General features: G+C 59.4%; 1 protein-coding gene across 5 annotated transcripts; it reads left to right on the top strand.

The window, feature by feature from the left end:
• Positions 1-58,158: 58,158 nt before the first annotated feature.
• On the top strand, positions 58,159-68,400 carry LOC131489517 (uncharacterized). Of its 5 annotated transcripts, none has more exons than XR_009250617.1 (6): positions 58,159-58,535; positions 58,756-59,064; positions 60,012-60,214; positions 61,272-64,827; positions 66,517-66,708; positions 67,851-68,097. XR_009250617.1 is itself a non-coding variant. In XM_058691528.1 (5 exons), the coding sequence occupies exons 2-5, from the start codon at positions 64,753-64,755 to the stop codon at positions 68,136-68,138; spliced, it is 648 nt and encodes a 215-aa protein (XP_058547511.1). In that variant the 5' UTR covers positions 59,508-60,214; positions 61,272-64,752; the 3' UTR covers positions 68,139-68,400. The 5 variants fall into 5 exon arrangements, 1 of the variants encoding a protein (XP_058547511.1); XR_009250618.1 differs by having other exon boundaries at positions 58,159-59,064; positions 61,272-61,311; positions 62,018-64,827; XR_009250615.1 differs by having other exon boundaries at positions 58,159-59,064; positions 61,272-64,365; positions 64,646-64,827.
• Positions 68,401-69,903: the final 1,503 nt, after the last annotated feature.

Raw genomic sequence — 69,903 nt, 5'->3', positions numbered from 1 at the left:
AGGAACAGCGCAGCCTGGCCCCAGAGGACCGTGTCAGGGACACATTCGGACTCGTGTCCTCCTTCCCAAACCCTTCTTCATCCCCGTGATCCTTCGGGATGATCCCCTGTTTACCTGAGATGGGCTCGAGTCTCCGGCACCGGTGAACGATGACTCCAGGCACATCGTGGGGCCTTCCAGGGACTATCGCAATGTCGAGCAAAGAGGGTGCCAAACATCAGCCTTCGTCTTGGGAGGAAGAGAGGGAGGCTGACCGTAAGTTCTGCTGCCATGACGAGTGTCTTAGTCCCCTCGGGATGCCGTCAGGACCCCAGAGCCTGCGGACGTACAAACAACACACACTGGTTCCTCACGGTTCTGGAAGCTGGGCGCCCCGGGTCGAGGGGCTGGCAGATTCAGTGCCCGGGGAGACCCCCTCCTGGCTCACAGATGCAGTCTTCGTACTGTGCCCTCACGTGGTGGGTGAGGGCAGGGGTCCCAGGGGTCTCTTTTACAAGAACACGAATCCCATTCACGGGGGCTTCACCCTCATGACCTAGTCGCCCCCCAAAGGCCCCACCTCCTAACACCATCACCCTGGGGGTTAAGATTTAAACATGAATTTGGGGAGGACCCAAACTTTCAGACCATGGCGACCCGGGTTTTGTTTTTTCTTGGCTGCAGTCATTTTTTTTTTCCCCCCACAGGGCAAATGTCCCTGTGGCATAAGTTGTTAGGGCCTTCCATATACTGTGATATATTCACTTTTTTCTTCCCAAATTCAGCGTGCCGGTCACAGGAACAGGAGAAAAGTAATTATTGCATTTGTCTGACAAGGATCGCTGGAACAGACGAACGAACAAATACAGAAGGTCTGTAATTGAGAATACCGCGGTCCTCATGCAGAGCTCCCTCTGAATTCATCATCTCGGGCAGGTCCGTCCTAACTTCCAAGACTGTGTGTTCCATTTGGCCTCTAGGCGCTTATCATACTCGTTCTGTTTTCATTAGGTCGCTTGCTTGTCTTTCCACAGGACAAACCAATGAGAAATTAAAAACAGCTTAGAAGCATGTGCTGGTGCCATTCAAACGTTTCGGGAAGCGCTGGGAACAAACAGCAGAAAATCCATGCACGTTGTCACCCCAAAATGAGGTAGGAGGCTGAGTGTTAGCAGCAGGCCGCAGCGGACGTGGGAGGGCAGGGGACTGGCCGTGGGCCGGGTCCTGCAGGAGGGTGGTCCCCAGCAAACCACCCCCCCCCCCCCCCCACAGCACAGCGTCTGCAGCAAGGGTCGCCTGGGGGAACGAGCTGGTGCCTGGGACCCCAGCGGACTCAGACTATGGGTCCCCCGGGAAGCTTTGGGGGCACAGCAGAAAAACGCAATCGTGTTGTGCTGGCCTGAAGGAAAGCACAAAGGGAAAGAATCTCTTTCGAGCTGAGGTGTCCTGCCTGCTGGGGGATCAGGAGGCCTTGCCGTCAGGGCCTCCCTGGGGGCTGACATTTCTGAAGGCAGGTTCAGCCTCTCTGGGCTGCAGTGGGGAGGTGGCCGCATCGGGGGTGAGGGGCGGGGAGGAGAGCTCTCTGTCCCTGGCTTGGGCAAACCACTCTCCCGGGTGGCCTCGTCCTCTGTCCTTGCCGTCTCCCCGCTTCCCTGTGAGGGGACGGAAGTTCCCCACGGGGAGCTGAGGAGTCCTGCTGATCACCAAGAGCAGAGCTGAGACCCACTCATCAGCGATCCCTGGAACACCCAGCTGCACGTAAGTCCCTGGAACTTTCTTTATTCAAGGCCCCACGTTCTCTGCTTCACTCTTGCCCATTTGCATGAGAGTCTGTCACTTAGGGAGAGAGCCCTGACTGATACCAACAGGCTTTCTCCTGCAGGCGACCTGGAAAGAGTCCCGCTGGTTGGCACCTGCTGGGAATCTGCCTCCACTGCCGGCCGGCCGGCCGTGCTTCCTGGGATGGCCTCATTGACCCCCCAGGGCCCTGTGATAGGTTCTGTCGTCCCATATCCAGACTGGGAGACTGAGGCCGGAAGGAATTAAAATTCTTGCCTGACAGCCTCTAGCCACCAGAGGGGGAGGCACTCAGGAACGTGCACGCGCTGCCCCCAGCCCAGCCCTGAGCCGCTGTCCTGGCACCTGGCGTGGGGCCACCGCCCGGGGAGTCCTGGCAATTTTCCCCCGTGATTAGCAACTATGCACATTTAATTACATCTGGTTTCTATGCTTCATTTAGCAGGTGTAGGCCATTCACCTGTGACGTTAAGAACTACAACTTCAGGGGCGCCCGGGGGGTCTCAGTTGGTTGAGTGTCTGACTCTGGCTCAGGTCATGATCTCACAGTTCGTGGGTTCGAGCCCCACGTTGGGCTCTGTGCTGACAACTCGGAGCCTGGATCCCACTTTGGATTCTGTGCCTCCCTCTCTCTCTGCACCTCCCTTGCTCACGCTCTGTCTTGTTGTCTCTCTCTCTCAAAAATAAAAAAGAATAAAAAAAAAAGAACTACAAATTTAACTCTCTGTGTGTATCTCCTGTACATCATACACATTGAATTCTACATCTTCCATGTTTAAACCTCCATACACCCCCAGACTTTATCAAATTCCTTGTTTATTTATTACTTATTTATTTAATTTGAATCCAAGATAGTTAGCATGTAGTGCAATGATGGTTTCAGGAGTAGAATTTAGTGATTCGTCACCTACTTACAACACCCAGTGCTGATCCCAACAAGTACCCTCCTCAATGCAACAGGCGGGGGCCTGACCAGGACTGCCTGGCAGGAGGCAGCAAGCTCCACTCCAGTCCCAGTGAGGACTGGAGCCCTGACCGCAGCCCCATAAGCCAGGGAGGGTCCCACAGCTTCTTAATGTTTACAAACCAATGAGACACCATTTTCCTCCACCAGCAAGAACTAGGTTTCACTCACTCACTGTTCAACCAACAGTCCTAACTTATAAAAATATCTTCTCCACACTTGTTAGCACGTCGTCCCTACCACCTGTTACCATGACAACGCACACACCCCCTAATGAGTTAGGTTCATGAATCCCCGACGCTGATGGGGAGAGTTCCCCCACGTTTCATCCATCACCATTTCACGTTTAGGTTCTCAGCTCTTACGGACTTCTCAATGTTTCCACAATCCTAAATGACCAGGTATTTCCCTCAGAGGCTAGGCCCTATCCATGGGTAACTTAAACCCCATACACATGGGGAGCTTGCGGGAGGAAAGAAGTGGAAAAATCAGCTTTCGTCTCAGAAAATGAGCTCTGTTCCAGGAAGGCTCTGCTTTGCAGCAGACATCACAGGGAACAGATGAATTACATATCCCCTCCTCCTCCACTCAATGCACTTCTCACTAATTATTTAATACTTTGTTCCATTTTTAGGAAAAAAAAGTAGACACACACCAGGGCCTGGAGATTAAGCTAATTAGCATCAGGGTGGGAACTCGGCTGCTTTGTGACTTTTGTGTAACAAAGAACAGAACAAAAAAGCTTCTTTAAACTATTTAACGTGAGACCTCCACCTTAGCCACCGATTTCTCCAACTCAGATAAACTAAAAGAAATTTGCATCAGCTCTTATTCTACAATTATCTGCAAAAAATCGCTAGATTTCAGATCCAACAGGACAAGGAGAGGGAGAAGAGAGAGAGACAGGATTTCCACCCTCAGCCCCATCATGCTTCCTGGAAAATGAGGGAAGCCATTGATACAAAGGTTCTCTGATAACTGGCCTTTCCCAGGAAGCACGTCCCTGGCAGGCAAGTGAGTGGAGCCAGAGAGCAGCTGCCTCTCCCGGGAGCTGGGGGCCTGGAGGTGAACGGCACACCACCGGCACCGGCACCGGCACCGGCCCGGGCACCAGCACCGGCACCAGCGCCAGCGCCCGCCCCAGAGCCGGCCCTCCGGAGAAAGCCCGCTCGTGGGCAAGTGGCGGCCCAGCCCCTGGCGGCCTCTCCGGGGCCTGAGCGGCAGGCGGGCGGCGCCCTTCCCCGAAACAGGCTCCGCCCACGCTTCTCCTCCCCCGCGGATCGCGACACGTGTGGTCCAAATCTGCACCATGTGGGCTCTGCCCCCGGGGACCGCCAGCCCCCCGGTGGCGGGACGCGGAAGGGGCTATCTCCCCGCGTTACTCCGTGGCGCGTGACCGGAATCCTGAGCGATCCCACCCCGAGGACACACGGCCCCATCCAAGGCCCCGGCGGCCGCTGAACCCGCCTCGGGACCCGTGACGGCAAACCGGGCTCGAAACAAACTCGAGACTCCCTCCCCGACCCGCGTCCTCCGAGGCTTCCCCACCCGGGAGGATGCGCCCACATGCGTTCTGCTGTGACAGGCAGAGTGTAGGAGTCCCTGAGACCCCAGTGCTCCCGACCACCGGGAACACGGCTGCTCCAGGACACGGTCCTGCCCCGCGCACTGCCGTCCTCCCCGCCTGGCACAGTGCCGGCACACAGTGGGTCTCAGCGAGCACATCCTGATGACGGAATGGGTCCCCTGGGTTACAGGCACAGGGTGGGTCTCAGAGAGTGAGCCCTGATGATGGAATGGGTCCCCTGAGTTATAAGCACACAGTAAGTCTAGCGAGCACGTCCTGATGACGGAATGGGACCCCTGAGGTACAGGCACACAGTGGGTCTCAGCGAGCACATCCTGATGACGGAATGGGACCCCTGAGTTACAGGCACACAGTGGGTCTCAGCGAGCACATCCTGATGACGGAATGGGACCCCTGAGTTACAGGCACACAGTGGGTCTCAGCGTGTCCTGATGACGGAATGGATCCCCTGGGTTACAGGCACACAGTGGGTCTCAACAAGTGTGTCCTGATGATGGAATGGGTCCCCTGGGTTACAAGCACACAGTAGGTCTAACGAGCACGTCCTGATGATGGAATGGGTCCCCTGGGTTACAAGTACACAGTGGGTCTCACTGAGTGTGTCCTGATGACATAATAGGTCCGCTGGGTTAAAGCACACAGTGGGTCTCGACAAGCGTGTCCTGATGATGGAACGGGTCCCCTGGGTTACAAACACACAGTGGGTCTCAGTGAGTGTGTCCTGACGACATAATGGGTCCCCTTGGCTACAAGCACACAGTAGGTCTCAGTGAGCGAGTCCTGATGACAGAATGGATCCCCTGAGTTACAAGCACACAGTGGGTCTCAACAAGTGTGTCCTGATGATGGAATGGGTCCCCTGGGTTACACGCACACAGTGGTTCTCAGAGAGTGAGCCCTGATGACGGAATGGGTCCCCTGGGTTATGAGCACACAGTAGGTCTAGCGAGCACGTCCTGATGACAGAACGGGTCCCCTGGGTTACAGGCACACAGTAGGTCTCAGCGAGCGTGTCCTGATGACGGAATGGGTCCCCTGGGTTACAGGCACACAGTGGGTCTCAGCAAGCATGTCCTGATGACGGAATGGGTCCCCTGGGTAACAACCACACAGTAGGTCTAGTGAGCACGTCCTGATGACAGAATGGGTCCCCTGGACTAAAAGCACACAGTAGGTCTCAGAGAGCATATCCTGATGATGGAATGTGTCTCCTGGTTACAAGCACACAGTGGGTCTCAGCGAGGGTGTCCTGAAGACAAAATGGGTCCCCTGGGTTACACGCACACAGTGGGTCTCAGTGAGTGAGCCCTGATGACAGATGGGTCCCCTGGGTTACAAGCACACAGTAGGTCTAGCGAGCACATCCTGATGATGGAATCTGTCCCTTGGTTACAAGCATACAGTGGGTCTCAGCAAGTGAGTCCTGATGACAGAATGGGTCCCCTGGTTACAGGCACACAGTGAGTCTCAGTGAGCATGTCCTGATGATGGAATGGGTCCCCTGGTTACAAGCACACAGTGCGTCTCACAAGTCAGCCCTGATGACAGAATGGGTCCCCTGGTTACAGGCACACAGTGGGTCTCAGCGAGCGTGGCCTAATGACGGAATGGGTCCGCTGAGTTACAGGCACACAGTGGGTCTCAGCGAGCGTGTCCTGATGACGGAATGGGTCCCCTGGTTACAGGCACACAGTGAGTCTCAGTGAGCATGTCCTGATGATGGAATGGGTCCCCTGGTTACAAGCACACAGTAGGTCTAGGGAGCACATCCTGATTACGGAATGTCTCCCCTGGTTACAAGCACACAGTGGGTCTCAGCGAGCCTGTCCTGATGACGGAATGGGTCCCCTGGGTTAAAGCACACAGTGGGTCTCAGTGACCACGTCCTGATGACAGAATGGGTCCCTGGGTTATAAGCACACAGTGGGTCTCAGCGAGCGTGGCCTGATGACGGAATGGGTCCGCTGAGTTACAGGCACACAGTGGGTCTCAGCGAGCCTGTCCTGATGATGGAATGGGTCCCCTGGGTTACAAATACATGGGTCTCCTCTTTTGGAATCCTTCGGGGAGGGCCTGGAGCTCAGATCGTCGGAGTCCCAGGGACGGGGTGAGGGTGGGCTCGTCCGGCAGGTGCTTGTCCCGTGCGCCCCTCAGGGCGGGTCCTTTCCCCCTATTGCCTCCGATTTGCTGGGTCCTTTGTGCCGCCGTGTACATGTGATGGGCCCAACCGTGCAGGAGAAATTCTAATTCTAGAAGCATCCAGAATTAATGACGATGCAGCAGCATTTGGCGTTCAGAACGGCCTCCTGCCCATGCGGCAGCCTCTCAGGACGGAAAGGCCTTCAAAGGGTTCCTTCCGCATCTGGCCTTCACGGACCAGCGGCCTGAAAAGCAATTTAGCTGTGCTCCCGGTGAGGCCTCGGGAACTTCCGGTGGCCACCAGATTCCCGCACGTGGTCCCGCACGGACCTCCTGAGCTTTGCCGTTTGGCATATCGCCCCTGGTCGCGGCCCTCGGCCTTCAGTCACCCCCCGCCGCCCGCCACACACACACACAGGGAACCCTTCTGTCCGTCTGCTTCCTGCACGGCCCCCGTCACAATGTGAGCGCCACGATCACGGGGCCCGGGTCTGCTCGCCCACCGCTCTGTCCCCAGTGAGTCCTGGACGAAGGATCTGATGAGTGAGTGAGTGAGTGAGTGAGTGAACGAATGAATGAGCACTTCAACGGCACGCACATGGCCAGCTCGTGCCCGTGCACGGGTCCCCACGCTCCGGGCCCATGAGCGACCTGGGAGCCGGTTCCACGCAAGCATCTGGCTCTCCCCCACTCTGTTCTCTGCGCTGGGAGTCGGGGCTGGGACCCGGGGATCCGCATTATTCACCAGGCCTTCTGGAGGCTTCCAACCTGACGCCAGGTGAGGGCCCCGCCAAGTCAGCCTCGGGAGGGAGACCGCTCTCCCAACAGAAGGGGGTGTGCGACGCTGGGAGGCGGGATCCCTCTCTGCCGCCCGCAGGGCCTCGCTCCCCATCAAGTGCTCACCAGGCTCCAAAGGCAGCAGCGGTCCCCCCTCCCTCCCTGTGTGCAGCCCGTCCCCGATCAGGATCCAGTGAGGACAGTGAGGACCGGCTCTGTGTCCTTCCCGCTCGACCCGAGGAACCGTGTCTACACTGACGGTTTTGAGGAGAACATACAAACACCTCCCAGGAAGAGGCTCTCAGTGCCTGCGAGCAGGGGCTGAACTTGCGTTCACCAGGCTGTGTCCTCATCATAGCGGAGGTGGGGGGGGGGGGGGCAGCGCATCAGGACTGGGCCCCCGAAAGCGCAGATGGGCTGCGGACCCTCCACCTCCACTCTGCTCAGGGTCCGCTCAGAGCAGGCCTGCTGTGCCGCTCCAGCATGAGGCCCGGGGAGGAGACGGGGAGGGTTCCGGGCCCAGGAGGGATGGGTGTGAAAGCCCCAAGGTCAGTGCCAGGGGCCAGCTCAGCTTGGGGGCCAGAGTCCCCGGGAAAGACAACACAGCCAGCTCTCTGCCTGCTGTCTCCCGGCTCAGGGGGTGCACAGAGCAGACGCACAACACACACGTGCACACGTGCACACACAGGACACAGGCACACAGACACGTACACACACGAGCACAGGCGTCCTGGGATGTACCTGCACGTGCATTCACAAGCATGTGCACACACGTGCACACAGAGATACTCACTTGCACACACATACAAATGAGCACATGGACAGACACACACACATGTGCACACGCACAGAGACACACGGATATATGAACACATGCGTGTGCACACACGAGCACACACGTGAGCACACGCACACACACATACACGAACACACCCCTGCTGCAGAAACACCGTCACCCCTGTGCCGTCTGCATAATCCTGTTTGAAAGGACTGTTTCCTCTCACTGAGTTGTTCCACACCTGCCACCTGCCACAAGCCTCGGAGAAGCCAGGCCCCTCTGGGTGGGGACGGTCTCTGGTTCCTCTGCAGGAACCCGCCATCGAACATCTGGACAGCTGCAGAGCTCGCCGTCCTGGGCACCACTGATCCCCTGCCTCTGGGAAGGGGCTCCCCATGGATGCCCGGAGCTCATCAAGTCACATCTCGACGACAGTCAGGAGCCTGCTTTTCCCCAAACTGGAGGGTTTGCAGCCATAGGACACGGCCCGTTCATTTCAGAGAGCGGAGGGCTCGGCGGAATGTTCCAGAACCTTCTTGGACGAGGATCTGGGAGCTGCTGATGCTGGCAGTAAGGCTGGACAGGCCGTGAGAGGAACATAGCGACCTCAGGCAGCTCTGGGGACACACGGGCACATGTACAGTGTGGCCCCCATTAGCTCATCCTTGGCGAAGCCCCAGGCTGTGCTCAGAGCCACCAAAACGTGGGCCAGCCTGTCACTGGTCACTCACTCACTCAGTCAGTCCGTCCACCGGAACGGGGGCAATGCCCGGATGCGTTTGAATCGGGGTGTGTCGGGCGAGGGCGGGCCGGATGGTGTGGAGTGTGGCCCCAGAGTGACGCTGTGTCCGTGGAGCTCTGCCCTCTGATGCGCGGGGTGAGCCGGCAGTGGGTTCGGGGCACAGGGGGACCTGAGACCCCATCCCAGCCGGGCCTGGGTCTGCTGCCTCACGGGGCTCCTTGGGGGGCACTAGAGGGGGCCCTCCTGGGAGGGGGCGGCTCGCCTCGGGCCCCAAGCGGTCAACCTGCTGTGCACAGTGCTCCCTGAACAGAACCCACCCCCCCCCCCCCGCCTCCATCCCAGGGAGGTCAGGGCGGAGGGGCACGTGCAGACACGGACACACGGTGTCCCCAGCACTTGATCCCACGGGCACGGCCACGGCCAGCAGCAGCGGGAGCCCCCGGCCACGTTCCCCCGACTCACGCTTCTCCAGCACAGCAGGCCCCTGACTGTGCAGTGGGAAAGCCCCGGGTCACCGCCACAGGTCTGCGTCTGGGAGGAGGGGCCGGGCCGCTGTGGGGTCCCTGCGGGGCTGGCTCATTCCCAGGGCCCCCTCCGGCCACCGCGGTCTGCTCCCCTCCCGGCGGGGCCGAGTCAGGGACCAGGGGGCGCTCGAGGGGAGGGGCTGCAGCTGGGCCTCCTATGAAAGGCCCTCAGACAGCCACACAAGGCGGCCTTGTTGGGGAGCAGCCTCCCCCAGCCCGGGATCTCCTCCCACGGGGGCAGGAAGGGTGACCCGCGAACGCGGTCGATGGCCCACGCTGTGTGGGGTCACTGCCGGTCTATTTCTAGCTCCAGCCTCTGGCCGCCAGCCTTGGGCCTGAATGACGCTCTTTGCAGCACGGCCCATCCGCCCTGTGGCCCTCGTGGCAGCTGTCCCCTCACTCAGGGCAAAGGTGACAGATGTGGGCATGGGGGGTTGGAGGGCACAGCTGTGACGTGGACATGGCAGAGGCCTCAGCACCAACGAGGAGGCTCCCTGGGGACCCCGGGGCACAATGCCCTTCCTCTACAACCTTCCGTGGCTCCCCGCTGCCGTGTGGGGAGTCCAAGCCCCTCCTTCCCTGAGGTCGCCCCGTCATAACCGCCCTCGGTGCCCCCACCTCCTCTGTCCCCTGGGGGAGGCCACGAGCCTCCCAAGGGCAGGGCCGGGTCCCCTGCTCCCCGAACCAGGGCGCCCACGACAAGACTCAGCAGAATCCAGGCGCGTCAGAGACAGGCCCAGCTGTGCGCGGGGTGCCGATGACAGTGACACGCGCCCCCGGGCAGGAGGTGGCAGCCACATTCCTTCCCAGCTGGAAAGTGCTGGTCCAGGCGCCCGGCCCCTCGGGAGGTGGCGGAGGCAGTGGGGCCACTTGGCTTCGCTGGGCCTCAGTCTCCTCGCCTGTGAGATGGGACGAGAATCCCAGCAGGAGCCTCCGGCGCTGCTCTGGGGACGAGGGAGCGAGCACGCGGGGCCCAGTTAGACCGCGCCTGGCACGGGGCCCCCCAGAGCGCCCGCGGCTTCCCCCGGGGTCGGTGATGACGGGGGCACACGTTCTCTCTGCAGACTGAGCCCTCCCGCCGCTCTGAGCCCACGGGGCTCACAGGACCAGCCGGCTGCCGCCTCCCTCGGGGTCCGCGCGGGCTCCAAACCGCCCGGGTTTCAGGTGCGTCGCGCTCAGGGCAGGACTCGGTGCTCACACCGCTGGGGGAGCCCCCATCGCGACGCGGGGCCCCTGCAGACCTGACGCCCAGGGCCGCCTCCTCTGAAGACTGGAGTTGGACGCGGACCCCCTGAGGCCACGGGGTGGGCACCAGCCTTCTCCCCCAGCCCCACCCGCGCCCGTTCTGAGTGTTGTCTGCGTCCTGTCCCCCAGGTGTGAGGAGCCCTGAGACGGAGCCTGGTCCACGACCCCTCTGCCCTCCTTCCGCACGGTTGTCGACCCGTCCTCACCACAGGCTGAACGGGCCTCCTCTCCTCCTGACCCCTGCAGGCCCTGAGCTCTGGGGCGCCCCGAGGACCGGCTGGGGGGGCCCTCCCTGGGGCGTGGCCAGTGGTGAGGGGGCCGTGGCTGGGAGCGGCAGGATGTTTGTGGCCTCGGGCCCCGGCGTGGTGTCTGTGACGGAGCCGGCTCAGAGCAGCAGGACTTAGTGAGTCACGAGGAACACTCTAAAGGCTCCTAGAGATTTGGGGGACCAGGTGTCCGATGGGGAGCACTCCTGATGTCACACAGGGGGGCTAGGAACCCAGCAGAACGAAACCAGACAGGCCCGGGCACAAAGGGGAAAGTCATGGCAACCTCGGGATGGGGCAGCTTCAGGCACAGCTTGATCCAGTAGCTCAAGCCCTGGCAGCAGGGCCTGACCTCTCAGGATTCCTGTGCCCACGTCTCCCCCACCCCCCCAGGCCAGCATCTCCTCCGTGTGACCTCCACTGAAACGCGCTCTGTCCTCTCAGCAGATCCGGCCGCCTGCCACCCCCGAATTCATCCCCCTGGCCATGGGATGGAATGTTCTGGGGGGAAAGGGCCAGAGTGACATGCCCTCACCTGGGGCTGAGGGCAGAGTCGGCCCCGCCAGACCACAGGGCCAGAGTAGGGGCGAGGGCCCCCAGGTAAACCAGCTGCTGTTCCCTGAAGAGGAAGGACCCGCCTGGCTTGGCTGCCCTCCAGGACCCCCGTGGAGCCGTCCCTCCGGGTGTCCACATTCCTCTTGGGGACACGGGGGCTGCCACCCCCCAGCCCCAGGACGCCCGCAAGCTTTCCCTCCTCGGGAGCCCGCAGGTTCCAAACGGACCTGATTCCAGGAGAAGGGCGCAAGGACCCCTGCCCCGGGAGGAGGGCTGAGCTCACCTTCACGCACCCGCAAGGTCGCCATCCCGCCACGTCCCGGGCTGCCCGTCCCTTCTGTCCAGGTCACCCTGGGCTGGCCTCTGAGTGACTGCTGAGCTCACCAGGAGCAGCAGGACAGGCACAGCCCAAGGACGCTTGCTAATGAGCGAGACTGGTGGTGATTAGGGGCTGACAGGCAAATGCTGAGGCTCTCCAAGGGGGGGGAGGAAGCAGGTGACCAGAGAGGCTTCTGATGCTGCGCTTCGTCCTGGTAATTAATTGCATGGAAGCTGTTAAAGTTTAGGAGGAAAGCGGAGATGATGCAGGTTCGCGGAGTCTCTGGAAGATTCAGTTAATTTATCTGGTTCGGGAAGTGCCAGGGGCTGCTGTTGGACAGCGCGGATCAGAGGGGGTCTGGGCGGCCCTTGCTCATTTTCTGCTGCCTGCCGCGCGTGGGGGAGGGGCCTCCGGGCTCAGCAGGTGTAGCCCAGGGCAGGTCCAGGCCTCGGTTTCCCCACCGGGAAAGCGGATGGGCGGGGAGCGAGGACAGCGCCTGCCCTGTGGGTGTCTGTGGGGTTCCTGGAGGAGGTGTCCGGGGAGCATCTGGCAGGGGGCCTGGCCCATCCCCCGCCCCTCGTGTGTCAGCAGAAAGGACCTGGAGATGGGCTGCCCCCAGCCCCCACTGCGGGTGCTGCCTGTCAGGGGCGGGGCCTGAACCTGGGGGAGCCCCTCCCCCCAGGGCCCTCGTGCTGTGTCTCCAACTACTGACCTGCCCATCCACCTCGTCTCCTCCCCATCGCCGTGGAGTAGTTTAGTTAAAATACAAACACGGCTGTGGGATCTGATGCCCCGGGTAGCGCACACATCGACATTGTAAAATAAAACCGGGACATCACCGTCCTCAGTGCCCCTAGTGAGATTCGAGGTCTCGCGATGGGCCATCCGAGTGGGCCATCTAAAGAGACAGCAGGGATGGGGCGCCTGGGTGGCGCAGTCGGTTAAGCGTCCGACTTCAGCCAGGTCACGATCTCACGGTCCGTGAGTTCGAGCCCCGCGTCAGGCTCTGGGCTGATGGCTCAGAGCCTGGAGCCTGTTTCCGTTCTGTGTCTCCCTCTCTCTCTGTCCCTCCCCCGTTCATGCTCTGTCTCTCTCTGTCCCAAAAATAAATAAAAGTTGAAAAAAAAAAATTTTTAAAAAATAAAGAGACAGCAGGGAAATTTCTGGGCTTCCCCCCAGATGTCTAACTCCTATTTCTGCCCTCGCTGCGCCCACGCAGGGCTCTGATGCTGGAAAGCACCTTGCCCACTGCTCGGTTATACTTTATACTTTCAGGAACTGTGTACGTACATGTGAAGTTGAAGCAAAATAAAGTTCGTGTCTAAAGAGCTCCAAGTGGTAGAATATTCTTCTGATTGAGTTAAAGACACGTTTCTAGTTAGCAGACTATCCTACGCAACAACATAGACCAAATATTTACATAACATGTATATTTATGTCATTAAAAATGTAAAATATATTATATAACATAGATCCACTTTTATATAGTGCATGAGATACTATACATAACGTAGGCACGTTACGTATTTGTGTATTTAATATATCAACATTTTTAGAACCATTAATCTTCTAAGAAGGGACAATGCCCATTTATAGAAGTGGGTTGGAGGAATATCCTGGTGCCTAGGGCGCTGCCTGGGTTTTACTCCTGCCCAGGAGGGTGTCCCTGAGGGGATCAGGATGGGGACTTTGTCCCCTCCTGAACTGCACCGTGACTGGCCATCCCCTGATGCCTGCCACGTGTCAGCACCTTGGGGCCTGGGACCACGCGAGGACACTGCCCTGCTCTTAGCCACACACCTTCTGCTCAGGGACCTGCAAACCCGACTTCTCAGGATCTGACCCCAGATGCACAGCCACAAATTGACATCTGATGAAATATGTCCGGAAATCCTGGTCCAAACACCAACTGAGAGGACCTTCCAGATGGAGGGTGTTTCTCCAGCCCTGCAGGCTCACACTCCCCAGTGCCCAAGCCCCTCCTCCCCGCCCCTCTCCTCCCTGCCCCTCCCTCTGTAAGTGGCCCTCCCAGCCCCATCCCTCCCTGACCCTCCCTACAGGCTGGCCCTCACTTGTTTGCATGAAAGGCAGAGTCTGAGAGCATCATGTCCATTTGGGGATGCAGCAACCCATTGCCATTTAGGGGATGTAGGAAATATGGCCTCGGTTTCTCTGACCCTAAAGTCGGCGAGGGGCCACTTCCCTCCCAGGGCAGGAAGGAGGGACTAGGCTTGTGCGTCTATCGGTCTACGAGGGCCAGCGGCCGGGGCTCCTAGAGAGATGGCTAATTCTGGGGCTGGGGCGGGAAACACAGAGGGTGAGTACGGAGTATTGGGTGGGGCCTGAGAGTAAGGAAGTGTGAACACACACACGCACGTGCGCACACTGAGGTACACACGTGCCTGTACATACAGGTGCACACATGTGCACACACATGTGGGCACACATGCACACACAGAGATGCGTACACACAGGCACACATGTGCTTGCACACCAATGCACACACACACACACTGATGCACACATGCACACACACACCGATGCACACACACACTTGTACATACAGGTGCACATGTATGCATACACAGGCACACACATGTGGGAACATACACAGACGTGTACACACAGGCATGCATGTGTGTGTATACCAACGCACATGCACACACTGATGCATGCATGCACACATACAGACGCACACACATGCACACATGCACTTGTACATACCTGTGCACACGTATGCACACACAGGCACACACGTGTGGGCACATGCATGCACACACAGATGTGTACACACAGGCACACATGTGCATGCACACAGATGCACACTCACACACTGATGCACACACGCGCTTGTACATACCAGTGCACACGTACGCATGCAGGCACACACATGTAAGCACACACAGATGTGTACACACAGGCACACATGTGTGTGCACACCGATGCACACACACACACCAAAGCACGCACTCACACATACACACAGATGCACACAGGCACCCACACAGAGATGTGTACATACAGGCACACATGTGCGTGCACACAGATGCACACGCACACAGTGATGCACACACATGCACTGATGTGCGCACACAGGCACACGCACACACACATACATGCACACCAGGACACACAGACCACCTGAAAGAGCTCAAGGCCAGACTAGAACGATCTATCTCTTTGGCCTCTGCTGCCCCTAGAGACTCCCTGAAGCTCCGGGTGAAGCTAGTCAGCTCTGTCTTCAGTAAACGTCAAGCACGTGTGCAAGAAAACGTTTCTTAGAAAATGTGTAAGTGCATATGGGTGGGGCTTGGGATCGCAGTCAGAGGTGAGGAGCTGAGATCCCCCAAAGCTGTGTTTTCCACGGGGAGGCGAGAGTGGCGTGCCGGCAGAGTGGAGCGTCTCCCGCGAGGCCAAGTCCCTGTACCCCAGGGGAATGTGTGTCCGTGCACCAGAGTGTGGACCTTTATCTTTTTTTTTTTTTTTTTTTTTTTTTTTTTATTTTTTTTTTATTTTTGGGACAGAGAGAGACAGAGCATGAACGGGGGAGGGACAGAGAGAGAGGGAGACACAGAACGGAAACAGGCTCCAGGCTCTGAGCCATCAGCCCAGAGCCTGACGCGGGGCTCGAACTCACGGACCGCGAGATCGTGACCTGGCTGAAGTCGGCCGCTTAACCGACTGCGCCACCCAGGCGCCCCTGGACCTTTATCTTTTATCTCCCCAAAAGAAGACACGTCCACGGTTAAAAGTTAGAAGTACAGAATATGAAAGCAGATCTGGTAGGAGAAAAAAGTGTTTCTTTTCTGTTACTTTGACCACAGAATCTCCCTGTTGTCCTCACCATAGGTCGCTTGTCACCCTGTTCTAAAGGGTCTTTTCAGGGGGCGTCTGAGTGGCTCAGTCTGTTAAACGTCCGACTCCTGATTTAGGCTCAGGTCATGATCTCATGGTTCATGAGTTCAAGCCCTACGTCAGGCTCCGCGCTGACAGCTTGGAGACCGCTCGGGATTCTCTGTCTCCCTCTCTCTCTGTCCCTCCCCTACTCTCTCTCTCTCCCTCAAAATAAATAAACTTAAAAAAAGTAAATGGTCTTTTCAGAGATAGTTGACCATAAATAAGCACAAACAAGAACATACACGAACGCGGTACACATACATATGCACAGTATACACGCACGTGCACACACATGTGCTTACATCCCCAGATGGTAGCACACATACGTGTTTTCTATCATACGACTTTCCTTTCTTAGATGAACAAATATCTCAGGGATTCTTCCGCGTCGTTACGGCCGCCGCACCCTCGCCGGGGAGAGACTGCAGGGTCCCCATCGCGCAGATGGCCCACAATGCAGGTGGTTCCTTATCAACAAACGTTTATTTCAGCCTTTTGTTACAACAAATAAGCCTACAATGAATAGCCTTGCACAGACGTCCTTGTGCACATTACAGCAGTATTTTTAATGCATGCTTCGGATGCTCTGAGAATATTGCCCAATAATTTACTTAATGGATCCCTATTTTTAAACATTTAGATTGTCTCCAATTTTTCCACCATTATAAACAACACTGCTATGATCATAAATCTTGGCACATACCTCTGATTACTTCCCTGGGATGAATTTCTAGAAGAAAGTGCTTTCAGCTTTAAAGCTGCTTCAAACCCATTTTGCAAGGGCTGAGTCAGGGCCGCCCTGCCTGGTAGTGCAGGTTGCACACTGCTCAAGATGCCCAGGAGGGGGCTGGAGGGGGCTGAGGAGGAGCCCATGGTCCACTGGCCAGGTATCTAGGTGTCCCCTGGCGCAGGTGGCTTTTTCTAGTCCTCACGAAAGTGCTGTAGGTGCCAGCAGGGCCCGGGCTGGTTGTCAGAGGCAGAGTCTGAGGTCACAAGAGCCCCGGTGAGCCTTCAGGTACATGTCTGACCTACTCCCCCCTCTGCAATGCCAACGGTCAATTAACCCGGAGTCTTCTCTTTTCTGAACCCCTGACCAAGCAGCCTTCTCCAGACACCAATTCTTTAAGGACCTAGACTTTTCTTTCCTCTGAACCTTAGTGCTTTTCACACCATGATGCGTGAGGGGACCAAGGGGGTGGGGGCCACGGGAGCTTAAGAGATCCTGCCCACAGAAAGGAAGTTGTTGGCCATGGCCCAGAGGGATGCCTGCCCCGTGAGGCCACCTTCTGAGTTTAAACTGAAGCTAAAAAGCTGAAAGCCTGCATTTGAACTTTAAATGCCCCAGTTTTGCAGACAAATTAAAGCACACCTATGTCCCCAGGCCACCAGTCTGCTGTGTGTACCTTCAGTGTTCTAAATGTAGTTGAACCAGCAGAATCATTTTGAAGTGATGAGGCCTGGCAGGGAAACACCTTGGAGTCCAGGGGAAGCCCGAGCGTGTGCCCCTTCCCTGGGCGGCCCCTGCAGGGAGAAGGGCGTCTTTACAGGAATGCACCTCCGAGCGGAACGCCGGGCTCTTAGAGGAAGACCCTCCTCCCTCCCCAACTTCCAGCATTGGCAGAGCTGAGCCTCTACACCGTTAGGCTGACCTGTGAGGACACTCTCCTGTCCCTTTCTCCGCTGGAAGGACCTGCCAGGAGGAGCCATGGTCACAGCCCCCAGACACTCACAGTGTGGAGACCTAGCCCCCTTGGGAAGCCGGACTCCGAACCCCAGTTCTGACTCTCCGGAACCTCGGGGTTTCTGGAGGTCCCTTGGGATGGAGAGGTCTCTTGGGGAACCATCATCCTGTAGGGCTGGCAGGGGTCACCTGTACGGGGGCAGAGCTGGACGTCTGAGACCCTTGGGAGGGCACTGGGTCAGTGGACATTGACTGCAGGGAAGGCTTGGAGGAAATGCAGTTCTGTCCCCTTCGAGGTGCTGGACTTGGGGCCACGGGTCGGCAGCTGCAGCCCTGGGGGCTCTCTTTTGGCCGCTGGTCAGGGAGTTAATCAGCACACACATGATGGCCTGCAAAGGTGTGCCCTGAGCCCAGTGGGGCCTGAGAATTAGGCGTGTGCTCTGGAGTATGCGGACAATGTGAAGTGCTCCCCCAGCCTTCCAGGCTCGGAGCCAACCTCCAGATTCACACCCGCCAGGAACCCCCGAGTGCAAATAAACAAGTTTCAAGGGGCCCAGAAGCCCTGAAAAGGTTTGCAGACTGGACAGGGATGGGGCCGGGATTAAGAATTTCCATGAGAGACCTTCCCCATTCATCTTTGACAATATCCACCTGGGGAGACATCACATTTGGACTCTTTATATAAAGAGATTTATTATGAGCATTTGGCTTGTGTGGTTATGGAGGCTGAGACGTCCCAAGACCTGCAGTTGGCAAGTGGGAGACCCAGGAGAGCTGAGTCCAAGCCTGGAGGAGGCAGATCGATGTCCCAGCTTGGAGACAGGCTGACAGAACGTATTCTCCCTACTCAACCTTTTTGTGCTATTCGGGCCTTCAACTGATTAGATAAGGCCCACCCACTTTGGGAAAAACAATCTGCTTTACTCAGTTCACCGACTCAGATGCTGATCTCATCCAGAAACACCCTCACAGAAACACCCAGAATCACGTTTAACCAAATATCACAGTGCTCCCTGGCCCAAACTGACACAAAATAACCATAACAGGTAGTACCTTTTTACCAACTGCTAGGGGCTCTTTGGGCGTTTCACACTGTTACCACTGTGACAGCTCAAAGCCACAGGAGTCGGGGGGGGGGGGTCAGTGGACCGTGGCCTTGGGTCCCCCCAAAGTTCTTGCTCCAGCCTCTCGTTGGGTCCAATGTTGTCACATGGATGCATCCACTGAACTCAGGGCTCCATGTCATAGAGCAGACACCCGCCCCTTCCCCTCCCTCCCTCCCCCCTTCTCTCCGCCTTGGTTCCCTGTCTGTGCGGAGGAAGGAAATACTAACGTGCAAGACCCCACCTCCCGGGACCAGAGGGCAGGGGTCCTGCCAGGTGCCCTGAGCCTCCGAAGACAGTCCTCGTGCTGCCCCCTCTTTCTTGTCTGTCTCTGTCTCTCCACCTCTGTCTCTTTTCCACCCCATCTCTCTCTTCTGCGTCTGTCTCTGTCTGTCTCCGTGTCTCTGTCCCTTTCTCTGTCTCTCCCTGTCTCTCTCTGTGTCTGTCTGTCTCTCCGTCTCCCAGTCTCTCTCTCTCTCTGTCTCATACATTTAGTCACTGAGCTGACAGGGTCAAAGGTGATCATTAAAAGCCCATCATCTCACAAGAGACGCCTCTACCCAAACGGGGCTTTGAAACTGCCCCAGGTCACTGCATTCACTCCCCAGACAAAGGGGCTGAACGCTCTCTGCTGCCCCCGCTGCAGTCTCCACGGTGAAGCGGCTGGGACGCCCCATCTGCCCGGCTCGCGGCTCCCCCGGGGCCTCTCCATCTGGGCCTTTCCACCGGGTTGGGCTGACCCTCCGTCCGGAGCCCCGTCCTGGAACTGCCCAAAGCCCGTCTCCATCCAGCAGGGTCTGCTCTGTTGATCAGCGGCCACCTCGACCTTCACGACTGGGAGCCACTGCTGTGGCCCTGTCGTGGCCTCATGGTAAAGCGTAAGAGTGAGGACTTGGGAGGATGTGGCAGCCGCCGGGCCAGGCGGGAGGGGGCCTCTCCACGCAAGCCCAGACCTGGCCCCTGGGGGACAGGACTGCTCCCTGGCCCGGGGGACCAGAGGGTTGGAGGGACAGCGTCCACTGAGACTGCGTCCCGCCCCGTGCTGGGTGTCACCAGGGTGGCGGCCCCAGGACCCGGCTCGCGGGAACACCTTCCCGGTCCCCTCAGCCCGCTTCGTAGGGGGCAGGGACTTTCTCCTCTGTCCCCACCACCCTGCTGGCTGTCCAGGGTCCCACCCTCCTGCCCGGGGTCCATAGGCTCCCGGGCCATGGAACAGGGATGGGCCACGGAACAGGGATGGGCCACGGCGGCTAATTTAGGGGCAAACCCTCAGGACTGGATGGACATGGGTCAGCTGGTGACCAGTGGGGGCCCCGTTCCTGCTGGTGGCAGACAGTCCCAGGGGTGGTGACAGAGGAGAGATCATGCTGCCTGTCACCCTGGGTGACGCAGAGTCACCTGAAGGAGACTGGACATCCTTGGAGCTGACCCCGTCCCCTGGCTCTTTGCAGAGGGAGGTGGGTGACTCCCTCAGGCGAAAGCAGAGCCCCCTGCTGCTGGCCGGCCCGTGTGCCCACGTCCTCCTGGAGGTGGAAATGGGATCATTTATTTTTCCCATCTTTCTATTGTATAACCACAGCCTCTGAGACCTCAGCGGAGGATAAAGGCCTTTGTCCTGTTTCTATGGCAACGCCCCCCTCCCCCGGCCCCCGGGGCCGGGGGGAGGGGGACAGATGGGTGATGGCACAGGTCGGGCAGACTGCCTGGGTGGACCTCTGCGCCCGCTCAGCCTCCTCATGTGTAAATGGGGAGCGGACCCTGCGCCCTGGGTCGGAGTTGGGGTGCGGGGACTGAGCTGGTGGAGCCCCTGCATAGAGTGAAGCGGTGAGTCCACGAGCGTTCACTGCTTGCACGGGGCTGGGGTGAGGCACGGGGAGCCGGGGGCCTGGTGGAGGGTGCCATCGGTGACATGGCTGTTTAGCAAACAGGTGTGAGGAACAGCAGGAAACAGGGGGATGCAGCTTGGCCAGGACGGGCTCCGTCCGGGCTGGAGTGTGGACCCGCGGCCTGGGAGCTGACCGGCCGCTGATGGTGCTGGTGGGGCCTCGGGGTGGCCCAAGCACCCCGGGTCCATCAGATCTGCTGCCTGCAAGGATCGCTGGGTGATTCTGGGAGACAGCCGGTTCCCGGGGGGGTGGGGGGGGTGGGAGGCGCTTCCGGCTCCTGCGGGGACGTGCTCTCTGCATTTGCCGGTGCATGAGGCCGGCACACTGAGCCCACGGCCCCGCCAGCATTGGGAACGTCCTGCAGACACATCGGGCCTGGCGGACAGGGAGAGAGGCTGCCGGGCAGGGGTGCCCACCTCCGGGTCCCGGGGTAGCGGCTCCCTGGAGCTGGCTGCAAATGCACATTCCAGGCCCACGGAGACTGAGTCAGATCCTCCGGAGGGTGTGCAGGAGACCCCATTGCTCCTGTGCCCTCTCGCTCTCCCCAGCCCCGTCCCGCATGGTTTCCCGAACCTTGGGTCTGCAGTGCAGCAGAGGAAGCTGTCCCGCCCATGGCCCGGGCATCTTCCGGCACCCAGCTCCCGGCTGGGCTCAGCCCCGTAGAAAGCCTCCAGAGCTCACCTCCTCCCTGTCCTCAGGCCGAGCGCACTCCTCCCCGTCCTCAGGAAGGACAGAGTCGGCCTCTGTTTCCTCTGTCGTCCTGCCTGTGCAGAAACGGCACGTGCTTGCGGTCTGACTTCGCTCTCAGGTGCGGTGCGTGTGTGTTTCAAGCAAAATCACAGCCATCCGTTCCCATGCTGCAAATAAACAGGCCGGCTTGGGGAGAGTGGCGGAGGCCGCATTCTCTCTGAGAACGGCCAGCTCTCCCGGCAGCAGCCGCGTCCCCCAAACAGCAGCCCTGAGCTGTCCTGGCCGTGAGAGGGCAATGTGCCTTGCCTTCCCGGACAGACCCCGGGGCACGGGCTTGGAGGCCGCCAGGGCCTGAATGTTTGTGTCCCCAAGATTTGTGCTGAAACTCCAGCTCCGGTGAGATGATTTGAGGAGGCAGGGCTTCGGGGGGTGCTTAGGGTTAGACGAGGTGCTAAGGGCGGGGCCCTGCGGGGGTCAGGGCCCTTATGAGAAGGGTCAGAACAGGCCGTGTTCCTCCCTCTGCTCTGCTCCACGTGACGTCACAAGGAGAGGTCACCGTCTGCCTCTCAACACAACCCACCTGTGCCGGCCCCCCCATCGCACAACCGGCCTCCAGAACCTGGAGACACGAATTTCTGTTGTTTGTAGCTCCCAGGCTGTGGGATTCTGTTTGCAGCCCAACGCCGACAGACGGCTGGTCTGTTTGGGCGCTGGGATGAGAAACAGACGGAAAACACACAGAGGCGGGAATTAGGGCAGACACTGCGTCGAGGTTTGTAGCACAGAAAATCTCAGACAGCCGAAATATCCATTTTTTTGATTTTATTAATTTATTTTGAGAGACAGACGGTGGGGGTGGGGGGTGGGAGGAATCCCAAACAGGCTCCACTGTGTCAGCACAGAGCCCAACACGGGGCTCAAACTCATGACTGTGAGATCATGACCTGAGCCAAAATCAGGATTTGGACGCTTAACTGACTGAGCCCCCCAGGTGCAGCCGTAATATTGATTCGTTAGGAAACAGGCAAAATCAATCTCTCATTATTAATCCCAAACATCTGACCGAGCTCAAGTTTCTGAGTCTGTCTTGGGCCCCCCAGCCAAGGGCAGTGACACCCAGCACCTAAGCATTGGAACGTGGGGCAGCCACAGGCAGGGAGGAGCACAGGGCACAGGGAGCACGTACTGGGAAGCAGCTTTGACCTGGTTTCAGCTCCTGTTGAGAAGGACTTAACGCACTCTGACATAAACGGTGTTTGTCCGCCTCCCGTCCTCAACTTTGGCACTGACTTTCCTCAGTCTGCGAGCCGGCAGGCTGGGTTCTGGAAGCAGAGGTACGGAGAGGGAGGCGGCCGACGGCCTGATTCAGCCGCGCAGGGAGAAGCACCCACCGAGGCCGGGGACCACACAGCCCACCCTTCCCGCCCCACTCCTCTCCCCGCCTTCCGGAATCCAGACGGGACAGGACTTCCCCCCGGGCTGGCGAGTCACAGACGCCCTTGTCCTTCCGGGTCTGATGAGCCACTGGCAGCACGGCATTCATTTGGGGACCGCCGCTGTGCCGCCCCCTCCCCTCCCTGCCCCCCAGCAGACCCCACAGCCCTGCGCCCGCGTCTGCCCAGAGGGCCTGGCCGCACGGGCCTGGGATCCGTGGCCCCGCGGGGCCTGTCACAGGTCAGAGCCACCGGCACAGGCGGGCCTCACTCTCGTGCCCTCCGTCCCTGTGTGGATGGAGTCCGGCTGTGTGCGGGGCGCACGTGGGAGTGAGCGTGAGCGTGTGCTTACGTGCGGGGTCGGGCGCTTCCGTCGATCCTGCAGGGAGCAGTAATGAAGCCGCACACTCACGTGGCTCTTGCTCACCGGGCGCCGTGCCAGCAGAGGGACAGAAGATGGACACGCGGATGGACAGACGGACAAGCGTGTGCAGTGGAGAAGTGAGTGTGACGCGCGTGATTCGTGTGCTCAGGCGCAGGTGACGCCCAGGACACGGAGAGCACGTCCCAGGAGGGCCTGGGCGGTGGGGACCTCACGCAGCCGCAAACACCGACCACGACAGACCGTGTGTCCAGGACGCAGGCCGGGTGCTCGGGCACGAATAAGCGGGGGTGGGGGACAGGGGCACAGACTGGGGAGACTGTTCCGTGGGGGAGGGGCCCCTGCCGACCCGCCAGGCTGAGGTCCGGGCTGTGTGAGTGTCCCGTGCACCTGCCCACGGCCACGGAGGCCGCAGAGGCCGCAGTGACCACATGGGGGGAGGCCGGAGCTCAGGGCCCAGGCTCCTTCCCGGTCCCACCGTGACCCGTCCGGGAGCCTCAGGTCCCAGCGTTGGAGGTGGCCTTAGACCCTGACTCTCCAGGCGGTTCTGCTACTGAATCAGCCTGAACTCACTAATGCCACCTGTTCCACGGGGACACGTGTGGGGGTTGCTATGGCACCGTCACCATGGCTCCAGCGCCCAGCGGCCGAGCCCGAGGTGACTCTGGAGGGGAGTCACCGGCCCCACGTCAGCCACCAGCCACGTGGGATGCGGGAGCTGCTGCATCCCCGATCCCTGTCCAGGGACAGCCAGGCTCCTACCTCTCCCCAGCCGGCCCCCAGGGCAGGGCCCACTCGCTCCCTCCCCCAGGATGGGCCCCGACACTGCTCAAGGTCCTTCCTGGACAGGAGGCCCCATGTGACTCTCCCCAGGCGGACGATGGGGAAGGGCAGGAGAGGCTGGGTCTGGAAGGTGCTGGAAGCTCGGCTCCCGCCCCAGCTCCCATCTGGTTGGGGAGAATGAGCCGTGCCCCACAGTCACCCCCTCAGAGCCTTGCTCCCAGAGGACAGGGTGGGGCCGGCTCTCCCTGCACCAGCCCAGGCTGAGTCCCCAGGGCCCCGTGGAAATCCGGGGGTCGGGACCTGCTCCCACCGCTGGGACCCGCGCTCCTGTGGCTGATGAGAAACGGTCTCTGGCCTCAGACCGGCCACGCCTGCTCGGAAAGTCACTGCTCGGGGCAAACACTGAATTTTGCAGAGGCCTGTTTCCTGAGCTCGAATCTTCACTCCTCGGAGCCCGTGCGGTTGTTCGAACACTGGGTGATGAGACCATCGGGCTCGTTTTCCCGGGGCTGCGCTCGAGTGGGACCGAGCCCCCGGCAGCTCAGCCCGCACGCGGCTTCCCACGCACGGAGCCGCCAAAACGAAGCCGCCAAGCGTCTCCCCCGGACCAAGCGCGAGCGCCCTGGGTCTGGTCGGGGCAGCCCACAAACCGGGGACACCGCCCCGGGCTCTGCTGGCGACCGGGACCGGGCAGAGGGGAAGGTGGAAGCAGAAATCATCCCTTCAATCATTCATTCCTTTGTTCAACTCATATTTGGTGAATCCCTAGCTTGAGCCACACCCCGTTTCACACACTGAAGCACAACCTTGAGTAAAACACATCAAACTCCCGTCTCTCCTGGAGGTTATATTCAAGGGATGGGAACTTTATTTAAGAAAACACAGTGTCAGCTGGTGACTGGAGCTCCGGGTCGGAGGAGGAGGGGGAGGCAGGGCTGCCAGGTGCGGTTGGCCAGGTTGTGCACTGCCCAAGTCTGGCAGTACAGTCCCCATCAGTCATCCTAGAGTCCCACCCTCACAGGGATGGTTTCCCAGCAGATGGCAGTAACATGTCTGAGGAAGGGCCTACCTGTAATTTGCCCAAGGCCACCTCCTGGGCTCACAGCAGTGGGAAGAGGGGGGGGTCCCGCCAGGATGACCCAGAGCTGCGACTGTCACTTCCAGGCAGCTCTGTCCCCCTCAGACAGCTCCTAACCAGGGCACCGCACGTCTCGGCCCCCACGCAGACTCAGGATGGGCCATGAACTCGGCTGTTCTTAGCGCAGACAGGAACGTGGGGACAGCAGGTGCTGGAGGTGAGTCACGGGGAAGGTCGGGGACAGTGGAGACCTGGACAGGGCCCGTCCCCCTGAGGGCAGTGACCTTCAGGTTACACCAACACACCTGTGCCAGCCAGGCACACCTGTCAGGGGCTCCTGCAGCCCTGTACCCCGAGTGCTGCCCCTGGTGATGGTCGCATCTCTTCCGTTTCTCCTGAGGCCTCTCCCCGCAGGGACGAGCTCCTCTGTGAATGCGGGGTCCCGGGGAGGCTCCCGGATGCCACGCGTCCCGGTGCCGGCCCCAGGGGCCCCACTCAGACGCACAGGGTGAAGGTCCCTGTGTCTCTGGGTCTGAGGACGGCTGTGACTCCGTGTCCGGCTGTGCGGGCACAGAGCGTCTCTGAGGCTTGCAGTGTTTTCACAAAAACTCCTCCCCAAAATTTATGAGCCTGAGAGCAACACATTCATTTCTGTGACACAGGATGAAATAAGGGGACATTTTTCACGTTTCTGTTTTAATTCGTCGGGCGCCACGTGCGTGACTCCAGCCTGTCTGAAGGTTTTAATTCATGAATTTGTTTTCAAATAGCGTGTGATTGGTAGGAGAGTGGGGGAGGGTGCCCTCCCGAGAAAACCGTGGGGACTATTCCCACTTGTGCCTGAGCGGCCCCCAAGACAGAGGGGAGGCAGGGGGTGCCGTCCTGGGCAGAGAGGCTCCCAGCTTCTCTGCTCACCTGTCACCACAGACCTGAGCTCAGCGCTGCCTTGACTCAAAGGGCTGTCGGGAAGGGGGATGCCCTCGGCCAGGGGAGGGGCAGCCTGGTCAGGGGACTCCTAGGGCCTCCCCCCTCCGACGTCCTGCGGGAACCGTGTCCACAGCCGGCAGGCCTGGGGCCCCTTGGAGGCCTCAGCACAGGAGTAGGTGCTGGAAGTGTCCCGGGATGTCCCCGCCCCATGTTCCAAGAGCCTCCAGTCACCCCCATCTTCAGGCCCCTTCGCCTCCCCGGGGCTCCAATCAGCCCCAAACGGCAGAGCTTTCCCCCAACGACCTACAGGGGCCCCCGCAGAGCCCGCAGAGCAGGCCCTCCGGGAGTGGGCTGACCAGGGATAGGAGCCCAGCTCCCTGGGGCTCTGTCAGGGCTGATGGACGAGTGGGGCGCAAATGCCCCTCACTGCCCGGGACACATGCTCTGCCTTCAGTCATACCGGCTCTGGAGGAATGTGCCGTCCTGGGACCAGGACAGGGGTCCAGGCTGTGGGGAGGGAAGATCCCCCAGTGCAGGGCTGCCCTGCCCAGACCTTGATGGGGGCCCCCTGTAGGGGCTCGGGGGGGGGGCAGGTGAGCAGAGGCCCCGCCCACCTTCCTCTGTGCTGCCCCCACTAAGTGCCACATCTCGGACCTGCAGAGTGCCCGCTGTGCCCTGTGGGTTCTTCGGAGCCCCACCCCCACCCCTTGTGCACACTGGAAGGTGCCCCTGCCCCCCCAGCAGTGATGCCCACCCCCCCTCCAGGCAAAAATCAATAGGCTGGTTACAGATCTCTCCAGCTTGACTCCATCCTGGGCAATGTGTTAAAATGGAGATTCTGCCAGGAACATTAATTTATTTACACTTTCTTTCTCCTGCTGAGTCTCTGGTTTTACAAAGCTTTGTCCCGAGCTCAATTTAGTAGAGAAATCTCCACTGGTTGCTGGAGGGAGCAGAGCAGACACGCGGGAGAGAAAGCGAGTTTCAGAGCCTGTGGATTAACCTGTAGGCCTTGGTGGGGGGATAGGCTTCAAGCCCTACCTGAGAGACAGGCACCCCATGAGGCCCCCGGCTGGATGCTACCTACAAGCTCTGAGTCTCGGGAACAGGACGCCCTGATTTAGGGACCAGAGTCCCTGGTGGGGCTGGAGGGGCCCTGGGCTCTGCACATTCCCAGCAGGTCCCCTCCCCACCACCACACCAAGGTCAGCTTTGGGTCCTTCAGGAGGCTGATGCCAGTCTGGATAGAAAGGTCCCACCCACACCTGCTTTAAATGTCGACACCCCCCCTCCTGATCCCACCTCTGACCCCACAGCTGTCGGTTTAGTGTCTAACTCCCTCACCAGGCTGTGAACCCCAAGAGGGCAAGGGCTCATCTATGGAGGTCAATCCTGGGGCCTGCGTCGGGCTGGTCATGTAGCAGGAGCTCAGAAAACCAACAACGACTTTCATACAAGATGCTGCTCAGAGGCTGTGGAAGCCGGACCCCTCTACCCCACCGGCTCTCGTGCACAGGCATTCGATGTGTTATAATCCCTGCAATTATCTTGTGGCTAATGAGGTGACATTGTGTCAACCTTACCACGAAAAGCGTTAGCTTGTAAAATGGAAATATTTGGAATGTGCCACAATTAACTCGCCTGATTTGTCTTTCTTTGTACTTACTATCACACAGGGAGTCAGCAAACATGCACTTGGGGGGCCCTGGGGACAGTCCCCTGCTCCCTTCTCTGTGGAAAGGGAAGCCCTGGTTCTGAGGCCTGTTTCCATCTGGTGCCCCACTAATTAGGGGACACACAGGATTAATTAACTAGGTAATCCAGCAACCCCCAGGAAGCCTGTTTTCCCCTGGTCCTTGCTAGGGAGGCAAACCTGGATTCCCCTGGGACTTGGGGACCTGGCCTGACCCTCTACTCACCTGGCTCATTGGGGCCCCTCTCAGAACCCTCTCTCGGGCTGAGCTGGTGTAGACAGACCCTCAGGGAGGAGCCAGGAGCCCTGCTGGTCCAGCTGTCCATGCGGTTCACTGACCCCTCACCTCCCCGTCCTGCCTGGGACACCCCCTGCCCCGTGGGCCTGCAGACTCTTTGCACAGCCACCTCTGCCCCCTGCCCGTCACCTGCGAGAAGCTCCAGGACCACAGAGGTTCGGTTCACTCCAGCTGGCCAGGCTCTCAGAGCGGGCTAATGTTGATTCATTAATTTGTCATTCGTTCATGAAACAAGTGAGTATTAAGGGCCAGCTCTGTGTCAAGCATGAGGGATATAGTGGCGACCAAGGCCGACAGCAAGGCGCCTGGGGAGTCAACATCCTGGCAGGGGGCGTGTAGAGACACAGGCCCTTCAACAGCCAGCAAGCTGACTTGTCCCGCGCCCCCTCCCCCGCCCCCGCACCAGCCACAGCGCCCCTGGGGTCTGGCTTTCCCCGGAGCACTTCCTCCATGCAGGTGTTAACACTTTCACTGTGCAGATCCCTGTGCGGTTTGTCTCCTGGGTGGGCTTCTGGCCCGCACTGACCTCTGAGTGAAGGGGAAAGGTCACAGGGAGCTGGGGGTAAGGCTTCCCAGGGAGGGTACGCAGGGCCAAGGTGGGGGGATCTGCAGGGTCTCAGGTGGCCAGGGCAGAGGAGGGACAGGGAGAGGCGGACAGCAAGGTGGGCTCCTGGGGTCGGCAGGCAGTCAGGAGAAGGAGAGGGAGAGTGCCCAAGACACTCAGGGAAGGGGGCTGGGACCAGGCAGAAGGAAGGGACAGAGGTGGATGGATTCGGGGGTCCTCCTGGGAATGGAGATGATGCAGGGCTGGAAGAGGGTGGGGGGAGGGACAGAGAAGAACCAAGGATGACCCTGATATGTGGGGTCACTGAGGAGGGGACCAGGGAGGTGAGTGCCCAGGAGGCTGGGCCCAGAGGAGGGGCTCATACTAAAGAGTGAGGTGGTGAATGAGTGAATGAACGAGTGAGTGAATGAACAAATGAATGAGTGAATGAATGAATGAACAAATGAATGAGTGAGTGAATGAATGAACCAGTGAGCCGGTGAATGAATGAATGAATGAGTGCGAGGCAGGTGAGCGCTCCAGCTAGGGCCCAGCCCGGCCCCTCCAGAGCCCTCCCCCGAGGGCAGCAGGCTCCTGTGTCCCCTGTCTGAAGCCCCCACCCTCAGGCCCCGCCCCCGCATGCCGGCGCCGGGTAACCCTGGGGACCTGTGTGAGGGTCACTCTGCTCCCCGAGGCCCCTGGGTGGGTGAGTTGGGTTCCAGCAAATAGCCCAGAAGTGAAGGAAGCTCAGGGCCGCCGGCCTCTCCCTGAACAAAGCTGCAAAGACGCCGTGGGTCCCCATCCCCGTCGTGCAGAGGGACAGCGCGCCTGGACCACCTGCCGGGGCCTCTGAGCTGTTGCTGCGGAACAAGGGCCATCAGGCCTCGTGGAGCCGCCCTCCTGTCCATGCAGAACCACAGCGCAGCGTCTGGGTCAGGGCGCCGCGGCCTGGGGCTTCGGGAGAACTGTCGGGGTCCTGACCCCAGAACGGGGAACATCGGATGACTTCTCGCCTCAGACGGGGACCCCTCCCCTGCAGGGACCCCCTCCCCCTGTGCCTCAGGGTCTGCTGCCGTCCATCTACCTGCCCCTCACGAGGCCGCTGCACCTGTCGCAGACACGCCTGATGGGCGAGGAGTTCTGACCCTTAGGCCACGCGTCCTTGGAGAAGTCTCAGGGTGTGCCGGATACTGCCTGGTGGGAGGGGTGCCCCTGCTCTGTGCCGTGCCGCATCAGGATAAGTCCTGCGCCTCTCTGGGCCTCGTTCCCTTGGTCTGTAAAGTGGGCCTGAGGAGGGCTCCAGCCCGAAAGTCCCGTTGGGGCGGGGCGTCTGACCAGATGCGGCCCCCAGGGCACGGGCTCCGGCGATGCCGTCTGTCCCCGGCTGTTGCTGCCTTTGTCCAACAGTAGAACGCATCGGCCACAAACTGGTGACCCAACACGGTGGCTCTGTCCCGCCACAGCTGTGCTTACAGAATGACATCATACACATAGGTGCCGCTTCCCAGGGCTACTTTGGGACTTTTATCTGAGGGCGGTAAGAGTCGCACGAGACACGCAGCGTCCGAGTTCCTTCTGTTGCCTTCCTGCCCCTGTGCCCTCCCGCTCTGACCATTTGCACGGATGAGCCCAAACCGTCGGGCTGGTGCCCCGGTCAGAGCCCACGCAGGGGTGACGGAGAGCCTCGCCTGGCCTGGAGACGGGAGGAAATGAGGCCGCAAGGTGGATAATTGGAAACCGAAAGGACTCCTCCAAGCACCTGCAGGACTCAGGCCCCGTGAACGCTGGCTGCAGGTGTCTCTCTGGTGGCCCCAACCTGTGCCACGCTGCCCGCAGGTGCGCCCCTCACCTGCAGGGGGCAGTCACGAGCGGCCCGCGAGGCGCGCAGTCCTCGTCCTCGTCCTCCCTGCGGGGCCGCACCGCCCCCTGTCCTCCACCACAGCTCTGCCCGTCCCTGGACGTGATGCACACCAGGCACTCTCTCTTGATTTCAGTTTGCCTTGTGAATAAACTAAGTCCCCTAGGAAAGACAGCAGAAGTTCATTAGTGCTGTGAACTGTCATTCTCATCAATGCCTCGCATGCCAAGCCTAATTACAGCTTTCCGGGGAGCGACGCCACGACTCACACCCGGCAAGTGAGCATCAACGCAAAAGTGAGCCGGGACGCAGCCCCTCAGCTGAGCCGGCCAGGCCGGGGCGGGCGCGTCCGGAGCCCTGCCTGGGAAGGGGGGGCCGGAAGCTTGACCACAGCCAGGTCAGCACGGGTGCGGCCAGAGGGATGCCCGCCGCATTCCAGAAACGCGTCCTAAACCCAGACAGAACCCCACGGCGGTGCAAGGGCTGCTAGAGGGTGGACCGGTCCCCATTCACTCCCTCCCTCGTTCATCCGGCCCATGCGTCCAGACTGGAGAGAAGTCCAGAACTATCTCTTAAATGTTTAAATGCTTTACCGGCAGAGACAACTTAAAAAAAGGACAGTCTTGGGGCGCCTGGGTGGCGCAGTCGGTTAAGCGTCCGACTTCAGCCAGGTCACGATCTCGCGGTCCGTGAGTTCGAGCCCCGCGTCAGGCTCTGGGCTGGTGGCTCGGAGCCTGGAGCCTGTTTCCGACTCTGTGTCTCCCTCTCTCTGCCCCTCCCCCGTTCATGCTCTGTCTCTCTCTGTCCCAAAAATAAATAGAAAACATTGAAAAAAAAAAAAAATTAAAAAAAAGGACAGTCTTTTCTAGAGCATTTCAGTAAGCGGACATCCACATGCACAACAGTGACCTCAGCCTCTGCCTCAAACCTGTTACAAAAACTACCTCAGAATGTCCCACAGATCTACATATATAAAATGTAAAACTACAATTTTTAAGTTTATTTATTTATTTTGAGGGAGGAAAAGAGAGAGAGAATGTGCACAAGCAGGGGAGGGGCAGAGAGAGAGGGAGCGACAGAGGAACCCAAGCAGGCTCCACACCGTCGGCACAGAGCCCGACGTGGGGCCCGAACTCGCGAATCGCGAGATCGTGACCTGAGCTGAAATCAAGACTTGGACGCTTAACTCAGCCGCCCCTAAAAATACAATGTGTTTAAAAAGAAAACGTGGGAGAAACATTTGTGACCTTGGTTAGGCCAGGCCACAAGCACAGCCCATGAAAGAAATGTTGGTAAATTCACTTTGTCGACATTAAAATCCTTCTCTCTGCGAAGAGCCGCCACGGCCCAGCCGGGGTCTCTGCCGCTCAGATGTCTGGTGAGGGGCTCGTATCCAGAACACATAAATAACTCCTTAAACCTCACAGCAGCCACACAAAGCACTCAGTCTTTAGAACCGGGGGAAGGTTTACACAGACGCTGTACCAGAAAGCGTGGAAGCGACCCATGAGCACACGGTGAGGCTCAACGTGATGCACCACTAGGAAAACGCCAACGAAAACCACGCCTGCTAGAATGGCTGAGTTCTCCAAATCTGGTCACACGGGAAGGGACAGGAAGGGACAGAGAGGGTACCGAGTGCAGCTGGGGCCGCAGGAACTAGGGAGGCCGACCGGTGCGGCCAGCCCTGCAAACACGTGGCTTCAGACACAGCTGAACACACGCAGCGAACGCCCTGGCAGGGCTGCTCCCGGATGCCTCGCGAGAGCAACGAAAGCCTATGTGCACACGCGCGCGCACACGCGCACACGCGCGCGCACACACGCACACCCCATGTGTAAATGTCTGCCGCGGCCCTATTTGTCACGCACGAGCTGCAAACAACCCCGGGCGCCCCTCAGCCGGCGAGTGGAGCGCCAACCGCGGCGTCTCCATGGCGACCGTCGGCACACCGGCTGCGTGGGCTGGTGCTCGATGGAGACTCTCAGAGAAGCGCCCGCACCGTGTGCCCCCCCCCCCCACCGCGACACGAGGTTCCGGAATGCCAGAGAGCAGTCAGCCGGCCCAGGTACCGGGACGCAGAGAAGCACGAAGCTGAGGGACCATCGGCACTCGGTGGTGTGCACCCGACGCCATGCATTTGTGCAAACCCACAACAATACACTGTGGAGTGCGTAGATGAAAAGATAATTCCAAAGTGCAATTCCTCTCCAAGCAAGCGGTTGCGTAGGGAGGGGCCCCACAGTGGTGCCCCACGCGCACACACACACGTGCACGCACACTCATCGCTGGAGAACACTGGAAACCCGTGACGTGTCTACCGGTACGCATGGTTACATAAGTTCTGCAACATCCAGACCGCGGAATAGACTATTCAGCCGCTAAAGAAGGAGGCTGATCTCTATTCACTGAGGGGAAGTGCTGTCCAATGGTGTGACGACAGGATGCCAGCAAGTGTAACTCATACACTTCCATTTGTATGGAAATGAGAGACAGATCTATGTAGTTCCTTGCCCAGACACAGAACTCTCTGGAAGGATAAGAAGGTGACAGATAACACCGATTGCCTGGGGTGGGGGGGGGACCCGGGGCACGGAGGGACGATGGAGAAAGGACATCGCAGTGAGTGCCCTGGGAACCCGTGGGGTCCGCATCATCTGTTCACGAAGGAACGGACCTTAGAACTGCCGAGGGGCACGTGAGGGTCGAGGTCCTCTGGATGTCCACGTGCGATGGCATAGAAGCAGGACCATCGGGAAAGCGGGCTGGGTCCAGGCTGGGGCAGAGATCGGGGCTGGTCAGCAGATGGCTCTGGAGACTCAGGAGAGGGGCTGACCCGGGAGCTGGATCCAGGGGTTAGATCCACACGCAGGATACCCGTCGAACTTGAACTTCAGGTGACCGGCAGATGACGTTGAGATTAACTATATGCCCCAATGCTGCATGGGCGTACATATGCAAAAACTGTTTGTGTTTCTCTCAGACTCAAATTTAACCGGCCATCCCACCTCTTATCTGAGAGGCACTAGGGAGAAGCAGTGAGGTGAGAGGGGTCCCCAGGACGGGGCGATGGAGGAATTCCAGGCAAGTGGCACCAGGGACGGCAATTGAGCCCTCCGGTTAGGGGCTGGAGGCTCCCCCCCGCCAAATGCCTGAACCCCCGGACAGGATGGGGGGTAGGGTGCTTCATGGGGTATTTCTCAGCATGCAGGACCTCATCTGGGCACACAGGGCAGGAATACACAGCACAGGGGTCCCCAAGGTTATGTTGATATATTACTAAGCACACAATTATGTAAATACCTGTTATGTATCATGCGTCTATGCATGTATATATGCATGTATCTCATGCATTACATAAAATTAGATCTGCTATGTACTTATTACATAATTTACACTTAAATTTCCCTGCTGTCTCTTTATTCGGATGGCCCATCGCGAGACTTCGAATCTCACTAGGGGCACTGAGGACGGTGATGTCCCGGTTTTATTTTACAATGTCGATGTGTGCGCTACCCGGGGCATCAGATCCCACAGCCGTGTTTGTATTTTAACTAAACTACTCCACGGCGATGGGGAGGAGACGAGGTGGATGGGCAGGTCAGTAGTTGGAGACACAGCACGAGGGCCCTGGGGGGAGGGGCTCCCCCAGGTTCAGGCCCCGCCCCTGACAGGCAGCACCCGCAGTGGGGGCTGGGGGCAGCCCATCTCCAGGTCCTTTCTGCTGACACACGAGGGGCGGGGGATGGGCCAGGCCCCCTGCCAGATGCTCCCCGGACACCTCCTCCAGGAACCCCACAGACACCCACAGGGCAGGCGCTGTCCTCGCTCCCCGCCCATCCGCTTTCCCGGTGGGGAAACCGAGGCCTGGACCTGCCCTGGGCTACACCTGCTGAGCCCGGAGGCCCCTCCCCCACGCGCGGCAGGCAGCAGAAAATGAGCAAGGGCCGCCCAGACCCCCTCTGATCCGCGCTGTCCAACAGCAGCCCCTGGCACTTCCCGAACCAGATAAATTAACTGAATCTTCCAGAGACTCCGCGAACCTGCATCATCTCCGCTTTCCTCCTAAACTTTAACAGCTTCCATGCAATTAATTACCAGGACGAAGCGCAGCATCAGAAGCCTCTCTGGTCACCTGCTTCCTCCCCCCCCTTGGAGAGCCTCAGCATTTGCCTGTCAGCCCCTAATCACCACCAGTCTCGCTCATTAGCAAGCGTCCTTGGGCTGTGCCTGTCCTGCTGCTCCTGGTGAGCTCAGCAGTCACTCAGAGGCCAGCCCAGGGTGACCTGGACAGAAGGGACGGGCAGCCCGGGACGTGGCGGGATGGCGACCTTGCGGGTGCGTGAAGGTGAGCTCAGCCCTCCTCCCGGGGCAGGGGTCCTTGCGCCCTTCTCCTGGAATCAGGTCCGTTTGGAACCTGCGGGCTCCCGAGGAGGGAAAGCTTGCGGGCGTCCTGGGGCTGGGGGGTGGCAGCCCCCGTGTCCCCAAGAGGAATGTGGACACCCGGAGGGACGGCTCCACGGGGGTCCTGGAGGGCAGCCAAGCCAGGCGGGTCCTTCCTCTTCAGGGAACAGCAGCTGGTTTACCTGGGGGCCCTCGCCCCTACTCTGGCCCTGTGGTCTGGCGGGGCCGACTCTGCCCTCAGCCCCAGGTGAGGGCATGTCACTCTGGCCCTTTCCCCCCAGAACATTCCATCCCATGGCCAGGGGGATGAATTCGGGGGTGGCAGGCGGCCGGATCTGCTGAGAGGACAGAGCGCGTTTCAGTGGAGGTCACACGGAGGAGATGCTGGCCTGGGGGGGTGGGGGAGACGTGGGCACAGGAATCCTGAGAGGTCAGGCCCTGCTGCCAGGGCTTGAGCTACTGGATCAAGCTGTGCCTGAAGCTGCCCCATCCCGAGGTTGCCATGACTTTCCCCTTTGTGCCCGGGCCTGTCTGGTTTCGTTCTGCTGGGTTCCTAGCCCCCCTGTGTGACATCAGGAGTGCTCCCCATCGGACACCTGGTCCCCCAAATCTCTAGGAGCCTTTAGAGTGTTCCTCGTGACTCACTAAGTCCTGCTGCTCTGAGCCGGCTCCGTCACAGACACCACGCCGGGGCCCGAGGCCACAAACATCCTGCCGCTCCCAGCCACGGCCCCCTCACCACTGGCCACGCCCCAGGGAGGGCCCCCCCAGCCGGTCCTCGGGGCGCCCCAGAGCTCAGGGCCTGCAGGGGTCAGGAGGAGAGGAGGCCCGTTCAGCCTGTGGTGAGGACGGGTCGACAACCGTGCGGAAGGAGGGCAGAGGGGTCGTGGACCAGGCTCCGTCTCAGGGCTCCTCACACCTGGGGGACAGGACGCAGACAACACTCAGAACGGGCGCGGGTGGGGCTGGGGGAGAAGGCTGGTGCCCACCCCGTGGCCTCAGGGGGTCCGCGTCCAACTCCAGTCTTCAGAGGAGGCGGCCCTGGGCGTCAGGTCTGCAGGGGCCCCGCGTCGCGATGGGGGCTCCCCCAGCGGTGTGAGCACCGAGTCCTGCCCTGAGCGCGACGCACCTGAAACCCGGGCGGTTTGGAGCCCGCGCGGACCCCGAGGGAGGCGGCAGCCGGCTGGTCCTGTGAGCCCCGTGGGCTCAGAGCGGCGGGAGGGCTCAGTCTGCAGAGAGAACGTGTGCCCCCGTCATCACCGACCCCGGGGGAAGCCGCGGGCGCTCTGGGGGGCCCCGTGCCAGGCGCGGTCTAACTGGGCCCCGCGTGCTCGCTCCCTCGTCCCCAGAGCAGCGCCGGAGGCTCCTGCTGGGATTCTCGTCCCATCTCACAGGCGAGGAGACTGAGGCCCAGCGAAGCCAAGTGGCCCCACTGCCTCCGCCACCTCCCGAGGGGCCGGGCGCCTGGACCAGCACTTTCCAGCTGGGAAGGAATGTGGCTGCCACCTCCTGCCCGGGGGCGCGTGTCACTGTCATCGGCACCCCGCGCACAGCTGGGCCTGTCTCTGACGCGCCTGGATTCTGCTGAGTCTTGTCGTGGGCGCCCTGGTTCGGGGAGCAGGGGACCCGGCCCTGCCCTTGGGAGGCTCGTGGCCTCCCCCAGGGGACAGAGGAGGTGGGGGCACCGAGGGCGGTTATGACGGGGCGACCTCAGGGAAGGAGGGGCTTGGACTCCCCACACGGCAGCGGGGAGCCACGGAAGGTTGTAGAGGAAGGGCATTGTGCCCCGGGGTCCCCAGGGAGCCTCCTCGTTGGTGCTGAGGCCTCTGCCATGTCCACGTCACAGCTGTGCCCTCCAACCCCCCATGCCCACATCTGTCACCTTTGCCCTGAGTGAGGGGACAGCTGCCACGAGGGCCACAGGGCGGATGGGCCGTGCTGCAAAGAGCGTCATTCAGGCCCAAGGCTGGCGGCCAGAGGCTGGAGCTAGAAATAGACCGGCAGTGACCCCACACAGCGCGGGCCATCGACCGCGTTCGCGGGTCACCCTTCCTGCCCCCGTGGGAGGAGATCCCGGGCTGGGGGAGGCTGCTCCCCAACAAGGCCGCCTTGTGTGGCTGTCTGAGGGCCTTTCATAGGAGGCCCAGCTGCAGCCCCTCCCCTCGAGCGCCCCCTGGTCCCTGACTCGGCCCCGCCGGGAGGGGAGCAGACCGCGGTGGCCGGAGGGGGCCCTGGGAATGAGCCAGCCCCGCAGGGACCCCACAGCGGCCCGGCCCCTCCTCCCAGACGCAGACCTGTGGCGGTGACCCGGGGCTTTCCCACTGCACAGTCAGGGGCCTGCTGTGCTGGAGAAGCGTGAGTCGGGGGAACGTGGCCGGGGGCTCCCGCTGCTGCTGGCCGTGGCCGTGCCCGTGGGATCAAGTGCTGGGGACACCGTGTGTCCGTGTCTGCACGTGCCCCTCCGCCCTGACCTCCCTGGGATGGAGGCGGGGGGGGGGGGGGTGGGTTCTGTTCAGGGAGCACTGTGCACAGCAGGTTGACCGCTTGGGGCCCGAGGCGAGCCGCCCCCTCCCAGGAGGGCCCCCTCTAGTGCCCCCCAAGGAGCCCCGTGAGGCAGCAGACCCAGGCCCGGCTGGGATGGGGTCTCAGGTCCCCCTGTGCCCCGAACCCACTGCCGGCTCACCCCGCGCATCAGAGGGCAGAGCTCCACGGACACAGCGTCACTCTGGGGCCACACTCCACACCATCCGGCCCGCCCTCGCCCGACACACCCCGATTCAAACGCATCCGGGCATTGCCCCCGTTCCGGTGGACGGACTGACTGAGTGAGTGAGTGACCAGTGACAGGCTGGCCCACGTTTTGGTGGCTCTGAGCACAGCCTGGGGCTTCGCCAAGGATGAGCTAATGGGGGCCACACTGTACATGTGCCCGTGTGTCCCCAGAGCTGCCTGAGGTCGCTATGTTCCTCTCACGGCCTGTCCAGCCTTACTGCCAGCATCAGCAGCTCCCAGATCCTCGTCCAAGAAGGTTCTGGAACATTCCGCCGAGCCCTCCGCTCTCTGAAATGAACGGGCCGTGTCCTATGGCTGCAAACCCTCCAGTTTGGGGAAAAGCAGGCTCCTGACTGTCGTCGAGATGTGACTTGATGAGCTCCGGGCATCCATGGGGAGCCCCTTCCCAGAGGCAGGGGATCAGTGGTGCCCAGGACGGCGAGCTCTGCAGCTGTCCAGATGTTCGATGGCGGGTTCCTGCAGAGGAACCAGAGACCGTCCCCACCCAGAGGGGCCTGGCTTCTCCGAGGCTTGTGGCAGGTGGCAGGTGTGGAACAACTCAGTGAGAGGAAACAGTCCTTTCAAACAGGATTATGCAGACGGCACAGGGGTGACGGTGTTTCTGCAGCAGGGGTGTGTTCGTGTATGTGTGTGTGCGTGTGCTCACGTGTGTGCTCGTGTGTGCACACGCATGTGTTCATATATCCGTGTGTCTCTGTGCGTGTGCACATGTGTGTGTGTCTGTCCATGTGCTCATTTGTATGTGTGTGCAAGTGAGTATCTCTGTGTGCACGTGTGTGCACATGCTTGTGAATGCACGTGCAGGTACATCCCAGGACGCCTGTGCTCGTGTGTGTACGTGTCTGTGTGCCTGTGTCCTGTGTGTGCACGTGTGCACGTGTGTGTTGTGCGTCTGCTCTGTGCACCCCCTGAGCCGGGAGACAGCAGGCAGAGAGCTGGCTGTGTTGTCTTTCCCGGGGACTCTGGCCCCCAAGCTGAGCTGGCCCCTGGCACTGACCTTGGGGCTTTCACACCCATCCCTCCTGGGCCCGGAACCCTCCCCGTCTCCTCCCCGGGCCTCATGCTGGAGCGGCACAGCAGGCCTGCTCTGAGCGGACCCTGAGCAGAGTGGAGGTGGAGGGTCCGCAGCCCATCTGCGCTTTCGGGGGCCCAGTCCTGATGCGCTGCCCCCCCCCCCCCCACCTCCGCTATGATGAGGACACAGCCTGGTGAACGCAAGTTCAGCCCCTGCTCGCAGGCACTGAGAGCCTCTTCCTGGGAGGTGTTTGTATGTTCTCCTCAAAACCGTCAGTGTAGACACGGTTCCTCGGGTCGAGCGGGAAGGACACAGAGCCGGTCCTCACTGTCCTCACTGGATCCTGATCGGGGACGGGCTGCACACAGGGAGGGAGGGGGGACCGCTGCTGCCTTTGGAGCCTGGTGAGCACTTGATGGGGAGCGAGGCCCTGCGGGCGGCAGAGAGGGATCCCGCCTCCCAGCGTCGCACACCCCCTTCTGTTGGGAGAGCGGTCTCCCTCCCGAGGCTGACTTGGCGGGGCCCTCACCTGGCGTCAGGTTGGAAGCCTCCAGAAGGCCTGGTGAATAATGCGGATCCCCGGGTCCCAGCCCCGACTCCCAGCGCAGAGAACAGAGTGGGGGAGAGCCAGATGCTTGCGTGGAACCGGCTCCCAGGTCGCTCATGGGCCCGGAGCGTGGGGACCCGTGCACGGGCACGAGCTGGCCATGTGCGTGCCGTTGAAGTGCTCATTCATTCGTTCACTCACTCACTCACTCACTCACTCATCAGATCCTTCGTCCAGGACTCACTGGGGACAGAGCGGTGGGCGAGCAGACCCGGGCCCCGTGATCGTGGCGCTCACATTGTGACGGGGGCCGTGCAGGAAGCAGACGGACAGAAGGGTTCCCTGTGTGTGTGTGTGGCGGGCGGCGGGGGGTGACTGAAGGCCGAGGGCCGCGACCAGGGGCGATATGCCAAACGGCAAAGCTCAGGAGGTCCGTGCGGGACCACGTGCGGGAATCTGGTGGCCACCGGAAGTTCCCGAGGCCTCACCGGGAGCACAGCTAAATTGCTTTTCAGGCCGCTGGTCCGTGAAGGCCAGATGCGGAAGGAACCCTTTGAAGGCCTTTCCGTCCTGAGAGGCTGCCGCATGGGCAGGAGGCCGTTCTGAACGCCAAATGCTGCTGCATCGTCATTAATTCTGGATGCTTCTAGAATTAGAATTTCTCCTGCACGGTTGGGCCCATCACATGTACACGGCGGCACAAAGGACCCAGCAAATCGGAGGCAATAGGGGGAAAGGACCCGCCCTGAGGGGCGCACGGGACAAGCACCTGCCGGACGAGCCCACCCTCACCCCGTCCCTGGGACTCCGACGATCTGAGCTCCAGGCCCTCCCCGAAGGATTCCAAAAGAGGAGACCCATGTATTTGTAACCCAGGGGACCCATTCCATCATCAGGACAGGCTCGCTGAGACCCACTGTGTGCCTGTAACTCAGCGGACCCATTCCGTCATCAGGCCACGCTCGCTGAGACCCACTGTGTGCTTATAACCCAGGGACCCATTCTGTCATCAGGACGTGGTCACTGAGACCCACTGTGTGCTTTAACCCAGGGGACCCATTCCGTCATCAGGACAGGCTCGCTGAGACCCACTGTGTGCTTGTAACCAGGGGAGACATTCCGTAATCAGGATGTGCTCCCTAGACCTACTGTGTGCTTGTAACCAGGGGACCCATTCCATCATCAGGACATGCTCACTGAGACTCACTGTGTGCCTGTAACCAGGGGACCCATTCCGTCATCAGGACACGCTCGCTGAGACCCACTGTGTGCCTGTAACTCAGCGGACCCATTCCGTCATTAGGCCACGCTCGCTGAGACCCACTGTGTGCCTGTAACCAGGGGACCCATTCTGTCATCAGGGCTGACTTGTGAGACGCACTGTGTGCTTGTAACCAGGGGACCCATTCCATCATCAGGACATGCTCACTGAGACTCACTGTGTGCCTGTAACCAGGGGACCCATTCTGTCATCAGGACTCACTTGCTGAGACCCACTGTATGCTTGTAACCAAGGGACAGATTCCATCATCAGGATGTGCTCGCTAGACCTACTGTGTGCTTGTAACCCAGGGGACCCATCTGTCATCAGGGCTCACTCACTGAGACCCACTGTGTGCGTGTAACCCAGGGGACCCATTTTGTCTTCAGGACACCCTCGCTGAGACCCACTGTGTGCTTGTAACCAGGAGACACATTCCATCATCAGGATATGCTCTCTGAGACCTACTGTGTGCTTTTAGTCCAGGGGACCCATTCTGTCATCAGGACGTGCTCACTAGACCTACTGTGTGGTTGTTACCCAGGGGACCCATTCCGTCATCAGGACATGCTTGCTGAGACCCACTGTGTGCCTGTAACCCAGGGGACCCATTCCGTCATCAGGACACGCTCGCTGAGACCTACTGTGTGCCTGTAACCCAGGGGACCCGTTCTGTCATCAGGACGTGCTCGCTAGACCTACTGTGTGCTCATAACCCAGGGGACCCATTCCGTCATCAGGGCTCACTCTCTGAGAACCACTGTGTGCGTGTAACCCAGGGGACCCATTCCATCATCAGGACACACTTGTTGAGACCCACTGTGTGCTTGTAACTCAGGGGATCCATTCTGTCATCAGGACTCGCTCACTGAGACCTACTGTGTGCTTGTAGCCAAGGGGACCCATTATGTCGTCAGGACACACTCACTGAGACCCACTGTGTGTTTGTAACCCAGGGGACCCGTTCCATCATCAGGACACGCTTGTCGAGACCCACTGTGTGCTTTAACCCAGCGGACCTATTATGTCATCAGGACACACTCAGTGAGACCCACTGTGTACTTGTAACCCAGGGGACCCATTCCATCATCAGGACGTGCTCGTTAGACCTACTGTGTGCTTGTAACCCAGGGGACCCATTCCATCATCAGGACACACTTGTTGAGACCCACTGTGTGCCTGTAACCCAGGGGATCCATTCCGTCATCAGGACACGCTGAGACCCACTGTGTGCCTGTAACTCAGGGGTCCCATTCCGTCATCAGGATGTGCTCGCTGAGACCCACTGTGTGCCTGTAACTCAGGGGTCCCATTCCGTCATCAGGATGTGCTCGCTGAGACCCACTGTGTGCCTGTACCTCAGGGGTCCCATTCCGTCATCAGGACGTGCTCGCTAGACTTACTGTGTGCTTATAACTCAGGGGACCCATTCCATCATCAGGGCTCACTCTCTGAGACCCACCCTGTGCCTGTAACCCAGGGGACCCATTCCGTCATCAGGATGTGCTCGCTGAGACCCACTGTGTGCCGGCACTGTGCCAGGCGGGGAGGACGGCAGTGCGCGGGGCAGGACCGTGTCCTGGAGCAGCCGTGTTCCCGGTGGTCGGGAGCACTGGGGTCTCAGGGACTCCTACACTCTGCCTGTCACAGCAGAACGCATGTGGGCGCATCCTCCCGGGTGGGGAAGCCTCGGAGGACGCGGGTCGGGGAGGGAGTCTCGAGTTTGTTTCGAGCCCGGTTTGCCGTCACGGGTCCCGAGGCGGGTTCAGCGGCCGCCGGGGCCTTGGATGGGGCCGTGTGTCCTCGGGGTGGGATCGCTCAGGATTCCGGTCACGCGCCACGGAGTAACGCGGGGAGATAGCCCCTTCCGCGTCCCGCCACCGGGGGGCTGGCGGTCCCCGGGGACAGAGCCCACATGGTGCAGATTTGGACCACACGTGTCGCGATCCGCGGGGGAGGAGAAGCGTGGGCGGAGCCTGTTTCGGGGAAGGGCGCCGCCCGCCTGCCGCTCAGGCCCCGGAGAGGCCGCCAGGGGCTGGGCCGCCACTTGCCCACGAGCGGGCTTTCTCCGGAGGGCCGGCTCTGGGGCGGGCGCTGGCGCTGGTGCCGGTGCTGGTGCCCGGGCCGGTGCCGGTGCCGGTGCCGGTGGTGTGCCGTTCACCTCCAGGCCCCCAGCTCCCGGGAGAGGCAGCTGCTCTCTGGCTCCACTCACTTGCCTGCCAGGGACGTGCTTCCTGGGAAAGGCCAGCTTCCGCGAACACCCAGACTGTGAGTGGGTCTGCCCACCTGCTGACGGGGACACACTGAACGTGCGAGAACACAGTCAGTGGTGGCCTCAGGCGCGGAAGGAGGAAACAGAAACACGTCTCTCTCCCTCTTTCTGCAATTGCTGGATTTGAAGGCCAGTGCATCTCTTCTCTGAGGACAGCTCGGAGAACAAGTGCTGGAGGAAATTTCGTTTAATTTTGCTTGAATCTTGGGGAATTCTGGTGGCTAGCTTGGAGCTCCACACTAAATTACACGAAGGGGCTTCTTCTGGACCTACTGTCTACACAGAAATCACAAAGCACTTGCATCCCCACCCCTGGTGTGAATTAGCTCAGCCCGCAGCTCGGACAGCAGCACCGGCCACGGGATTTCCCTGTGGCTTCTCCCTGGAGACCTGGCGGCCAGCAGCGGGGACACCACAGTCCGCAGAGCACAGGCCCAGGCCCACGGTGTGCCAGGCAAGCGGAGCAGGCCAGCCGCCGTCCTATCTGAACAGACTCTTCCTGTAGGGGTCCTGGGCTGTTTGTCCCTTAGATGTGAGCCTCACCAGCCCTGTGCGGTCACCGTGGACAGTGACTCAGCGTGGGAGGGAGGCCCAGCAGGGAGAGGGGGAAGGGAGTCCCGGAGGACACTGGAGCCCCAGGGGCGCTGGGCTAAGCCGAAGGGTCCAGTCAGGGGAGGGAGATCCACCAGGGGACAGAGAAGGACGAGGGCACCCGGCTGGGAGGGGACAGGGCAGAGGGCTCCAGGATGCGCGATGTCTAGAGAGGAGAGCTGGTGGACATTCTGAGGTCCCTGGGAAGTCCCTCCTGATGGCACCTGGTCAGTTTCTCAGAGAAGGAAGGCTACCCCCTCTCGCCAGCGAGGGCTCTGGCTTCCCTGGGAGGATCTGCTGGTTTCTGGCCCCGAGAGCTCCAGACACCCCGAATGTGCTGTCCCCTGTTCCCCTGTCTCCCCACCCCCTTTGCTTCATCAGCTTGGGTTAACGCCTATCACCGTCTCCTTGCGTCTTTCTAGCGGGTGTTCAGGACCCGGGCGGTGGGCTCAGCCGGCATCTGGGGCCGGGAGTTCTGACTCCTGGGAGACCTGGGGGTGTAGACCCTCACAGTCCACATCCGGGTATCAGGCGTGAGTGGGAGTGGCTGACGACCGGCTGCTGGTGCTCCTCAGCCTCGGGTCTGCATGTGAGTCACCGGGATCCTTCCGCAGTGAGTGCTGATCCAGCAGGGCTAGGGGCCGGCCCCAGGCTGTGCGTTCCCGCGAGCCCCCGGCAAGGCTGATGCCGCATCCGTGGACCACACCGGGTACCAAGGACCTGAGGGACGGCACCCAGGCCCACGGAGGACAGACGCGATCAGGCCTGAGGATCAGGCTGCAGGCGGCCGCATGTGCTGGGCAGGGCAGGTGTTTCTAACAGGCCTCACGCAGGTGTCCCTCAGGTGTCCGTGGCTCCCTCACCTGCAGGAGCCGCTGTCCTAGCTTCCTCTCTGCGTGCGTGAGGGCCACGTCGCTGGGCAGAGGACCCGCAGCCCAGTGCCCAGGACCTGTCCCCTCTCCCCGCCCTGTCCTTCCCGGGGGGCCTCAGCCACACCCGCAGCTATGGTCAGCATCCTGATGACCCCGCTATCATCCGAGCCCCATCATGCATGGATGGGCTAAAGCCAGCAGGAAGCACGCCTGGCAGCCTCTGGCTGGAGGTCAGAGAGGAGTACAGGAGAGTGGGTGGGGAGCCACCCCCGCGCAGTCCAGCTTGTGAATCAGCAGGTCTCGCCACAGCGTGACTTTCTGGAGTCCGTCAACATGTTGGGACATTGGCGACCCCGGACCCGCCTTCCCGTGTGGTAATCAGCAGCTGGAGGCCACAGCAGCCGCGCTTGGGAAGCCACATGGTCTCCCGCCCCACAGCCCACGGGAGGACTCCCTGGCACATGTGATACACCCGCCTATGGTACGTGGATGCGTGAGCCCCACCCTGGTGTCTCTGTGGTTAGCACGGCGTGGACGAGCCACGGGCCCGAACCTAATGAGAACGTTCTCCCTGAAACAGGTGCGCCTGCTCTCGGCTCCAGCGATAGGAAGGAAAACCTAAAATGATTTGCCAGCAGGAAACTAATAAGAAATGGGGACTGGAGCCCCGGGCAGGAGGCACAGAGACGCGGGGTATGTGCACACGCCTGTGTGCAGACAGGACCTCGAGATACAGATATTTAATTTCTGCTAACACCCTAGTCAAAGGATCCTGTCAGGGGAGTATCAGATCAGCTCCCAAAATCAGCAATTAGAGAAATTGCCTTTTAAGTGAAGAGCCTACGGCAAAGTAATTTAATTTGGGGAAATATAATTCAAGGCTCAGGCAGCAGGCGGGACAGAGTGCGTGGGCTCCCACAGCGGGGAGGGGAGGGAAGAGGCAGGACCCAGCAGAGACTGGGGCAGGGACCCCGCCTCGGAGGATGGCCCGGGGGCCCCGCCGCACCTCAGGCTCCCCCATCCGGTTCCGGAACGCGTGCTCTGGGTTTCCTCCCAGGCCGGCCGGCCACTTGGTGGCCACAGGGCATGGAACGTGTGGGGCCGTGCGCAGAAATGCGACATGTGGGGCACATCGCGTGGCCGCAGGGTAGCCAGGCGGAGGGGACGGAGGCCTGCAACCCACGGGGGGCCGTTCGGGGCAGGAGCGATAGCCACCCCCTGCTGGGCTGACCAGTTAGCACCAGGGGCCTTCACGGGCTCAGCCTGCATCACAGCCCGCGTCCTCGTGGCCAAACACAGGCCGGACTTCACCCCGCATGCGCCTGGGCCTAGACTGTAGAGGCCCCCAACAGGGGGGAAGACCCCTCATCAACCCGGGGCCCCCAGGGAGGGCCCAGCCCGGACGATGCAGGGAGCAGTCAGGGTAAACTGAGGAAACAGCCTCTTGCCTATTCTGCCGAGCCCACTCAACTAGACTTGCAGAAAACAGGCTCGTTTCAACCCCAAACGCCGAGAAAACCAGGACACCAAGACCTCTGTTGGCCACAGAGGAAGTGAAGCCAGAATTACTTTCCGTGAGCGCAGCTGAGGAGAGGGCGGTGCACTGGCTCCCACGTTTCATACCCTCCGTCCAGTCACAGCTCACCTGCTCCCTGTGCAGCTCCCCGGGGGCCTTCCAGGCCCCCCCAGGACACAGCTGCCTGGCTAGCCCTCAGCCTGTGTCCTAAGGAAGCTGCCAAGGGACGGGGCCTGTGCTGATCAGGAGCCCGGGCCCTCATCTCCCTGTGCTCCTGCAGGGGGGTCAGCCCCGTTCAGAAGAGACTGGAGCCCTCCCCTCCTCTCCCCTCCCCTCCCCACCCCACCCCTGGGCGACACCCCAGGCCCACTCCAGACCTGGGCGCTGGGACGGTGGCCTCTCTCTGAATGGCTGAGGGTGAGGTGCCCTTTGAGATGGACGACGTGGGAGGGGGGACACACGGCCCTTGTCCTTCAGGAGCCCAGAAGGCTCAGGGACCAGCTCTGTCACCCAGGCTCACCGGTCACCCCAGTGCGGGAACCTGCAGGCCACAGCTCTCTCCATGAGGACGGCCACCCTGGGGTCAAAGCGGCCGCCGGGAGGGTCACTCCACATCCCCATGGCAGGAGAGTGCTGGGCCACAAGTCCTTCCTCAGACAGATGGTTCAACTCTGCCTCGGCATCTGGGACTCTGACAAGGGTCTTTGGCGAACGCTGTGCCAGGAGAGCAGTGAGTGGTGGGAGCTCGTGGGGAGTGACGCGGGCAGGGCAGAAGCGGCCGGTGAGCAGGTGACCCGGTGGGGGCAGGGGGCCCTGGGGAGGCAGCCCAACACAGAGCAGGGGCAGTGGGGTGGGGGGGCTGCGGCCGGCCCGTGGGGGGTGAGGTGACCCACTCACACTCGCGGGTTCCGTGTTGGATTAGGACAAAGGTTTGTGTCCTGAGAATGCCGGTGGTCGACAGGGAAACACTGAGCTGGGGACACATTTGGAAGAAGCAGGGGTGAGGCAGGTAGGCGTGCGGCTTCAGGTCGGAGGAAGGATGTTCCAGAGGCTGCATGAAGACATTGATAAAGGCTCAGGCTTGGACAGCAGGGAACGAACCGGGAGACGGCCCCCGGGGAGGGCTGGCGCCCCGAGGTGCTCTGTGTGACGCGACACGATGTGCCTGTGGCGTCCTGGCGGGGACACAAGAAGCTGCTGGACGGACGAACAGCACAGGGCTCTGAGCAGGAGGCGCCCTATGTGTGGCAGCTTCGGTCATGGGGTCCGCTGCCCATGCAGAGGGAACGGGGGGGCCCAGGGTGAGGCCTGAGGACCTTCTGCGTTTAGATGTTGCTTAAAGGAGGAGGAGGGAGAGCTGGCCAGGGGGACACAGAGCAGGGTCCAGAGACATAGGACAAAACCCAGGCCGGTTTGATGACCGGAGAGTCAAGTAGTGGAGGGTCCGGGAAGAGAAGGGCCAACCCACCCCCGCTTCTCTACGCGGTGGCCTCATCGCTGTTCTCTGCCGACAGGATTTCTCCAAGATTCCACCTGCAGGCAGGAGACGGCTCTCCCGAACCGCACGCAGGGGCCCTACGGTTTGACGTCTCCTCCACCAAAGAGACAGGTCGGTCTGAGAAAAGAAGCTCTTGGTTCCAGGGCCGAATGCTCAGGGATGGGACTCCTCAGGGCCGGTGCCCTGGGGTGGGGTCATGTCACAGATCTGTGGCACCTGAGACCGTGCAGAGTGACCAGACTTTCTGCCTCCTTCACATGAACCCACTCAGCGACCTGATCCCAGCACGGCTCTTGGGGTGTGGGGTGGGCGGGACCCTGCAGCCTCGGAAACAGTGGGACCACTCATCTGGTGGGCCCGCGAGGCGCATGGTGGTTTCCGAAGGGGGCCCAACAGGTTCCCGTTGGTGGATAAGACAGAGGTCCCCGTGTTTCCGTGCCTCACCCCTGCCCACCAGGCAGGGCGTGTCTTTCCCGGGGCTCTTCGTCATTTGACCACAGCCACTGAGGCCAACAGTGACCGCCTGCTCAGCTCATCCAAAGATTTTAAACACAGAAGTTCCCAGAGTGACACCTTGGCGTGACCCACCGTGGAGCGTGCCCTCAGGGCGTGCCGCACCGGCCAGCACCTGCTCCATACCAAACACGAAGCGGCAGCGAGGAAGCATCTCGATCCATGAGGCAATTTCCAAAACGAGGCTTAAAAACACATCACACACGATATTGCATCGTATCATAAATTATGTATGTCTCCTTAGAAACAACACAGAAATTAGAACGAGACGGCAAACAATGAACGTGAAGTATGTGTTTAATTCTATCATAAATAGACTTAAAAGTATTCCCAGGGTTGCTTAAAATGATCACATGGCAGAAGAAATGTCTCTAATCTGTTTTTATTTCCATCTCATTTGTCCACTGGATGGATTCCCTCTGAAATGCAAACAAAACGATTACAGTGGAACCTGTATCATACGCAGCTGTAGGGAAATAGCCTCAAATCCCAGTGGTATTTTAATTAGAACGAACGTGTCTCAGAAACGCACTCAGGAAAAATCTACAGCAGGACTGTAATGCCGTTAATGGAGGACCTTCCTGGCACACTTCTGTTTATCTAATTTAATAATCCAGGCCGAACGTGTCTCGTACATTCTTTCTCCCTTCACAGCTTCCACCCGCTGGATTTCATAATAAAACAGAAGTGTCAGACCATCTGGTCACACGAAGAGGCTATGACAAATTAACCCACAGGGACTCGGCGAAGTGGAAAAAGCAGCCACCCAACATTAACGATCCAACAGCCCTTAGAGAGATCCTGATAATCCCGATAACCCTGGCAGTCCCAGGCGGCACAAATGACCACCAGCCCCTCCTGCTCTAAAGAAAACAAAGCACAAAGGCCTGATGGCGGGCGCTCAGTGTGCCCTCGCAGAGTATGGCCATCCACCGACGCGATGTGGCCACGCGGGTCGCTCGCCACAGCTAGAGTGTGTAGCCCACACACCCCAGGAGGAGGAAACAGCTCGGAGAACCAAGTGGGTGAGGAAGAAGGACACGAGTGGGCGGAAGAGGCTTCCACAACGCCTTGAGGACCGTCTCCAACCCCGTGTGACCAACAGATGTCAGCATTTGACCAGCCAGTGTGTGCAAAAGAAGAGCCACTGGTTCCTGTGCTCAACACACGTGGAGAATGTGACCTGCTGCCACAAGTTCGGGTCCCTGAGGTACTCACAACGCCACCCAAAAGCAGGAGGCACAGTGATGGGTGAGTTAATGATCTCCTGCACTCGTCTGTGTTCTTAGAGTTCGCAAACACCTCCCGGTCCGTCGTGGCTGCCCGCAAGCCCGTTTAGTAAGTATTGTCGCAGACTCTTACGCCTGGAAGGACTCTCCAAGGTCAGCTGACCCGACTCTGGTGACCTGCGGGCACGTCTACGGGTACTGGATGAAGTGAACGTTCACAAGGCGAGGACTCAAGGCCAGCGTGGCCAGCTGTCCGCGGACTCTGTGAACGGCCCTGCTCTGCCCTCGCTCCCATGGAGCGCCCAGGCTGGTGGGACAGCTTGTCCGATCATATCCTGAGGAGGCCCAGGAGACCCCAGGGCCCAGGCAGGGCGCAGGGCGCAACGGGAACATGGTGCGGAACCGGTGACATGATGACTGGGGACAGCCTGAGGGGGGAAAGGTGGTTGCAAAGCTGGTGAGTTTGTGCAGTTGGTGAGCGAGGGCACAAGGGTGCAGCTTCGCAGCGGTGAGCTCGGGTGGCCCCCCCGCGCCCGGCCAGCTGTCCCCTGTGCTTCTGAGTCAGACCTGCCTGGAGGGGAGGACACAGGAGGGTAGTTTCCCTAGCAGAGAAGACCCGTGTCGGCCCTCTACACGCTTCTGCCCCGAGACCTGGGAAAAGCCTCCGTGAAACAGTGGGGTATACTAGCTAGGTAGCTGGAGAAAATAATGGGAAAAAAAATACAACCCCTGAGATTATGGGGGCGGGGGCAGAGAGAAGTGAGAGCTGTGTGTTTGGAGGTAAGGGTGTTTGCATTATTGTCAGTGGTGCTGGAAATGTGCTTCGTTTTAGAACTTTCACTCTTCCAGAAATCACAAAATGGGGCAGGGGGAGATCGTAGGAAGATAACTGGGCTTGTTGGGTCAGGGGTGGGGCGTGGGGGTGGACCGGTGGAGCCAGGGGCTGGGGCGTGGGGGGTGGGGTGTGGGGGAGACTGGTTTGCTCCAGGGGCCTCTCCTGATATTTCAAGGCCACTGGAAAACCTGCAGTGACAAAACCCTGACTCTTAAGCCCAAAGGCTCCTGGCGTTCAACCATAACGATATTTTCTTCCGTGGCTTCTGGAATTTTTGATTTGCAGAGAAAATCCTCCCCCGCTTTGATTTTGGAGGGCCTGCAATCGAAACCTTAACACGGGTTTTAAAACATGAAAGGACATCCTGGAGATGTTGCTTATTTCTGCTTCTGTCAGATCTGTTTTCTTCCGTACCCTGAGGATCCCCAAAGCGAAGGGAGCAGAGCTCCCGTGAGATCGAATGGGAGTACCAATTGTCAGGACTCTGTCCCGCCGGGCGCCCAGCCTCCCCTCCAACAGCAGCGATCACGCGGCCGGTGGCGCCGAGCACCGGGCCTCTGCCGTGGACTCGCCTGCCTCCCGTCGGTGCCTAACTCGACAGTTCATGTTTAAAATTTAATTTTTCTCCGTGGGCAGCAGCTCCTTGGCCCAGACAGCACGTCACTTTGAATGGCATGAAAGGAATTCTTAAATGCAGCTGATATATTTGGAAGATTTTTCTTCTCTGAATCTCACTGGGAATTCTTTTCCTCAAAACCGTGCACAGGGAGCTGGGCAGGCAGGTGATCTGTGAGCAGAGAGGCTGGGGGTGCCGGGCTTTGCCATGGACCCGGCCGGTAAAGCTTCAGGCGGCGGAAGGCCCCCGGCCGGCCGGGCCCCCTCAGGCCTCTGCTGCAGCCGCGGGTCAGGGAAGGCAGGTTCCCGGAGGCAGGCTCTTCCCTGCAGTGAAGGGGCTCCCACTCCTCGGCCGGTGGGCTGCAATCTGGACTCAGCGGCGTCCCTGGAATGCGATGACGGACTAAATCTGTGCCGGGCACGATGGCAGGTGCCCCAAGCTTTCCACCTCCTGGTGCACACACCCCATCCACACCCCGATCTTCGAGTCGGGGAGAGACTTTGCATGTGATAGAATTTAACTCCTGGAATTAGGTGACATTTTTCTTGACCCAAGGGAATGTTTCAGACTTGATTCAGGTTGCTGATCGGTTGGCTGTGAGCTCACCCCAGTGGAGATTATCCTGGGGACGCCTGGTCTGGTCAGATGAGCTCTTTCACAAGAGAATCCAACTCACTCTTGCACTGAGTCTCCACGCCATGTGGAAATCAAGGTCATAGGACAGACCGCATGTGGCTGTCCCCGCCAACACCCCAGCACTGGCCATCGGACCTGGGGCCCTCCAAAGTGATCCTCACTCCAGACACCATCTGACTACAGCTGCAGCAGAGGCCTCAGGCAAGGAGCATCCAGCTGAGGGCAGGCAACCCACAAAAGCTTGGCAGGTGATAATAGAATAATAGTTAAAAAAAAAAAAAAAAAAAAGAGTCCAGCCTTCCCTAAATCAGAGCCTCGAAGTAATGGTCTCTCTCCACTGCCGGGTTTGAAAAGATGCTGTGAAATCTGTAGCTACGAGGAAATGAACTCTGCCAATGACCAGAAGGGGCTTGTGAGTGGCTCCTTCGCCAGTCCAGTCTCCAGATGGGAGCAAGACCAGACAGCACCCTGGCTTCAGCCTCGTGAGACAGGGAGCAGGGGCCCGGCTACGCTGTGTCCAGACTCAGACGTGCAGAAAGCATGCGATCATAAATGTGCACCGATCCACGCTGCTGAGTCTGTGACAATCTGCACACAGTACGTGTCCCAGACGTAAAATCTGAGGCTTCGGGGGCGCCTGGGGGGGGGGGGGGCTTGGTCGATTAAGTGTCCAACTTTGGCTCAGGTCATGATCTCACGGTTCGTGAGTTTTGCTTGGGATTCTCTCTCTCCCTTTATTTCTCTGCCCCTTCTCCACTTGTGCACGTGCTCTCTCTCCCTCTCTCTCTCAGGATAAATAAATAAAAGAATCCGAGGCTTGGGCACATAGAAATTCTGGAACACTTTTACGGCACAGGAACTACATTGCCCGCCCCCCCCCCCCCAGCCACACACACACAAGCGCTGAGGGGCCCACGGTATACTCCCTTCACTGAGGCCCTTACAGATACTCAGCCACACCGGTGCCATGTGTTTCCTGGAGGGCAGGAGCTGCCGATGCTGCCGGGGGCTCCTGAGTCACACAGGTGACAGGGTCTTGACAGCACTGGCCCCCCCAGGCAGGATGGATGACACCCTGGGCATCAGGGAACGACAGGTCATCGGGTGGCCGTCTCCCCACAAGATCAGACCCCTCTGCTTCATTCCCAGCACCCAGTAGGCGCTCAGGTAATGATCGACAGACGAAGCCATAAGCAGAGGGGAAACAGACTCTGTGGATCTCACATCCCTCTTTCAGAAGCGCTTAACGCCCCCCGTCTTCATGTGAGCTCAGGGGGCCTGAGTGTGACCGGCCTGAAACGACGTACTTCACGGCACTCAGCTCTGATGGCAGTCACGGGTATGGCTCTGAGCCCAGGAGCCTGAGCCCGCAGGCAGGGCAGCGTGAGAGGCTTCTGCATCTGTTGACAAATTTCATTTTCTGTTCAAACTGCCAAGGGCATGTCTCCCAGGGAAAGACGGATCTGGCCCCAGAGCTACACTCTGGTCCCAGGGGAAGGATGAAGACAAGGACGAGAGATGTCCTGGGAGGGTGTCCACTCTCCTCCCACCCCCTCGTCACCGAGCCACCGCAGGGGGCACCTCTGAAGGAGCTCAGGGCCTACGGACAGTGAGACGGTGCCACGTGATGGATGCCGCGCTGGACGGGAACGAGGGGTGCCTGACCGGGTGCGTGCGAGGCCCAGCGAAGGCTTCCCAGAGGAGGACAGCCCAGCCAGGGGTCAGCCGCACGGAGGGAGAGAGGGAGGGAGGGAAGTGCCAGGCGCAGGAAAGCACATGCAGGAGGCCCTGGAGGGCAGGGCACGTGTGTGGGGCAGCCCCACACCACACACACACCAGCAGCTTTGCGGGGGGAGGCCCATGACGTAGGCCAGCAGAAGTGCTGCCTTTCGAGGTCTGTGGGGACCTCTGTGGGAGGTGTGGGGGGTTTGTACGCAGAGGTGGCCGGGACCCTGTGTGGACAGGCAGAGAAGTCCCTCTCTGGCTGCGATGGTGGTGGGCGTGGCTATGATTCCTCAACCTGCATCCCGGACAAACAGCACTGGTCTCACCATGGGGTGGGGCGACTGCAAGGACGGCCCCCGGACGGCCTCCCCAAAAGTACCGAGTCCGAACCTCCTCGGCAAACGCTCCCGGTGATTCATAAGCACCTGGATGTTGGGAAAGCACCGAGCCGAGGCTGTTGCAATGACTCCCGCCAGAGACGACGCTGGTTCTCCCCAGGGTGGTGGCAGAAGGGCTGAAGCTGACCGACAGAAACACCAGCAGGTGGGCCCACGGGACCTGCCATTAGATGGGACGGTGGTCAAGTTCTCAGCCAGGGAACCACATGTTAGAACCTGAAGACCTCACTGGATTTAGGAACAAGGCCGACCGTGGTAGACTGATCCCAGGGGCAAGGGGGTGGGTGGGGGAGGCAGAGACCACATTTCAGGGGACTGAGAGGGGCACCATGGGAACATCCACCTGCAAGGAGCTGGGCAGTAAAGTGCGGGGGGAGGAAAGTGGGGGGGGGGGCTGCCGGGTAAGTGTCGTCAGCACGAGGGCTCCCGAGTGGGACCAGTTTATTTTTATTTTTATTTTTATTTAAAAAAAAATTTTTTTACGTTTATTTATTTTTGAGACAGAGAGAGACAGAGCATGAATGGGGGAGGGTCAGAGAGAGAGGGAGACACAGAATCTGAAACAGGCTCCAGGCTCTGAGCTGTCAGCACAGAGCCCGACGTGGGGCTCAAACTCACGGACCGTGAGATCATGACCTGAGCCTAAGTCAGACGCCCAACCAACTGAGCCACCCAGGCGCCCCTGGGACCAGTTTACACCTGACAGCTGGTGCGCAGGAAGCTGCTCATAGGGAGGGCAGATTTCAACTGCTGGTCTGCTCTCTCCGTGAGGTGGGGCCAGGCCCCCTGCAGGGCCGGAGGTCAGAGAGGCAGGCAGGAGGCCTGGAGGCCGGGGAAGGTCCCAATTGAAACGGTGGAGAGGGGAGGCCGCCAGGGATTGAGAGGTGATGCAGGGGGGGCTTCCAGGGAGTCACATTTGGAAGCAAGAGTGAGGAGCGCAGGCGGGGGTCCAAAGGTTTCTGCCAACAGGAGATGCCTTCTTTGACACGGAAGGAGAGTCGTCTTCCAGCTCAGGCGGGGGAGGCAGGTTGCTTAGTAGGAAAAAAAAACACACACTCTGCAGCCCAATCGCCAGGGTCTGGACCACCCGCCCCACCCGGAAGCACGTCAGCCGCGACCCCTGGCCTCGCCTTACCTGGCGCCAGCGCGCCGATGACACATGTACTATACGGCATGCGGAGCAGGGGTCAGCATCCCTGGTGGAGCACTGACACCGTCCGGAGGCGGGCTCTCGTGTCCCCGTAGGCCTGTGCAATGCTCTTTTTTAATAGCGCTAAGCGTAATAAGTTAGAAAACGCCACACTTGAGAACCATGAGTTTTTAGCTTTTCCTGGGAATAAAATGTGATATGCAGGGTTTATCCCTCCCTGCTCGTGGGCCGAGTCCCTGTTGCCCCTTGTCAATCAAGTCCCCTTCCCAACATCCCGGTGGCCATGGAAACCGCATCCTGGTATGTACCTTCCCCCGCTCCCGTGCCCCAGGCTCTGAACCCTGCAATATGGACCTGCTGACTGCGGTCTGGCTTGTCAGTGCTGGGCCTTGCCAGCTGTCAAACATTTTGAGCATCAGCTTTGTTTGCGGGCGTTTGAGTTTGCGCTTCTGTGTTAAAGGAGCCAGGATTCTCTTTGAACTGCCCTTTGAGACTGTGGGATGTGAGGAAAGGGCACTCTCTTTCCTGTCCCCCAAGAAGTGAGGTGAGACGTGTGTTAGGACCCACCAAGGTTAACAGCCACCACGTATCTGAAGAAAGAGGGATCGGCTCAAAAGAGAAAACAAGACTGCACGGGGAGCTGGTTCCCACACCCTCCGAATGGAGGTCTCTCTCTCCCAGCCCCTGCCAGAGTCACGTGGAAATCCCCCGACTCCTCCAGTTTGTCTGAGAGTCTAGTCAGTGGGTCCCTGGGCACCTCCGACCCAAGCGGCAAAGTGTCTCATGCCTACGGGGAGCCCAGCGTCAACCTCGTGATCGGGTCTGAGCGGGACCAGACCAAGCGTTATGAGGTCGGAGCTTTCGATGAGTTCGTCATCTGGGAACGGGCCCTGACCCCGGACGAGATCGCCATGTACTTCACAGCTGCCGTTGGTCAGTGGGCACAGGGGTGGGGGGTGGGCTCGGGCCAGCTCTGCCCGTCTCTGGAAGGACACAGTGGGCACGGGGGGTGGGCTCGGGCCAGCTCTGCCCGTCTCTGGGAGGACACAGTGGGCACGGGGGGTGGGCTCGGGCCAGCTCTGCCCGTCTCTGGGAGGACACAGTGGGCACGGGGGGTGGGCTCGGGCCAGCTCTGCCCGTCTCTGGGAGGACACAGTGGGCACGGGGGGTGGGCTCGGGCCAGCTCTGCCCGTCTCTGGGAGGACACAGTGGGCACGGGGGGTGGGCTCGGGCCAGCTCTGCCCGTCTCTGGGAGGACACAGTGGGCACGGGGGGTGGGCTCGGGCCAGCTCTGCCCGTCTCTGGGAGGACACAGTGGGCACGGGGGGTGGGCTCGGGCCAGCTCTGCCCGTCTCTGGGAGGACACAGTGGGCACGGGGGGTGGGCTCGGGCCAGCTCTGCCCGTCTCTGGGAGGACACAGTGGGCACGGGGGGTGGGCTCGGGCCAGCTCTGCCCGTCTCTGGGAGGACACAGTGGGCACGGGGGGTGGGCTCGGGCCAGCTCTGCCCGTCTCTGGGAGGACAGGGCTCCTTCCGTCCGCCTCCCTCACTAGCATTTCCCGCTCCGCGCTCTCCTGAGGGGACCGTCTGCGCCGCAGGCTGAGAGGCATCCTAATGAACCTCATAAATACAGCCGTTTCTCTAGAACACCTGTTCCCCAGGATGGAGAAACTGGCACCTTAACAGAGACACACTGAGACAGATATTGTCTTGCTGATTGTTATGGGGTTTTGAGGTGTACTTGATGGATGATTATAGAAAGTTTGGGGTGGTGATTACTCTGGGTTCATTAGTGCATCTGAATACTTTTGATCAAGAATTTCACCACATGCCTCCTGCGCGCCGGCTCTGACGGGCCTCACGATGCCCGAGGACGCCCCCTTCCTGCCCACTCAGGGCGTTGCTTCAGAGCTGCTCCCTGTCCCCACCCCCCCCCCGCAGGTGGACCGACCTACGGAAGATCCTCCTCCCACCAGGATAGGCCGTGGGACGTGGGGAGACACTTCTCCCTTCTCCCCGCCATCAGTGAGGTAGGCTTGAGAGGTACCCAGCACATGGCACCTATGCAGACAAACCGGAACAATGCACGGCAGACCCCAGGGAAAGCTCCAGGGCTCCAGGGCGGCTCCTCGCTCGGTCAGTTCCCTCCATCCACCCCGCCCCCCGCCCCCCCCAGTTCCACCACAATTTTTTCAGGAGACAGTGCACTTTCTCTTCTTAAAGAAGGGCTGTGGCTTATGAGTTTCCATACGCAATCGTCTGCCAGAAAGTCTGCCGAACTGACAGCCAGAACAACGGGGCAAGTTCAGGGCTAGGGGGTGAATGGTCTGGGTCCCCGACCGCGGCCTGCCCTTGCTCAGGTTCTGAACTTGAGTGGCTCGCTTGACACGGAATCGCAGCTCTTTTAATTTCAAGTGACAGAAAATCCATCTCCAGAAGGACTGAAGTAAGACAGGAGGGGTAAGGAGAAGTCACTTTAGGGACTGCTCGATCCAGGAGCTCCGAGGAGGACGTTACCAAGGAGTCTTCACTCTATTTACATTCTCCTGCATTCCGGCAGCTGTGTTATGGGCGGGGCAACCTCGGAAGCCTGCCTGATGCCCCCGAGTCCCAGCTTCACCTCTCAACAGCCTCAGCAGAACGGAGAATTTCTCTTCTCCGACAGCTGCTATAAAGGGGAAGGCCTGACTTTTCTTGGCAAAGGTGGTCCGTGTGTCTCCAGGAGCCAATCACCGTGACTAGGGAGACAGAGGCGGGACAAGGTGTACAACCAGCTGACAGGCCCAGGCCGGGGTCACCGGCAAAACCAGCATGCGTTCCTTTCGCCCTTTGAGATTTCCGTCTTTTGGCTTCCACTGTGAAAAGTGGGATTTGTTCTCTTTCACAGAAGCGACAGAAGGACTAGAGAGAGTGTCGCGCAGGGGGAAAAATGTGAATCTCCTGCATTTTATTTAGAATTCAGAGAGTCGTTACTTTGAGACCAAGATGCCATTTGTGTTTCTATGATCGAAAGCCTCACACAAATCCCACCTTTCCCACGGTTTGCAGCTCTAGTAACTTGGGAAGGAGCTGCCGTGGTTTCTAGGAGCTGTCATGGCAAACCTCCGTCTGCAGAACATCTCTGGGCTCAGCAGCCTGTTGCATCGGGGGCACCGTGCGGCCCTCCAGGGAGGCCCTGCCGCAGCGGCACCTTGCCTTCCAGCCCGGCAGAGGTGACGGTGGTTCTCTGCCAGATTCAGGGAAACCCTATCAGCAGAGGTCCTGCGGGGCAGCCTGCACCTCTTCTGACCCCGTCCAGATGCATTAGAATCCCAAGCACCCCGCGGTTCCCAACGACTAAATGGGTCCCTGCTGAGTAAGGACACACAACGGCACCCGCTACAGGAGGAGGAACTTACCAAGCGTTTTCTCATCTCCTTTTCCTTGCTGAGCACAGATCCGGAGTCACAGGACAAACCACGTGTCCGCGCGTCCGGAAGCGGAGGGAGGAGCCCGCCTTCCCGGGTTTCGTCCGATCGTGCGCGGAGCACACGAGGTTCCGGGAAGCAGGACCACCGACGGGCACGGATTTCAGGAGGCTCAGCTGAGGGCGTGGACACGGGCCACAGTCTGACAAGGGCTACAAGGGACCGTCCTCAGCTACAGGAGCCCCGTGACTCCGGTGTCGGAGAAGCCTGGGTTTGGGTCGCTTCTCTCTCTCTGCCAGCCTCAGTCTCCCCATGTGGGCCACGGAACAGCTCCACCGTCCGAGCCGGGCATCCTGGAGGCGGGTGGCCGTGGGGGCCTGGCTCTGCCGCCCTGCTCATGTCTGGCGGACACGCCTCAGTCCCCGGCAAGCCTCAGGCCTCCTGCTCTGCGTCCAAAAGGCCGGGGTGACCCCGGGACCACACCCCTCCCCCCACAGCGTCGGGGCGGAACCCAGGGCGCGGCACCTCCCCTCCCATCCAGCAGGGGAATCTTTCCCATGATTCCCCCTGCAGGCAGCCCCTCGCAGTTCGTTGGCCAAGCTTGGGTCACATGATGGCCTACACCAATCACCGGGCAAGTGGCCCAAGATTGGCACGACGGCTCAGCCAATCATAAAAAGCTATGGGCAGGGTCAAGGCTGCTCCTCTCTGAGGACTTCCAGGCTCCCGACAGGATACGCTTCTGGAGCAGGTGTACAGTGGAAAGAATGTTCCAGAAGTCCCCATGCCGCCCCAGGGTCAGCCCTGGGACGCACTAGGAGACCTGCCCCGGAGCCATCGTGGTTCGCTCCTGCCTGCATACTGTCTCCCCTGGCCTGTGGAGAGCGGGCGGATGCCGTGGTAGCCTCAGCCGCACGATAGCGGGGTGTGGAAAATCGGGGTGTGGGGGCGGGAAATGGGGAGAGACAGACCGCAGGACAATCAGAGTCGGGGGGAGAGGAAGGAGCTGGGGACAGGGTGGGACAGGCAGGAGTCGGGCCAAGGCCAGATGTGCACACGGACTCTCCACGAAGCCAGTTGAGCGTGGATGAAGGTGCCCACTGGGGCGGGGCTTCCCAGAAGGGTGACAGGGCGGCTGGCCCCCCCCCCCCCATGCTGGTGTGTGGATGGTGTCACCCTCCTGATGTCTGCGTCGGAGCCTGGGATCCAAACGGGAAGCGTGTCATTGTCAGTCTCGCCACCGCTCGCCCCCTTGCTGCCGCAGTAACACGTCACCTGTCGGAGGCCGAGCACCGAGGCGTCTACTTCTCACCGGTGCCGGGTCCAGCACGGTCAGTGGGGGTGCCCTCCACGCAGTGACACAGGGGCCCCGGCTGCGTCCGTCTCACCCCGGGGCTCCCAAGGTCGGGCCAGGACCTGCTCTTGACCTCCAGCCTCGCAGTGGCCGCTCGTCTCGGTGCAGACGGTCTGGAGCCCCTTGGCCTGGGTGACCGGACGGGGCTCACTGTCCCGCGCCTCTGTGTGACCTCTCTGGTCACTTCCCTGTCCCAGAAATGGGTGGTGACGTCACCTCTGTCTCGGCTGGCGGTGAGGACAGACGCTGGCCCGCGATCAGCGCACAAGAAATGCTGCCTGTCGTCATGCTCGACAGCAGGGACGTGACAACAGAACAGAAGCCCGTTGGCGCGCGTTCGAAGCACCGGTGTGACTGTGAGGTTGTCGTTGCCTCCTCGCGGACCAGCCTCACGGTGCGAAGCGGCGGACGGTCGCGGCTCCGCCCCGGCCTGGACCCGCAGCCTGCAGCCCAAGGTCACCAGCGGAGTCTCCTTTCCCACGCGGGGAGCAGCCGTCCTGTCCGGCGTGAGCACCGCGTGCAGGGGGGCAGAGGGGCTGGGGGGGCAGTCACTGAGGAAAAGGGGCTTCCGGTCGGATCTCATCCCGACGCGTGTCTTTGGTGTGTATTACACGGCACTGCGTGTCTCCGCCGCCCTTTCCCAGGCGGTCTCAGGCCGGGGGAGGGGCTTCGGATGCGCGGCGCCCCGGGTTCTACCCTGCCCTGCCTCGGTCGCGTCTCCTGATGAGGGAGTGGCCCAGCCGGAGAAGGGGAGGCTCCGGCTGTTCTCCCCCTGGGACACCCCTGCGCGCTTCCTGGAGGCCCGTTCTTCACCCGGGAAGCATGGGAGGAGTCAGGACGCAGTGCTGGGGCAGTGCTGGGGCAGGGGTGCGTGCTGCAAGCCGCCTCCACTCCCCCCACCCCCTCTGGACCAGCACGGCCTCACTGTGTGACTGGGGCATCCTGGCCGTTCCAGGCTGTCTTTCAGAGAAAACCCGCTGTTGAAGGAGGGAAACACGGGCCTTGTTCAGTGTCAGATGACGGCCAGGGCTCGGGACTCGCCCCCACGGGGACAGGTGGAAATCTCAGTGGGCGCTTTGGACAACTGAGCTGGGAGGCACAAGGGGTGCAGATGAGGAAAGAAGAAGCAGGTGGCCGAGTGACCGGGGGAGGGGTTAAATGATTGCAGGTGGCAGGAACGTTGGCACAGTCGTCATGTATTCAATACCTACTGTAGACCGTCAGCGCTGTCTCAGTTCTGCATCGGCTTTTCTGTACCAGGTGGGATATTTTAATTGCGTTATAAATGGCAGAAGACCCAGCCTGAAGTGTCTGAAGCAAAGGCAGACTCATTCTTTGGCACGTGTGGTTGGCAAGGCCTGTGGGTACGTGAGCTTTGGCCGCAGCTCCGCTCCACACCCACTTGATGGGAAGCCTCTCCGTTCTGAGCGGCTCATGGTCTCTCCCTTCCCAGGCCTCCTCCCTCGGCACCGCGTCCCCGAGCCAGCATTCCGTCCGAGTGTTGTTGCACCTTCCTTCCTGGACTTGCCTGGGTCACGCACTCATCCGCGAACAGGCACGGCGGCCTGAGGGAGACGGCGCGCTGTTAACTGAGGCCACGTAATGGGTTGCTTCCCAGCCACGGATGGAGTCAACTTCGACTTACGTGGGCTGCAGGTAAGGGAAGGGGCGGTCACCTGGAGGGAAACTGAGGGCCTTTACCAGAAGAACGGGGCAGCTGGGCAGCGGGACAGCAGACGTCCCCTGAAGTGCGTTCAGATGTGCCACCCCAAGAGGTGCCACTGACACGTGCGGATTATTTCGGGCTGAAGGCGTGATAGGAAGTTATGAAGAAGCAGATACAAAAGAAAACTCCCTGCTCTGCACCTGTTTGCCTGAAGTGAGGACATCGACTCGGAGAGGTGTCTTTTGTCTCCTTTCTGCTGGGAGGAACAGGAGCTAATCTCCAGGGACACACGTGGACCCTCGCCAGCCCAGGGGTCGCGCCTCGGGATCCACAGAACACGGCTCACGGACTTGGCTTCCTCTTCCCTAGCTCCCCGTATGTTTCCCTTCCCACGACATGGTGCCCTGGAAACTCAGAAGTCCTTGTCCTCCTCCCAAAGCTTGTTCTTTTAGTTATGTGTTGCGTGAGCCCAGCGACCAGCTGCCCTTGGAGTTGCTCATTACTGGACGCTCTGGTGGACGTGCGAGGAAACTTCTGCTTCTGCTTCTCTCGTTTCTCTGTGGCCAGTCTGGTTCCCGAGGCCCAGCCGGTGGAGCTGGGAGGTGTAGGGGAGAAAAGATTTTTTATTCTTCCCCCCTCCCCCACCACTATGATTTATCACACCATTTTATAATTAGGAAAATTAAAGTTCTGGCGGTACAAGTGGTCTCCCCAAGGTCACACAGATGGTGATGTGGGATTGCTGAGATTCTGTCCCCAGTTGTGTGGACTCTTTCTGTTGTCCGTCAGCTTCCTGGGCCATTCTGCTGGACCTTAACTAAATTGTCTGTTATCTGTGGCCAAGGGATTATATTTCATCTTTCTGGATATCCCTGTAGGTTCCAGAACAGAGTCTTAAATAGAGTAGCGTTCAGCGATAGAATTGAAAATTTCACCCAAAAGGATCACTGGCTCAATAATTTGAAGTTTAATATTAGGTTTTAAACCCATTTTCTAGCTGAATGCCCTCCTTTGCCATTTTGTAATAATGTCCCTTTTATTTTCAAGGGTTGCTGAGGCAGTGGATTTCAAAGACCCTGTGATGCCTGTACGTAGTCACCGTCTTTCCCTGGAGGCATCACCACCCACTCTCCCAGGACTTGTTAGGCTGTTTCCTCACCATCAGCCACACCATGTGCAGATGGGTGACTTTCCCTTCTCTGACTTGGTTTTGCACTTAGGACAGTTGTTTTTCCTTGTGATCACAAGGAGAGCTTTTGGTGGCGGGGGGGAGGGGAGGGTGCGGCGCGCAGTGGGCCGAACGGGGAAGCGCTCCTTCCTTTTCTCCGTCTGTAGCAGAAAAGCCCCTCCAGTGGCAGCCAGGGCTGATCTCTGGGTGTTAACGTTGAGTAAAGAGCATCTGAGGCCATGTTGAAGATTTCATATGGTGGCCCTGCAATGAGGAACGCGTGAATGAATAGAAAAGATGTGGTTTGGGGGCGGGAGAATATGTTTTCTTGGGGGGATGGGGGTAAATTGGCCAGTTGTCCGTGACCTTGTGTGACGGTCCGAGGCGAGTGAAGCAATGCCTTCTACCTGAGAAGCACTTTTGGGAACGTAGACTAGGCTGTTAAGGTTGGCCCTGTTGCATCAAAACCTCAGTTCCCTTCTACGGCAGATTTCTCTTTCAACGAGTGAAAATGCCCAAGTAATTGATAACGTAGGTGTGAACTGTGTGCTCGCTTTTTAAAAAGTTTCTTTTTCGCTGACGTAGTAACCTTCTCCCAAAAGTTGTGTTTGTTTCATGTCTGCAGTCACTGCAGCTACAGTTCAGGGTGTTCCTGAAACGCCCGCTGACTCTGAGGTTGTGATCTTACCGAGACAGTTACCGAGGAGAAGGCAAGTATGCGTGATAAAGAGAAGAGAAGTTAAAGAAGAATTTTTGCGAGGAGCTTCAATGCTGTTCCATCCACACGTTCATTTTGTTCCATCCCACCCCTTCCACTCACTTTACCCATTCCATTCCATGCACTCTGTTCCATGCACTCCGTTCCATCCCTCTGATGATTGTTAATGTCTTGCCACATGCCAGACACCAAATCTATGCGAGTGCCCCTTTTGTCTCTATAGTAGTCACCCTTCCGTCCCCATCTCAGAAGACCACAGCCACTGATCGAGTCATAGATTGTTGACTGCACTCAGGACGATGAGGACTGTCACTCTCACTGCCATCTCCTGTTCCAGCCTCCCTGGGTCCATACTTGAGGACCTTTCCTCCCCACGACACTCATTTGAGCATAATTCGCTGGAGATTCATCCAAATTTTTGCATACGTCAGCAATTCATTCCTTTCCATCATTGCACAGTGTTCCACGGCCCGGGTGTAGTTTGTTCGGCCATTCACCCGTTGAAGGACAGCAGGGCTGTCTCAGGTTTTGGGGCCGTTATGAATAGAGCTGCTGGAAACATTCACGTGCAGTTTCCTGTAGGAACATTTCTTCTCTCTGGGAGAAATGCCCAAGAGCGCAGTCGTGGGATAGTGTGGTTGTAGGTTAGTTTTATATGAAACTGCCAATCTGGTTTCCACGGCAGCTGTACCATGACACGTCCCCGCCAGCAACGTGTGACTGACCTGATTCCCCACCTTCTAAGTATTTGCTGTTCTCACTCGCAACTTTCTATTTTAGCCGTTCCGACAGATGTGTGGTTTTCGTTTGCATTTTCCTGATGGTTAGCGATGTGGAGCATCTTTTCATGGGTTTATTTGCCATTCATACGTCCTCTTTGGTGAGACGTCTGTTCCTGTGGTTTGTGCAGTCTCTAATAGGATTGTTTGTATTTTCACTGGTTAACTCTGAGAGTTGTTAACGTATTCCGGACATTATTTCGTTGTCAGATGTACGGTTTGCCAGTGTTTCCTTCTAGCCTGTAGCTTGTCTCTCCGTCCTCTTCACATGGGCTCATGCAGGGCTGAGGTTTTCAGTTTGGGTGAGGTTCCCTCCTAGACAGCCCACTTCTAACCTGTTGACTTGACCTCCAAACTTTCCCGGTCTCCACCCACCTTTCTCCATCTCCATGGGTCCCTTCTAAAGCTGTGTGCTGTGGGCTACTCCTCCCATAGCCCTGGTGGCCCTCCCTTCTCCACCCTGGAGGTGTTGGTAGAACCTCCCAGAGAAGGCCTCCTACAGACCCTCCCTGCAGGCAGACGCAGCCCATCTCACGCCCTCCGCCAGGCATCAGACGAGGCGGCTGATGGCTTCCGAAACAGACATGTCAGAATTTGCCATTTGTAGTCAGTTGCCAGTGGACTTTAGAACCTAGGTGTCATGTTTTTGCCTCGTTTAAAGTTTCTTTTTTTATTATCCTGAGTTTTATTTTGAGAGATGGCAGGAAATTGTCATATTAACATTAGAGGAACGTATTCTGTTCTCGTTTTGGCCAGTTATATGCGTTCTTCTATGTTAGTGTCGTTTTTCTTTTCTTTAGTGGCGGTGATCGGCATAGTGAATTTAGGCATTTACAGACCATTGCTTGCCAGAGATTCTTTGTTAGCTTCTTAATTCTCATCGTCTAGGAGCAGGAAACTTCATAACAGGAATAGTGAGGCTTTCCCGTAGGCTAAGATCTAGATCAGTCACTGGGACCAGCGTCCTCTGCAGACCACACAAGCGGCCTGCACGCACCCTGGCCAGTAGCTGCCGGCTGTCACAGTTCAGACAGGATGTTAGCAGAGGAGAACGTGGAGTAAGGTGGAGTCTCCCGTTTCTGGTGCAGGAGATCTGGAGGCGAGACAGCAGTTATTAGAGAGATTTTTTTTTTTAAACCAACGGAAAATTTCTTCTGTCTTTCCTCACAGCCGTGGGAGATTCCAGACTTCAGCATCAGAAATGTATTTGAACCCAGCAGTCTCAGTAGTGTATTTGTCACAAATGGGGCTAAACCGACCGGCACGGCCAAGTTACATCTGGGTAATGAGCCAAGAGTCTGCTCTTCCCACTGAAAGTGGGATTTAACTTGGCATTTCATCAGAAAGAGGAGAAAATGCATGTGTTTTCACATTTTCTCATTTCCGACCGTCTGAGCACCAGTCAGCACCCCAAGTTATCAAGTCAGAATGCAGTGGAACTGTTCTGTGAGGTGTGGAGCCACATTCCTGATTCGGGTATGTCACCACCGGGCCGTGCTTCCGTCACTGTCTCTGGAGCACCACGGGAGGCGGGGTCTAGGGAGGACCACAACTGGCTCTGCAGATCTGAAATGACCCCGGGCGACACACCCACCAAGCAGGCTCGGGGAGGTCTCGGCTCGTGCAGGAGTCTGCTGTGCTGCCCTCCGGCATTTCAGGATGTCTTCGGTGTCGCCAAGAACACACGTCCTGCGGAGAGATGATTTTCCTGGTGGGCAAGTGTGACTTGAGGCCAAGTGCTGTCTCCTCCTGGCAGGTTCCTTGGAGCCCTGAGCAGACGGATCTCCCGTGGACTTGCCGGAACACGGAGCTGAGAGCCTGCTCCGTGTCAGTGAGGCCACTGTGGCTTTCAGGGCATTTGACATGGAGCACGTGTTTTCGGGGACTCAGAAGAAGAGCCTTCAGGGCTCTTTGAGGAAGGACTTGCAAGAGAAGAATGTGAGTGTGAAGGGGGAGGATAAACAGACCACCCAGTGCAGTCCCTGGTCTAGTGGCAGAAACGGGTGCAGTTCGCTGAGAAGTAGCTGTCGCACAAGCAGCACGGGGAGCCCTGAGTGCCACCTCCTGCAGACACACAGACACCTGGGTCCCCTCCTCCCCTGAGCACCACCTCCTGCAGACACACAGGGACACCTGGGTCCCCTCCTCCCTTGAGCACCACCTCCTGCAGACACACGGGGACCTAGGTCCCCTCCTCCCCTGAGCACCACCTCCTGCAGACACACAGGGACACCTGGGTCCCCTCCACCCCCAAGCATCACCTGCAGACACACAGACACCTGGGTCCCCTCCACCCCCGAGCGTCACCTGCAGACACACAGACACCTGGGTCCCCTCCTCCCCTGAGCACCACCTCCTGCAGACACACGGGGACACCTGGGTCCCCTCCTCCCCTGAGCACCACCTCCTGCAGACACACGGGGACACCTGGGTCCCCTCCTCCCTTGAGCACCACCTCCTGCAGACACACGGGGACACCTGGGTCCCCTCCTCCCCTGAGCACCACCTCCTGCAGACACACGGGGACACCTGGGTCCCCTCCTCCCCTGAGCACCACCTCCTGCAGACACACAGACACCTGGGTCCCCTCCTCCCCTGAGCACCACCTCCTGCAGACACACGGGGACCTGGGTCCCCTCCTCCCTTTATCGGGCTGTCCGGCAGCTGCTTGCAGATGTGCGTTTCTCCTGAAAATCAGCTAAGCCTGCAGGATTCTCAGCTTTAAAACAAACAAAAACCCCTCCATGGATCTGCCGGCACTGGGCCTGCATTTCTGCGGCCGGAGCTGCTGGCAGGCACCGCCCCATTTGCACACCGCCCTGCCTGCCTCATTGTCTGTCACCTTCCCGGCCTGTTGGCCCCTGAATTGAACCCTGCTTCCCGGCAGGAATTACCCTCCATTTCCGGTCTGTCCCGCTCGCTAGCCCCGCCTGTGGCCGCACGCTTCCGCGGAGCTCTGCTCACGGCTGGCCTGGTCCGAAGTGTCTCGGCTGCACCTGCTCCTCACCAGGGCACCCACTCTCTTCCGGTTCTCTTCCACACTCAACGCAGACGCATCCTGCCAAGGCCACCGGTGCCCGGGAGTCACTGTATCTGTCTCCCCGTGCGCACCCGGGCCGCCCCGCAGACCTGACACCGTCACCGGCCACCCCTTCCTCTGTGCACCCCCTTCACACATGGCTTTGCCACGTGCGCCCGGGTTTCCTCCTGCCCGGTCTTCCCATCTAGCTCTCCCGCCTCGGCCTGGGTGTTACATGTCCCACACAGATTCTCCTCTGATCCCCGGCCTTCGAGGCGGCCCACACGTTGAGGGACCCGAAATCCACGTGTGTGCGGCATTCCTGTCTTCTAGCTGCACGTGCGTACGTCCCGGCATTCCCTTGACGTGCGCAGCAGGCCGCTCGTGTGCAGCAAAGTCAGCGAGCCAGGAGCAAGCTCTGTTCCCTCATTCCGGAACTCCCTAGGCGTTTCCGACTTAGTAAACGGAACCCCGGTCCATCGACTTAGTCATCCCTTATATTCTGTCTCCTTCACTCCCCTCGTATCTGACCCATCACTAACCTGTTCATTTCTTGCCCAGAATCCCCTGGATTGCCTGGAATCCATCTGCTTTTCCCATCTCCACAGCCTCCACCCCAAGGGAACACAGCATCGTGTCTTGCCTGGTGCCTGCACAGCCCCCTGACCGGTCTAGTGGCTTCCACAGATGTTCCCTCACCCCCTCTGCACTCCTGGGGCAGACTGAACGAGCTTTTAAAGAAACACATCTCGTCCTTTGCCCCTTCTGCTGGGGACCTGCCCTGCTCCCCTCACACCTGCGTAAGTAAGGCCCAAGGCCCAGCCTGCCCATCTCAGCCTCGCCTGTACCTCCTTCCTTGTCCGTCCCTGCTCCAGCCCCAGGGCCTTTGCACATGCTGTTCCCTCTGCCTGGAACACCCTCCCTGCTCCCCTTCCTGGCCACTCCCAGAGGTCCCCCGTATCAGCTCTGCTGTCATTCCTCAAGGGACCTTCCCTGTCCTTTCTGGACCTGGTGGGCATGACTGTGTGGTCTCCTTTTCCTTGGTGACACTTACACACCTCATGGGGTCCTTCAGTTCCTATTTGTCTTTTCCACTAGATTGTCAGCTCATGTGTTTTTGTTTGTCACGAGATGCACAGCAGTGACCGTAGGAATTCATTAAATACACATAGGATGAATGAATGAGATACAGATAATAACCTCGTAGCTGGAAATCAGAGGCTAGAAAGGGTGAATGCGCGAGCGAGGCTGTGGGGGCCGCAGGACAGGTCTCTGAGACCCCAGGGTCTGCTGCCCCCATCCTCACACACACCCATCCCTTCCCTGTTCCCTCCGGAGGAGGATTCCGGCCTCCGTCTGCATCCGCCTGTGGGGTCTCTGTTCTCATTGCTGTTCGTGCCTCAAGAAGCAAACGTGGCATGTTCCTGAGTCGTCATACGACACACACACGTCTGTTAGTCACCCAGGAGGCTCAGTTCGTCAAGAGATTTGGAGGCAGGTACACTGCAAAGTCAGCCACTTAAATTGGGGGACTATTATTCTCTTTTGAGAAAAAACCGTACACAAAATTAATGATTCACAGTAAAAGCCTGGGAGTCTATGCTCCTTTGTTGAGACACAAACTGCTCAGTTGTTAAGGGTGTAGGTGATTCTCTGAGACAGTTATGACAACGCGGGTAAAGGTTTTATTCTCATGGTTCATTGCTGTTAGCGTCACTGGAGAAGGCAGGGTCGCTGCATGGAGAGTCACCGTGTCACGGTCACCGTGGATTGTGTCGTGTCACTGAAGCGCCCTCCACCTCTGTCTCGTGCGGCCGGTGTGGCCCGGTTGCTGGCCCGCTCGGGTCAGGCACGTGGAGCCGCGCGTGCTCACAAGTACCCTGCGTCTCCCGGCGGCAACATCAGGTGCTTTGACTTGGTTCTTCTGTGATTTTTTTTCCAGTTGTTGAAGCACGTGTGGACGACTCACCAGGCCCTTGTCGGCGCATCGGCAGACTGGAAACGCTGCTCGCCCTTTCCACGTGGACCAGTGTCCTCACGCCGGGGCCTGGCCAGGGGCTGGCTCCCCATGTCCGAGGGCGCCGAGTCCCCGCTGCGGCCGCTGGCTCAGGGCCCAGCTGGGGTCCGACGGAGGGGGCGGCAGAGCGGGGCTGCAGTGCAGGAGTGCTTCCTGGTGGCGATGGTGGGGCGGCGTCTCCCCTCCACTCTCCTTTCGTGTCTTCATCGGTAAGGATGTTTGAACACGAGTGACCCTGACTGACCCTGGCTGCTTGATGTAGAAGAGGAAACAGCTCAGGTGACCTGGAAGGGCAGTGGGGGCAGGGCTGACCGAATGCCATCAGAACGTCCCCTCCCAGCTCTGGTGGCAGCTTCACCGCAGCCGGATAGAGGGTGCACAGCCGGCTGGGTCCCTGCTGACAGGAGTCCCCTCCAGGGGGCTGGTGCCCTTGGTGAAAATCAGGGCGCAATGAGCCAGGAGGTGGGTCTGGAGATGCGGGTGCAAGTTCTCCTGAGCTCTGGGCCAGGCGGGTGGGCAGGGCGTGGGCACAGGGCGGGGGGGGCCGGGGGGGCAGGTGAGTGGGGCCCAGGTGACGTACTTGTGAACCCCTTCAGCGGGGCGCTAGTAGGTCAGCGTGAGGCAGAGGGATGGACAGAAATGTGAGTCAGTGGGTGAGGGGCATGGAGGTCACCGGTTAGGACCCTCCTGGGCAGCTCCACGGGGCAGGAGCCAGGCCCCTTAAAGCCTACTTTCCACTCTGAGTGTAACTGATCGCCGTTGGCGGAAAATAAAATGGAAACGTTTGGCTTGTTATTCGTGACAGCCCTGGAGCCAGGCTCTAAATTAGATCAGCCTCTCGCAGTGTTTTAAACCTGTGCCGGCTCTCACAGAATAGAAAATATTATCTCCTTGGGAGGTGCCGCTGCGGGCCCCTCGGGGCCGTGTCTCTGGTTGAGGAGCTGGGTATCCGCAAACGTTCCATCCGAGGACGTGTTAGGGAAGTCCGCTTTGCAGTTTGTGTTATTAAAACAATATTTTTCCCAGCGGAAGACCGTTTGAGAGAGACACAGAGAGAGAGAGAGAGACAGAGATTACTTATATCGATCCTAAACTCTTTTGGTCAGACCTCGGCTATAAAGCAGTTTAATAAATTAGCAAGGAAGGTTTTTTTTCTGGCTGTGGAAAATGTGTGTCCCCTGAGAAATGCTGCTGGAAACAAGCTGTTAGGATGGTTAGTGCTCACCCTGTACTGTTACAGAGGATGTGGCCGCAAAGCCCTCTGCCCCGGCCCTGCAGCTGATGACTCAGGAGTGGGAGCGGGGAGGACACAGCGTGGAAAGGTCAGAGGTCCCTTCGGAAGCCGCATGTGATGCTCAGCAAATGACGTGTTAGAACGTCTGTGTTGGAGAAAGTCGACCCAGGGTGTCTGGGATAGATGATTTGTAATCTGGGCAAGAGGCACCTGGAGAGAACATTCCAGAAGGAGGGCCGGAAGCGACAGTTGGGATGCTTTTGATGCAGATGGAGGGTGGAATGTGACACAAAACCTCGGGGGACCCCAGGATGGGCCCCAGGCGGAACGGCCGTGGTCCTGCATCCATGCCAAGACCTCGCCTGAGGTGTTTGTTCCACAGTAAAACAAGTCACAGATCTCAGGAAGCAAGCAGTGTGGGCAGCATCCGCCATGGCCAAGGAGGCGGGAGAGGAGGGCCAGGGCATGTCGGCCACCCCCTGACTCCAGGTGGGCAGTCCGCAGGGGGCGGGATCTGAGCCCAGGAGAGAGGACTCCGGACTGAGGCTGGGTCGCCCACAGCTGTCAGAAGAGCTGGATGAAATCAGGAGGGATGGTCCCGTGACACGCTAACGTAAGGAAATGGCTGTGCTGTCCCCTGGTGTGGTGACAGTCCGCTGGCCCAGCTGTGCCCACCTGGAGCCCCCGTGGCACATGGGGAGAGCTTCGGCCTCGGCCCCAGAAAAGGATCACGTGGGTCTGAGC

This window comes from Neofelis nebulosa, chromosome 11 (assembly GCF_028018385.1).
Source record: "Neofelis nebulosa isolate mNeoNeb1 chromosome 11, mNeoNeb1.pri, whole genome shotgun sequence".
Taxonomy (NCBI): Eukaryota; Metazoa; Chordata; class Mammalia; order Carnivora; family Felidae; genus Neofelis; species Neofelis nebulosa.
The sequence above is the reverse complement of the archived record's forward strand: the minus strand, read 5'-3'. Positions and strand labels throughout refer to the sequence as shown.

Coding starts and splice junctions, on each gene's coding strand:
- LOC131489517 (XM_058691528.1), top strand. CDS start 64,753: ATGGAGCACGTGTTTTCGGGGACTCAGAAGAAGAGCCTTCAGGGCTCT. Junction 64,828..66,516: donor AGGACTTGCAAGAGAAGAAT/GTGAGTGTGAAG, acceptor CCATCTCCACAG/CCTCCACCCCAAGGGAACAC. Junction 66,709..67,313: donor CCTGCTCCCCTCACACCTGC/GTAAGTAAGGCC, acceptor TCGTGCCTCAAG/AAGCAAACGTGGCATGTTCC.